Genomic DNA, 57142 nt, shown 5'->3' on the forward strand with positions numbered 1-57142 from the left:
CCATAGCAGAGAATCTGCTTCACGTCAGCAGAGAATCAGTCTTCATGCCATAGCATAGAATCTGACTTTCACGTCACCCACCACTGTAACAGTCCATTGTCATATATTTAGGCCCCGGCACCCAGCAGAGAGAGAGGTCCCGTAACAGAGAATCTGGCTTCATGTCAGCAGAGAATCAGTCTGCATGTCATAGCAGAGAATCAGGCTTTACGTCACCCAACACTGGAACAGTCCATTGTCAGATATTTAGGCCCAGGCACCCAGGCAGAGGAGAGAGGTCCCGTAACAGAGAATCTGGTTTCATGTCAGCAGAGAATCAGTCTGCATGTCATAGCAGAGAATCAGGCTTCACGTCACCCACCACTGGAAAAGGCCACCGTCACATATTTAGGCCCAGGCACCCAGGCAGAGGAGAGAGGTCCCATAACAGAGATTCAGGCTTCATGTCAGCAGAGAATCAGTCTTCATGTCATAGCAGAGAATCAAGCTTCACGTCACCCACCACTGGAACAGGCCACTGTCACATATTTAGGCCCAGGGACCGAGGCAGAGGAGAGAGGTCCCGTAACAGAGAATCTGGCTTCATGTCAGCACAGAATCAGTCTTCATGTCATAGCTGAGAATCAGGCTTCACGTCACCCACCACTGGAAAAGGCCACTGTCACATATTTAGGCCCAGGCACCCAAACAGAGGAGAGAGGTCCCGTAATAAAGAATCTGGCTTCATGTCAGCACAGAATCAGTCTTCATGTCATAGCAGAGAATCAAGCTTCACGTCACCCACCACTGGAACAGGCCACTGTCACATATTTAGACCCAGGCACCCAGGCAGAGGAGAGAGGTCCCGTAACAGAGATTCAGGGTTCATGTCAGCACAGAATCAGTCTTCATGTCATAGCAGAGAATCAGGCTTCACGTCACCCACCACTGGAACAGGCCACTGTCACATATTTAGGCCCAGGCACCCAGGCAGAGGAGAGAGGTCCCATAACAGAGATTCAGGCTTCATGTCAGCAGAGAATCAGTATTCATGTCATAGCAGAGAATCAGGCTTCACGTCACCCACCACTGGAACAGGCCACTGTCACATATTTAGGCCCAGGCACCAAGGCAGAGGAGAGAGGTCCCATAACAGAGATTCAGGCTTCATGTCAGCAGAGAATCAGTATTCATGTCATAGCAGAGAATCAGGCTTCACGTCACCCACCACTGGAACAGGCCACTGTCACATATTTAGGCCCAGGCACCAAGGCAGAGGAGAGAGGTCCCATAACAGAGATTCAGGCTTCATGTCAGCAGAGAATCAGTCTTCATGTCATAGCAGAGAATCAGGCTTCACAACACCCACCACTGGAACAGGCCACTGTCACATATTTAGGCCCAGGCACCCAGGCAGAGGAGAGAGGTCCCATAACAGAGATTCAGGCTTCATGTCAGCAGAGAATCAGTCTTCATGTCATAGCAGAGAATCAGGCTTCACGTCACCTACCACTGGAACAGGCCACTGTCACATATTTAGGCCCAGGCGCCCAGGCAGAGGAGAAAGGTCCCATAACAGAGATTCAGGCTTCATGTCAGCAGAGAATCAGTCTTCATGTCATAGCAGAGAATCAGGCTTCACGTCACCCACCACTGGAACAGGCCACTGTCACATATTTAGTCCCAGGCACCCAGGCAGAGGAGAGAGGTCCCATAACAGAGATTCAGGCATCATGTCAGCAGAGAATCAGTCTTCATGTCATAGCAGAGAATCAGGCTTAACGTCACCCACCACTGGAACAGGCCACTGTCACATATTTAGGCCCCAGCACGCAGACAGTGGAGAGAGATCCCGTAACAGAAAATCTGGCTTCACGTCAGCACAGAATCAGTCTTCATGTCATAGCAGAGAATCAGGCTTCACGTCACCCACCACTGGAACAGGCCACTGTCACATATTTAGGCCCAGGCACCCAGGCAGAGGAGAGAGGTCCCATGACAGAGATTCAGGCTTCATGTCAGCAGAGAATCAGTCTTCATGTCATAGCAGAGAATCAGGCTTCACGTCACCCACCACTGGAACAGGCCACTGTCACATATTTAGGCCCAGGCACCCAGGCAGAGGAGAGAGGTCCCATAACAGAGATTCAGGCTTCATGTCAGCAGAGAATCAGTCTTCATGTCATAGCAGAGTATCAAGCTTCACGTCACCCACCACTGGAACAGGCCACTGTCACATATTTAGGCCAAGGCACCCAGGCAGAGGAGAGAGGTCACATAACAGAGATTCAGGCTTCATGTCAGCAGAGAATCAGTCTTCATGTCATAGCAGAGAATCAGGCTTCACGTCACCCACCACTGGAACAGGCCACTGTCACATATTTAGGCCCAGGCACCCAGGCAGAGGAGAGAGGTCCCATAACAGAGATTCAGGCTTCATGTCAGCAGAGAATCAGTCTTCATGTCATAGCAGAGAATCAGGCTTCACGTCACCTACCACTGGAACAGGCCACTGTCACATATTTAGGCCCAGGCGCCCAGGCAGAGGAGAAAGGTCCCATAACAGAGATTCAGGCTTCATGTCAGCAGAGAATCAGTCTTCATGTCATAGCAGAGAATCAGGCTTCACGTCACCCACCACTGGAACAGGCCACTGTCACATATTTAGTCCCAGGCACCCAGGCAGAGGAGAGAGGTCCCATAACAGAGATTCAGGCATCATGTCAGCAGAGAATCAGTCTTCATGTCATAGCAGAGAATCAGGCTTAACGTCACCCACCACTGGAACAGGCCACTGTCACATATTTAGGCCCCAGCACGCAGACAGTGGAGAGAGATCCCGTAACAGAAAATCTGGCTTCACGTCAGCACAGAATCAGTCTTCATGTCATAGCAGAGAATCAGGCTTCACGTCACCCACCACTGGAACAGGCCACTGTCACATATTTAGGCCCAGGCACCCAGGCAGAGGAGAGAGGTCCCATGACAGAGATTCAGGCTTCATGTCAGCAGAGAATCAGTCTTCATGTCATAGCAGAGAATCAGGCTTCACGTCACCCACCACTGGAACAGGCCACTGTCACATATTTAGGCCCAGGCACCCAGGCAGAGGAGAGAGGTCCCATAACAGAGATTCAGGCTTCATGTCAGCAGAGAATCAGTCTTCATGTCATAGCAGAGTATCAAGCTTCACGTCACCCACCACTGGAACAGGCCACTGTCACATATTTAGGCCAAGGCACCCAGGCAGAGGAGAGAGGTCACATAACAGAGATTCAGGCTTCATGTCAGCAGAGAATCAGTCTTCATGTCATAGCAGAGAATCAGGCTTCACGTCACCCACCACTGGAACAGGCCACTGTCACATATTTAGGCCCAGGCACCCAGGCAGAGGAGAGAGGTCCCATAACAGAGATTCAGGCTTCATGTCAGCAGAGAATCAGTCTTCATGTCATAGCAGAGAATCAGGCTTAACGTCACCCACCACTGGAACAGGCCACTGTCACATATTTAGGCCCCAGCACCCAGACAGTGGAGAGAGGTCCCGTAACAGAGAATCTGGCTTCATGTCAGCAGAGAATCAGTCTGCATGTCATAGCAGAGAATCAGGCTTTACGTCACCCAAAACTGGAACAGTCCATTGTCAGATATTTAGGCCCAGGCACCCAGGCAGAGGAGAGAGGTCCCGTAACAGAGAATCTGGCATCATGTCAGCAGAGAATCAGTCTGCATGTCATAGCAGAGAATCAGGCTTCACGTCACCCACTAATGGAACAGGCCACTGTCACATATTTAGGCCCAGGCACCCAGGCAGATGAGAGAGGTCCCATAACAGAGATTCAGGCTTCATGTCAGCAGAGAATCAGTCTTCCTGTCATAGCAGAGAATCAGGCTTAACGTCACCCACCACTGGAACAGGCCACTGTCACATATTTAGGCCCCGGAACCCAGACAGAGGAGAGAGGTCCCGTAACAGAGATTCAGGCTTCATGTCAGCAGAGAATCAGTCTTCATGTCATAGCAGAGAATCAAGCTTCACGTCACCCACCACTTGAACAGGCCACTGTCACATATTTAGGCCCAGGCACCCAGGCAGAGGAGAGAGGTCGCGTAACAGAGAATCTGGCTTCATGTCAGCAGAGAATCAGTCTTCATGTCATAGCAGAGAATCAGGCTTCACGTCACCCACCACTGGAACAGGCCACTGTCACATATTTAGGCCCAGGCGCCCAGGCAGAGGAGAAAGGTCCCATAACAGAGATTCAGGCTTCATGTCAGCAGAGAATCAGTCTTCATGTCATAGCAGAGAATCAGGCTTCACGTCACCCACCACTGGAACAGGCCACTGTCACATATTTAGTCCCAGGCACCCAGGCAGAGGAGAGAGGTCCCATAACAGAGATTCAGGCATCATGTCAGCAGAGAATCAGTCTTCATGTCATAGCAGAGAATCAGGCTTAACGTCACCCACCACTGGAACAGGCCACTGTCACATATTTAGGCCCCAGCACGCAGACAGTGGAGAGAGATCCCGTAACAGAAAATCTGGCTTCACGTCAGCACAGAATCAGTCTTCATGTCATAGCAGAGAATCAGGCTTCACGTCACCCACCACTGGAACAGGCCACTGTCACATATTTAGGCCCAGGCACCCAGGCAGAGGAGAGAGGTCCCATGACAGAGATTCAGGCTTCATGTCAGCAGAGAATCAGTCTTCATGTCATAGCAGAGAATCAGGCTTCACGTCACCCACCACTGGAACAGGCCACTGTCACATATTTAGGCCCAGGCACCCAGGCAGAGGAGAGAGGTCCCATAACAGAGATTCAGGCTTCATGTCAGCAGAGAATCAGTCTTCATGTCATAGCAGAGTATCAAGCTTCACGTCACCCACCACTGGAACAGGCCACTGTCACATATTTAGGCCAAGGCACCCAGGCAGAGGAGAGAGGTCACATAACAGAGATTCAGGCTTCATGTCAGCAGAGAATCAGTCTTCATGTCATAGCAGAGAATCAGGCTTCACGTCACCCACCACTGGAACAGGCCACTGTCACATATTTAGGCCCAGGCACCCAGGCAGAGGAGAGAGGTCCCATAACAGAGATTCAGGCTTCATGTCAGCAGAGAATCAGTCTTCATGTCATAGCAGAGAATCAGGCTTAACGTCACCCACCACTGGAACAGGCCACTGTCACATATTTAGGCCCCAGCACCCAGACAGTGGAGAGAGGTCCCGTAACAGAGAATCTGGCTTCATGTCAGCAGAGAATCAGTCTGCATGTCATAGCAGAGAATCAGGCTTTACGTCACCCAAAACTGGAACAGTCCATTGTCAGATATTTAGGCCCAGGCACCCAGGCAGATGAGAGAGGTCCCATAACAGAGATTCAGGCTTCATGTCAGCAGAGAATCAGTCTTCCTGTCATAGCAGAGAATCAGGCTTAACGTCACCCACCACTGGAACAGGCCACTGTCACATATTTAGGCCCCGGAACCCAGACAGAGGAGAGAGGTCCCGTAACAGAGATTCAGGCTTCATGTCAGCAGAGAATCAGTCTTCATGTCATAGCAGAGAATCAAGCTTCACGTCACCCACCACTTGAACAGGCCACTGTCACATATTTAGGCCCAGGCACCCAGGCAGAGGAGAGAGGTCGCGTAACAGAGAATCTGGCTTCATGTCAGCAGAGAATCAGTCTTCATGTCATAGCAGAGAATCAGGCTTCACGTCACCCACCACTGGAACAGGCCACTGTCACACATTTAGGCCCCGGCACCCAGACAGAGGAGAGGTTCATTCAACTTTGGGTTGCCCCGCAATATAATGGTAAAATGAAAATAAAAATAGGATTGAATGAGGAAGTGCCCTGGAGTACAATAATATATTGTTAAGGGGAGGTAGTTAATATCTAATCTGCACAAGGGATGGGCAGGTCCTGTGGGATCCATGCCTGGTTCATTTTTATGAACGTCAGCTTGTCCACATTGGCTGTAGACAGGCGGCTGCGTTTGTCTGTAATGACGCCCCCTGCCGTGCTGAATACACGTTCAGACAAAACGCTGGCCGCCGGGCAGGCCAGCACCTCCAAGGCATAAAAGGCTAGCTCTGGCCACGTGGACAATTTGGAGACCCAGAAGTTGAATGGGGCCGAACCATCAGTCAGTACGTGGAGGGGTGTGCACAGGTACTGTTCCACCATGTTAGTGAAATGTTGCCTCCTGCTAACACGTTCCGTATCAGGTGGTGGTGCAGTTAGCTGTGGCGTGGTGACAAAACTTTTCCACATCTCTGCCATGCTAACCCTGCCCTCAGAGGAGCTGGCCGTGACACAGCTGCGTTGGCGACCTCTTGCTCCTCCTCTGCCTTCGCCTTGGGCTTCCACTGGTTCAGGCTCGCTTCAGGCTCTGATGGCACAGCATGCAAACCACTCGGGTCTTGTCGTCAGCACATTGTTTGAAGAAGTGCCATGCCAGGGAACTCCTTGAAGCTGCCTTTGGGCTGCTCGGTCCCAGATGGCGGCGGTCAGTAGCAGGCGGAGTCTCTTGGCGGCGGGTGTTCTGATTTTGCCCACTGCTCCCTCTTTTGCTACACTGTTGGCTCGGTCTCACCACTGCCTCTTCCTCTGCACTGTGAAAGTCAGTGGCACGACCTTCATTCCATGTGGGGTCTAGGACCTCATCGTCCCCTGCATCGTCTTCCACCAAGTCTTGATCACTGACCTCCTGTTCAGTCTGCACACTGCAGAAAGACGCAGCAGTTGGCACCTATGTTTCGTCATCATCAGAGACGTGCTGAGGTGGTATTCCCATGTCCTCATCATCAGGAAACATAAGTGGTTGTGCGTTAGTGCATTCTATCTCTTCCACCCCTGGGGAAGGGCTAGGTGGATGCCCTTGGGAAACCCTGGCAGCAGAGTCTTCAAACAGCATAAGAGACTGCTGCATAACTTGAGGCTCAGACAGTTTCCCTGATATGCATGGGGGTGATGTGACAAACTGATGGGCTTGGTTTTCATGCGCCATCTGTGCGCTTTCTGCAGAAGACTGGGTGGGAGATAATGTGAACGTGCTGGATGCACTGTCGGCCACCCAATTGACTAATGCCTGTACCTGCTCAGGCCTTACCATCCTTAGAACGGCATTGGGCCCCACCAAATATCCCTGTAATTTCTGGCGGCTACTGGGACCTGAGGTAGTTGGTACACTAGGACGTGTGTCTGTGGCAGAACGGCCACGTCCTCTCCCAGCACCAGAGGGTCCACTAACACCACCACGACCATGTCCGCGTCCGCGTCCCTTACTAGTTGTTTTCCTCATTGTTACCGTTCACCACAATAAGAAAAATATTATTCGGGCCAATGTATTGAATTAAAATTCAGGCCTTTTTTTACAGACACCTAGCACTGTCTGGCTATCTATTTAGGTACCGTATTACACTAATACAGGCACACCAGTAATGACAGATTTGGTTGAATATAAATGTGAGGCCTATTTTTTACGTGCTGTGTGACAGATATACCTTTAATCACAGAATTAGACTTGTATCTGCACTGTAGCGTGTGTGTTATGTTTTTCTGAATGACACTATCAGCACCTTGAATCTAAGATATCCTTTTTGGGATAGATTTAAAGTAGGCCTGATACAGCAGAAACCACTAATTTTGAGAATGGCAAATTTGGGAATTGTTTTTCAACCCAGAACAAAAACTGTGCTTTTACGGTCACTACAAATAACTTGACCAGCTAAAACTGTACTGATTTGGTTGAATAGAAATGTCAGGTCTATTTTTTAGGCGCTGGGTGACAGGCTCAACTTGCCCCTGATGTAGTATATGGCCAAAAAATAACCACACTATTGATGGTTAAATGCACTTGGTGATAGCTTGTGCTGGCGCACCACAAGCCACAAAATGGCCGCCGATCACCCCAGAAAAAAGTGATATAAAAACGCTCTGGGCAGCCTAAAAAAAGTGAGCAAGTCGATATTAGCACTTCATTTATCCACAGCTGCAGATCGATCACAGAATGAAGTCTTTTGGAGGAGTTAATCTGCCTAATCTCGCCCTAACGTCGCAGCAGCAACCTCTCCCTACGCTTGTATCAGCAGAGTGACGTGCAGCACTACGTGACCCAAGCTTATATAGAGGCTGGGTCACATGCTGCACTGGCCAATCACAGCCATGCCAATAGTAGGCAAGGCTGTGATGGCCTCTTGGGGCAAGTAGTATGACGCTTGTTGATTGGCTGCTTTGCAGCCTTTCAAAAAGCGCCAAGAAAGCGCCGAACACCGAACCCGGACTTTTACGAAAATGTTCGGGTTCGAGTCCGTGTCACGGACACCCCAAAATTTGGTACGAACCCGAACTATACAGTTCGGGTTCGCTCATCCCTAGTCTTGCCCAAAATGGGTGTTTTTTTTAAACCGAGAATATAATTGCAGTATTTAAAGCTTGTATTGGACTGTGACAAATGCAGCAAATGCCCCAGATGTAATGTCTTGCACAAAATGGGTGATTTTTTTAAACCCAGAATATAACTGCAGTATTTTAGGCTTGTATTGGACTGTCAGAAATGCAGCAAACGCCCCAAAAGTAGTGTCTTGAACAAAATGGGTCTCTTATTTAAACCCTGAATAAATGCAGTATTTAAATCTTGTATTTAAATGTGACAAATGCAGCAAAAGCCCAAAATGTAGGTTTGTGCACAAAATGTTTTTTTTTAATACCAGAATATAAAAGCAGTATCTAACGCTTGTATTGGACTGTCACAAATGCAGCAAAGGCCCAAAATGTATTATATTGCACAAAATGGGTGTTTTTTTTAAAACCAGAATATAACTGCAGTATTTACAGTTTGTATTTGACTGTCACAAATTTAGCAAAGGCCCCAAATGTAGGGTATTGGAAAAAATGGGTGTTTTTTTTTAAACCCAGAATATAACAGCAGTATTTACAGCTTGTATTTGAGTGTCACAAATGCAGCAAAGGCCCCAGATGTAGGGTCTTGCAAAGAAATGGGTGTTTTTTTAAACTCTGAATATAACTGCAGTATTTAAAGCTTGTACTGTATTTGACTGTTACAAATGCACATATGCTGTGCTGGTGCACTGAACTAGCATAAAATGGCCGCCGACGCCCACCTAACTAACAGACGGTTCAAAGTTAGTTTTCTGTGTTCCTGGGCTCAGGGCAGGGTACAGAAATGGTGCACTGAACCCAAAAAACTAAATTGCTGTAGATCGCAGAGTTAACAAGCACTTCTGATAACAGATTCTTTCCTAATCTCTCCCTCACAGCAGCAGCATCCTCTCCCTACACTAATAACAGCAGAGTGACGTGCAGCGCTACGTGACTCCAGCTTATATAGAGCCTGGGTCACATGCTGCACTGGCCAATCATTGGCCCACAAGCAAGAAGCAGGGAGGAATCATGTGTTCATGTTCAGATGGGAAAAAAAATGATGACTATTCTAAAAAATGAATATAGCACTATATTACCGTATATACTCGAGTATAAGCCGACCCGAGTATAAGCCGAGCCCCTAATTTTACCCCCCAAAAAATGGGAAAAATTATTGACTCGAGTATAAGACTAGGGTGGGAAATGCAGCTATAATGCAGAGTGTATGTGTATATAATGCACACACTCTACATTATATACACACATCTGCAAGAGGGTGACTCCCTGTATTTAATGCAGAGTGGGTGCATTATATACACACAAACTCTGCATTAAATACAGGGAGCCATCCACAGATCTCCCCCCTAAACAGTGCCATCCACAGATCCCCCCTAAACAGTGCCATCCACAGATCCCCCCTCCCCTAAACAGTGCCATGATGGCACTGTTTAGGGGAGTGGGGATCTGTGGATGGCACTGTAGGGGGATCTGTGGATGGCAGTGCCATCCACAGATCCCCTACAGTGCCATCCACAGATCCCCCTACAGTGCCATCCACAGATCCCCCTACAGTGCCATCCACAGATCCCCCTACAGTGCCATCCACAGATCCCCCTCCCCGACGCTCACAGCAGTATATTTACTTACTTTGTCTTTGCTCCGGTAATACAGGCAGTGCGGGGAGCGGCGCTCACTCACTGACGTCATGCGCCTTCTCCCACTAGGCGGCGCAGGCGCGTGACGTCAGTGAGTGAGCGCCGCCCCCCACACTGCCTTTATTACCGAAGCTAAGACATAGACTCGAGTATAAGACGAGGAGGCTTTTTGAGCACAAAAATATGTGCCAAAAAACTCGTCTTATACTCGAGTATATACGGTAGCTATATTGCTATATATTAATTTTTTTATAGAATATTCGCTATATTGGTATATATTTTTTTTTAGACTATTACGAATATTCTAAAAAAACTAATATATAGTAATACAGTGGGATGCAAAAGTTTGGGCAACCTTGTTAATCGTCATGATTTTCCTGTATAAATCGTTGGTTGTTACGATAAAAAATGTCAGTTAAATATATCATATAGGAGACACACACAGTGATGTCTGAGAAGTGAAATGAAGTTTATTGGATTTACAGAAAGTGTGCTATAATTGTTTAAACAAAATTAGGCAGGTGCATAAATTTGGGAACCACAAAAAAGAAATGAAATCAATATTTAGTAGATCCTCCTTTTGCAGAAATTACAGCCTCTAAACGCTTCCTGTAGGTTCCAATGAGAGTCTGGATTCTGGTTGAAGGTATTTTGGACCATTCCTCTTTACAAAACATCTTTAGTTCATTCAGGTTTGATGGCTTCCGAGCATGGACAGCTCTCTTGAAGTCACACCACAGATTTTCAATTATATTCAGGTCTGGGGACTGAGATGGCCATTCCAGAACGTTGTACTTGTTCCTCTGCATAAATGCCTTAGTGGATTTTGAGCAGTGTTTAGGGTCGTTGTCTTGTTGAAAGATCCAGCCCCGGCGCAGCTTCAGCTTTGTCACTGATTCCTGGACATTGGTCTCCAGAATCTGCTGATACTGAGTGGAATCCATGCGTCCCTCAACTTTGACAAGATTCCTAGTCCCTGCACTGGCCACACAGCCCCACAGCATGATGGAACCACCACCGTATTTTACTGTAGGTAGCAGGTGTTTTTCTTGGGATGCTGTGTTCTTTTTCCTCCATGCATAACGCCCCTTGTTATGGCCAAATAACTCAATTTTAGTTTCATCAGTCCACAGCACCTTATTCCAAAATGAAGCTGGCTTGTCCAAATGTGCTTTAGCCCACCTCAAACGGCACTATTTGTGCTGTGGGCGGAGAAAAGGCTTCCTCTGCATCACTCTCGCATACAGCATCTCCTTGTGTAAAGTGCGCCGAATGGTGGAACGATGCACAGTGACTTCATCTGCAGCGAGATGATGTTGTAGGTCTTTGGTGCTGGTCTGTGGGTTGACTCTGACTGTTCTCACCATTCGTCGCTTCTGTCTATCCAAGATTTTTCTTGGTCTGCCACTTCGAGCCTTAACTTGAACTGAGCCTGTGGTCTTCCATCTCCTCAATATGTTCCTAACTGTGGAAACAGAAGCTGAAATCTCTGAGACAGCTTTCTGTATACTTCCCCTAAACCATGATGGTGAACAATCTTTGTCTTCAGGTCATTTGAGAGTTGTTTTGAGACCCCCATGTTGCTACTCTTCAGAGAAAATAAAAAGAGGAGGGAAACTTACAATTGACCCCCTTAAATACTCTTTCTCATAATTGGATTCACCTGTGTATGTAGGTCAGGGGTCACTGAGCTTACCAAGCCAATTGAGTTCCAATAATTAGTTCTAAAGGTTTTGGAATCAATAAAATGACAACAGTGACCAAATTTATGCACCTGCCTAATTTTGTTTAAACAATTATAGCACACTTTCTGTAAATCCAATAAACTTCTTTTCACTTCTCAGATATCACTGTGTGTGTCTCCTATATGATATATTTAACTGACATTTTTTATCGTAACAACCAACGATTTATACAGGAAAATCATGACGATTAACAAAGTTGCCCAAACTTTCGCATCGCACTGTATAGCGCCGGACACTGATCCCTCCCTTCTTTTAGCTTGTGGGCGAATATGTAGAATATACTATATTCTTCATATTCGCCCACAAGCTAAAAGAAGGGAGGGATCAGTGTCCGCCTGTGTACTGTTTAAAAAAAAAAATGTAATAATCGCCATTACGAATATATATAGCACTATATTCATTGAATATAGTTATACATTCGAATTGACGAATATTCCTTTTTTTTATTTTTTAGCAGCCGGGCACCGCAGCTGAGTCTTCACCGATGGGAAGGTGAACTAATCCCGGCGGCTGAGCAGGGGACACTTCCAGACCCTGCCCAAGGCAAGCTGTCTCATTACTGCCTTCTGTGCTCAGACAGGCACAGGACAGATGGGTCCTGCCGTTGGCCGGAGTGCAGCGTGTGTGCGGTGCTGATCGTGAATGGGTGGGGAGAGCGGCGGTACCCATTCTTCCTCACAGACAAAAGGAGGATGAGAGAGCGGCTGCAAAACACCACCACTCCTACTGCCCTCTGGCTTGGAGGAATCAGCACACGGTGAGGATGTCTGCCCTACCATAGAGTTCTCTCACAGACTCGATGTGCCCGATATGGAAACTGCGGCTCTTCATCTGTTGTAAAACTACAAATCCCATCATGCCCTGCTGTAGGCTGATAGCTGTAGGCAGACTGGGCATGCTGGGATTTGTAGTTTTACAACAGCTGGAGAGCAGCAGTTTGCCTATCCCTGGGTTAGGTAATAGGGTAAGGTAATAGATCATAATGCCATGGATATTGGATGAATTATATAGATTTACATGGCGCTCTAGTATAAATATGTTCATGTAAGGCTTTCTTAATATCATTGTTCTTTAAGCTGTATATAATGGGGTTGATCAAAGAGGTAAATACAGTGTACAGCAGAGAGAGGATCTTATTCATACTTAAAGTTTTCCCTTTTGTTGGTAAAATATAAACTCCAAACAGAGTCCAGTAGAAGATGGAGACCACAATGAGGTGGGAGCTACAGGTGGAGAAGGCTTTCTGTCTACCAGTACTGGATGGGATCTTTAAAATGGTGACAATAATTTGTGTATATGAAAATAAAATTATTATTATGGGGATAAAAACTAAAGGAATGCCCAGTAAAGAGGCTTCCAACTGAACACTGTAGGTATCTGAACAGGAAAGTTCTAATAGGGGAACAAGATCACAGAAGAAATGGTCAATGATGTTTGGTCCACAAAAGTTTTGCACTGATGTTGTAATAAAGGTAATCATCATACTGGAAATTCCAGCCAACCAAGAGGCAACAACCAATTTCACACAATATGTAGTTGTCATGATAGAAGTATAACGGAGGGGGTTACAGATGGCCACATATCTGTCATAAGACATCACTGTGAGGATGAGACATTCAGATGCTTCTGAGGCACCAAAAAAATAAAGCTGAGCGATACAGCCAATAAAAGTAATGGTCGCCCCATTATTCAGTAGGATGTGAAGTGTATTGGGGGAAATATCTGTGGTCAATAGGATGTCATTAATAAAGAGTTGTGAGATGAAGAAGTACATTGGATTGTGGAGGTTCCTGTTGGAGGACACCAGGGTGATGATCAGGAGATTCATAGAAATTGTAACACAGTAAACCACAAGAAGCAGCAAGAACATTATCATTCTTGTAGTCTGATTGGCTTGAAATCCTAAGAGTATAAACTCTGTGACAGCCGACATATTGTTTGTCTGCATTTAGAAAAAGAACATAACAGCCATGAGATTGGGATCAATTCAAAATTAGTTGCATAATGACAGCACTAACAATTAAAAGCACAGAATCACTTCTAATCTCAAATAAAAGTAACTTATGGTACATTACCAGTGACTCTTTCTTTTACATTCTGAACCTTTAATAGTGTTTTCAGATGAGCTAAACATTAAAAATGAACTATTCAAGAACAAAATTTATCAAAATGAAACTGTTTTTACATAAATGTTTCCAATACTGCTACAGAGGGATCTGGATGGATTGGAGGCTTGGGCACAGAAGTGGCAGATGAGGTTTAACACTGACAAATTTAAGGTTATGCACATGGGAAGGAATAATGCAAGTCACCAGTACATACTAAACACTGGTTAACACTAACATGGAAAAGGACCTAGGAATGTTGGTGAACCGCAAACTAATCTGTAGAAACCAGTATGAGGCAGCTGCTGCCAAGGCTAATAAGATAATGGGTTGCATCAAAAGGGGCATAGATGCCCGTGATGAGAAGATGACACTTTAGAAATAACTAGTCAGACCACAATTGGAGTACTGTGTACAGTTATGGGCTCCTGTGAACAAGGCAGACATAGCAGAGCTGGAGAGGGTTCAGAGGAGGGCAACTAAAGTAATAACTGGAATGGGGCAACTACAGTACCCTGAAAGATTATCAACATTAGGGTTATTCACTTTAGAAAAAAGACGACTCTGGGGAGATCTAATAATTATGTACAAATATATCAGGGGGCAGTACAGAGATCTCTCCCATCATCTATTTATCCCCAGGACTGTGACTGTGACGAGGGGACATCCTCTGCGTCTGGAGGAAAGAAGGTTTGTACATAGAAAAGGATTCTTTACAATAAGAGCAGTGAGACTATGGAACGCTCTGCCTGAGGAGGTGGTGATGGTGAAATAATAATAAAAAATAAAAAAATAGACCATTACTTACCTAGCAGATCCCTAGCCGGCCTCTTCGTTCTCCTGCTTGAGCCTTTTTGACCTAGATGCAGTGGTGACATCACATCGACAACACATTACCGCTGTAGTAAATTACTGGCCTCAGCAGTGGACTCCTTTAGGCCAGTGATTTCATGTGTTGTTGATGTGACATCACCACTGCAACCAGGTCAACACAGTTACCATTACAATTGGTCTTTAATTAACAAACTTACATCCAGCATGATCAAAAGAGATTTGTCTTCTACTGGTTCACTTCATCATTCTGAAAATCTGACGCCAGGTCTTAAGACAATGAGCTGGATGTTCATGTCTACCACAACAATAGAGCAAGCTTCCAGCATTAACCAGTTAATATAAGAACCTGTACTATGTGGGATGAAGCACACAAATATTTCTTCATATACTTCTACAGAGGATCATAACGCTCCTTATTTATATACAAATTCTGACGAGGTTCCTCTTAATCAACTCCATGGAGGTTCTATAGAAGTCTAATGGGAAATATATAATAATACTGTTCATAAACAATTTTCACAGTGCAAGATCATCTGCAATAAAGGTGATCATACATAAGATACTTTTTCTATAAACAGTTAACTGATAAATGACAACATTCTTGATATGAGCGGGCCCCAGAGATTAGAGAACTTCTTAAGATCTGCTTTTGTCCTATTTGGCAAATTTAAAAAAAAGTTCAGTTCAGACCCAAATCGATTTGAATCGAATCAAAGTTTCTTCAATTGTCCAAAAAAATTCTCTATAACACCTTATAGTCCCCTAGGACTATGATTTTTTGAGGAAAATTATCTCTTTTTGTAATTTTTTAAAATACATTTTGCTTTTTCTCCCCAGCTTCTTTTAAGCTCTTAAACACAATGACAGCTATGGGTAAAGGCATGGTTAACGGTATTAACGAACAGCTTGTTTATAAACGCACCGCACCATCGCATGTGTTCTGCTATTTTATAATAGAAAGCTTCGAAAATGTGTCCCTGTTTGGGGGCAAATGGAGTTTAAGTATACACGGTGTTATGGGGGAAAAAAATGTGGCTTGTTGGGACCAAACCTCCAAAAATTATGCTTTACCGGGTCAGATCCCTGCCCCTTTTAATACACACACATGTTAATGTCAGAAAAAAGTGGCTTGTTCTGCACAAGCATCCAAAAATTATGCCATAACGGTAGCAGAATACCTGTTCGTATTTATGCACAAAAATCATTAGCCTCATCTTCCTGCACAAGTGACTCCTACTTCTCATGCTCCTCCATGTCCTCCGGTGACAGCTTTTCATCCTCCACGGAACATTCTTCATCTGGGTCCCCAACAGCTACATGGCTAACAGCAAATGCATAAGCTGTTCTGGGATAAATATCAGGCCGATGACATTGTTTATGCCACAGTCGTCCCTACTGTGAGGATATAGGTGTAGGGGTTGTATTAATCACCTAGGCAGGATAACGATGCAACTGTCTTTATTCTTTCATCCACAATTATACCAGCAACCTAAACGCATGGATCCAACTCCAACCAGCAACAACCCATGATCTCTCAATCCGTGTCTTAACCTCTTGGAGACATATGACGTAAAGGTATGTCATGATGTCCTGGTACTTAAGGACACATGACGAGGTTTGCTACTCGTGCTACTGTAAAGGGGACCCGATGGCATGGAAGGCAGCACGATGCCTTCCTTAGGCAGCGGCGCTGCCTTCCGATTAAGAGCCTGTAAGATCCAGCCCCCTGGATCTCACAGGCAGGAAGCTGTATGAGTAATACACACTGTATTACTCATACAGCCAATGCATTCCAATACAGAAGTATTGGAATGCATTGTAAATGGGATCATACCCCCCAAAAGTTGAAGTCCAAAAGTGGAACAAAAAATAAAGTGAAAAAAAAGTTGAAAAAATAAAGTTTTCCCCCCAAAAAAATAAAAGTTTCAAGTTAATAAAAAACAAAAACTTCATTTCCCCCAAGAAAAGCACAAAAAAAGGTAAAAAATAGGGGGGGGGGAGAGTTGAGATATTAGGTATCGCCGCGTCCGTATCGACCGGCTCTATAAACATATCACATGACCTAACCCCTCAGATGAACACCATAAAAAATAAAAAGTAAAAACTGTGCTAAATAAACAATTTTTTTGTCACCTTACATCACTAAAAGTACAACAGCAAGCGATCAAAAAGGCGTTTGCCCACCAATATAGTACCAATCTAACCGTCATTTCATCCCGCAAAAAAATAAGCCCCTACCTAAGACAATCGCCCAAAAAAAAAAATATATGGCTCAGAATATGGAGACACTAATACATCATTTTCTTTGTTTTAAAAAAGCTGTTATTGTGTAAAACTTAAGTAAATTTTAAAAAGTATACATATTAGGTATCGCCGCTTCCGTAATAACCTGTTCCATAAAAATATTACATGACCTAAACCCTCAGGTGAACACCGTAAAAAAAAAAAACTGTGTAAAAAAAGCAATTTTTTGTCACCCTAAAAATTCAGCTCGATACGTATTTATTTGCGGCAGAGAGCCTTTATAGTGGTGTAGAACACTGTGCCTTGCAGTAACATGCATAGGGAGTCTGCTGTGGTACTAAAATAATACTGTGAGTCAGAATGACATGTAGATGACAGGCGTCGCTCTTAGAAACACTGCACACTTCACTTATTTGGGCAGTCACGAGGCCAAAACTGACCAAATCTAGTCTGATGCATCAGGCATTGGTAAGTGGAAATACTAGCTGATCCACGCCTGATTCATCTTGACAAAGGTCATTCTCTCCACATTTTGGGTGGACAGGCGAGTTCTTCATGGGGTAACTATGGCCTCCTCCGCACTAAACACCCGCTCTGATGCCACACTACTGGCAGGGCAGGACAGCTTTTCCTGGGCAAACTAGGCTAGTTTTGACAACCAAGCCCAGTTTGGCTGCCCAGTAGTCCAGCGGTTCTTCAATGTGGGGTGGGGGGGGGGGCAGGGTACTGTCCAAGTATGCCACCACCTGCTGGTTCAGGTCCTGCTCCAGGTCTAGCTGCTGCTGCTGGTGAGTAGTTTCTTCACTAGGCGGGTGAAGAAAGCTGCTTATCAGCAACTCTAGACTCAAGTTTCTGCTGATGGAGCTGGAACTGCTCCTACCCCCCCCCCACCCTGCCACAGCAGCCATGGTAGAGTAACGTGAGCGCAGAGGGCCCCCCTGTTCAGACCTGCGAGAGGATGGGCGATGGCGCAGATAGGTAGCGGCCAACTCACTACATAGGATGTCTCTATAGTAGTTCAGTTTCTCATCCCTCTCAGTGGGTGTAAAAAAGGCACCCATTTTGCACCAGTAGCGAGGGTCCAACAAGGGGGAGAGCCAGAAGTCATCCCTCTGGCAAATTATGACAGTTTGGCTGTCATTACGTGAGCAAGTGAGAACGCATCGGGCCATTTGTGCAAGTGACGCGGAGGGACTCCCTGCCTCCATCTCCACTTCATACTGTCACAGTGTCTCTGGGTCCTCTGCCTCATCTACCTTATCGCCCTGTAGCAACTCTGGCTGCTCCTGCTCCTCCTCTCCTGTCACCTGTGTGTAAAAACCACCCATTTCTCTACACATTGCTTGTGCTCCAATGTCCTCCTCCTCCAGTTTAGCCCCCACAGGGCTCATGTGGCCGTGAGATCTAGGTGTCATGTCTCCAGTCCCCTGACCATCCAGATTTGCCAGCATCTGCTCCATGAAATGAAGCAGTGGAATGATGTTGTTCATCCCGTAGTCCTAGCGACTGACAAATAATGTGGCCTACAAATAACGTGGCCTGAAGTGCATGCAAAGTTTCCTGGCCATTTTTAGGATGTCTTGCAGATAGGCGGAAGACTTAAGGAACCACTTGACAACCAGATTAAACATGTGCGCCATGCAGGGTGCATGGCTCAGCCCTCCTTGACGCAGCGCCGACACCATGTTCTTCCCGTTGTCGGTCACCATGGTTTCGATTTTGACTTGTCGAGGAGAAAGCTAGGATTCAATTTCTTGATGAAGGATGCGGAGCAGTTCCTTCTCTGTGTGACTCCGTTCGCCAGGCAAACCAGGTGTAGAAAAGCGTAACACCGCAGTGTCCCTGCAGTGGACGCTGAGGACACAGTGGAGGATGAGGAGGCAGATATTGTCACAGGACAAACGGCGTAAGAACATGGAGGCAGAAGCGGTGTTAACTGGCGAAGTTGCTGGTGTGGCTGGGCAGGAACCACATTTAGCCAGTGGGCCGTAAAGGACATACCGTATATTGTCCTTGACCATAGTTACAGCTCCACATGTCGGTGCTGCCGTGCAATTTGGCAGACATTGACAGGCTCAAGGACTATCCCACCTTCTGTTCTACATGTTCAATGTGTGCAGGGCTGGCACTGCCTTTTTGGCAAAGAAATGATGGCTTGGGACTCTCCACCTTGGCTCAGCACAAGCCATCAGTTCTCTGAACGTGCAGCAGAGTCCACCACTTGGAAAGGAAGAAACTGCAGCACCAGCATTTTGGCCAGGAGCACGTTCGGCTTCTGCGCCTTTGGATGAGTGCACGCATACTGTTGTCTTTTGGCAATCACTTCGGTGATCGATTGCTGACGGAATTACTGACGAGGAATAGCAGGAAGAGCAGCAGTAGCATCAGGACCAGCAGATGATGGTAAGGACTAACAGCTTCCTTCGGCTTTATATATTAATAAAACTTTGTGACACTCTGCCGTCTGCTTGCTGCTGGAAGTTGGGTTCCCACCCAGTCTTGAAATAATGATGAATACTCCAGCGTTTATGATGCAAAAGAATAGGTATTTATTGGATAGTGCGGCTGTATAATACATGTGACGTTTCGGCCACACTATGGCCTTCATCAAACGACAGCAAGACAAGAAAAAAAAAAAAAAAGAATAATATACAGTGATATACCAGGAAAGTGTGTCAGTATCAATAAGGTAAAAACATAATACCGTTGCAAGAAAAAGTATGTGAACCCTTTGGAATGATATGGATTTCTGCACAAATTGGTCATAAAATGTGATCTGATCTTCATCTAAGTCACAACAATAGACAATCACATTCTGCTTAAACTAATTACACACAAATAATTAAATGTTACCATGTTTTTATTGAGCACACCATGTAAACATTTACAGTGCAGGTGGAAAAAGAATGTGAACCCTTGGATTTAATAACTGGTTGAACCTACTTTGGCAGCAATAACTTCAACCAAATGTTTCCTGTAGTTGCAGATCAGACGTGCACAACGGTCAGGAGTAATTCTTGACCATTCCTCTTTACAGATCTGTTTCAGTTCAGCAATATTCTTGGGATGTCTGGTGTGAATTGCTTTCTTGAGGTCATGCCACAGCATCTCAATCGGGTTAAGGTCAGGACTCTGACTGGGCCACTCCAGAAGGCGTATTTTCTTCTGTTTAAGCCATTCTGTTATTGATTTACTAATATGCTTTGGGTCGTTGTCCTGTTGCAACACCCATCTTCTGTTGAGCTTCAGCTGGTGGACAGAAGCCTTAAGTTCTCCTGCAAAATGTCTTGATAAACTTGGGAATTCATTTTTCCTTCAATGATAGCAATCCGTCCAGGCCCTGACGCAGCAAAGCAACCCCAAACCATGATGCCTCCACCACCATACTTCACAGTTGGGATGAGGTTTTGATGTTGGTGTGCTGTGCCTCTTTTTCTCCACACATAGTGTTGTGTGTTTCTTCCAAACAACTCAACTTTGGTTTCATCTGTACACAAAATATTTTGCCAGTACTGTTGTGGAACATCCAGGTGCTCTTGTGCAAACTGTAAACGTGCATCAATGTTTTTTTTTGGACAGTAGTGGCTTCCTCTGTGATATCCTCCCATGAAATCCATTCTTGTTTAGTGTTTTACGTATTGTAGATTCGCTAACAGGGATGTTAGCATATGCCAGAGACTTTTGTAAGTCTTTAGCTGACACTTTAGGATTCTTCTTCACCTCATTGAGCAGTCTGCGCTGTGCTCTTGCAGTCATCTTTACAGGACGGCCACTGCTAGGGAGAGTAGCAGCAGTGCTGAACTTTCTCCATTTATAGACAATTTGTCTTACCGTGGACTGATGAACAGCAAGGCTTTTGGAGATACTTTTATAACCCTTTCCAGCTTAATGCAAGTCAACAATTCTTAATCGTAGGTCTTCTGAGAGCTCTTTTGTGTGAGGCATCATTCACATCAGGCAATGCTTCTTGTGAAAAGCAAAACCAGAACTGGTGTGTGTTTTTTATAGGGCAGGGCAGCTGTAACCAACACCTCCAATCTCATCTCATTGATTGGACTCCAGTTGGCTGACACCTCACTCCAATTAGCTCTTGGAGATGTCATTAGTCTAGGGGTTCACATACTTTTTCCACCTGCACTGTGAATGTTTACATGGTGTGTTCAATAAAAACATGGTAACATTTAATTATTTGTGTGTTATTAGGTTAAGCAGACTGTGATTGTCTATTGTTGTGACTTAGATGAAGATCAGATCACATTTTAAGACCAATTTGTGCAGAAATCCATATAATTCCAAAGGGTTCACATAATTTTTCTTGCAACTGTATATAATATATACCAGTAAAGATGAAAACATAATATTCAACATATGAGACCCATAACATGGTGTCAGAGTATATATCTATGTATCAGTCAGTAGTCAGTTAATCCAGGAATCGTGGCCGGGTCCAGTTAAAGGGGTCCACGAGCTGGAATGATGTTAAGGTACATACAGGGAGTGCAGAATTATTAGGCAAGTTGTATTTTTGAGGATTAATTTTATTATTGAACAACAACCATGTTCTCAATGAACCCAAAAAACTCATTAATATCAAAGCTGAATATTTTTGGAAGTAGTTTTTAGTTTGTTTTTAGTTTTAGCTATTTTAGGGGGATATCTGTGTGTGCAGGTGACTATTACTGTGCATAATTATTAGGCAACTTAACAAAAAACAAATATATACCCATTTCAATTATTTTTTTTTACCAGTGAAACCAATATAACATCTCAACATTCACAAATATACATTTCTGACATTCAAAAACAAAACAAAAACAAATCAGTGACCAATATAGCCACCTTTCTTTGCAAGGACACTCAAAAGCCTGCCATCCATGGATTCTGTCAGTGTTTTGATCTGTTCACCATCAACATTGCGTGCAGCAGCAACCACAGCCTCCCAGACACTGTTCAGAGAGGTGTACTGTTTTCCCTCCTTGTAAATCTCACATTTGATGATGGACCACAGGTTCTCAATGGGGTTCAGATCAGGTGAACAAGGAGGCCATGTCATTAGATTTTCTTCTTTTATACCCTTTCTTGCCAGCCACGCTGTGGAGTACTTGGACGCGTGTGATGGAGCATTGTCCTGCATGAAAATCATGTTTTTCTAGAAGGATGCAGACTTCTTCCTGTACCACTGCTTGAAGAAGGTGTCTTCCAGAAACTGGCAGTAGGACTGGGAGTTGAGCTTGACTCCATCCTCAACCCGAAAAGGCCCCACAAGCTCATCTTTGATGATACCAGCCCAAACCAGTACTCCACCTCCACCTTGCTGGCGTCTGAGTCGGACTGGAGCTCTCTGCCCTTTACCAATCCAGCCACGGGCCCATCAAGACTCACTCTCATTTCATCAGTCCATAAAACCTTAGAAAAATCAGTCTTGAGATATTTCTTGGCCCAGTCTTGACGTTTCAGCTTGTGTGTCTTGTTCAGTGGTGGTCGTCTTTCAGCCTTTCTTACCTTGGCCATGTCTCTGAGTATTGCACACCTTGTGCTTTTGGGCACTCCAGTGATGTTGCAGCTCTGAAATATGGCCAAGTGGCAAGTGGCATCTTGGCAGCTGCACGCTTGACTTTTCTCAGTTCATGGGCAGTTATTTTGCGCCTTGGTTTTTCCACACGCTTCTTGCGACCCTGTTGACTATTTTGAATGAAACGCTTGATTGTTCGATGATCACGCTTCAGAAGCTTTGCAATTTTAAGAGTGCTAAATCCCTCTGCAAGATATCTCACTATTTTAGACTTTTCTGAGCCTGTCAAGTCCTTCTTTTGACCCATTTTGCCAAAGGAAAGGAAGTTGCCTAATAATTATGCACACCTAATATAGGGTGTTGATGTCATTAGACCACACCCCTTCTCATTACAGAGATGCACATCACCTAATATGCTTAATTGGTAGTAGGCTTTCGAGCCTATACAGCTTGGAGTAAGACAACATGCATAAAGAGGATGATGTGGTTAAAATACTAATTTGCCTAATAATTCTGCACGCAGTGTAATGTATATCCAGGGGAAATGTCCACGAATACGTAGATGAACTAAGGATATTAGGAACATTATACCATTATAATCACATTATAATAGCAACAATGCCATTATCATTTTGTCATCAGCGGAGCTGAAGGTTTACTCATTGGTTACATCTGCATGGGGATATTCACTTATCCTGCAGGACCGGGATATAGGTGTATGGGGTTAAAGGGAGAAGTGTATAGGCAAGGTAAAGGAGAGCTGGCATGGCTTAGGGTTGCAGTATGGCTATTTGTTAATACCCTCCAACCTAAATTGATCTAGTGTAGGAAGGACTAAGGTAGTGATCCTGATTGTTGTTAGTGTCTCCCCAACAGGGGGACCATGAGCATAGTGATAGATAGGACTGCATGCATATAGAAACAGGGTGTGATAACTTATAATATGTAGTTTGTACCTAGTGCCGCTTGGTAGATGGATGTCCTGTGAAATTGGCGTGCAGGAAAGAGTGCAACAGCACTGAGGTAAAAAGCGCCTGGGGAATGGAGGACGCGCGCCCATATTTAAGGGAGAGCGTCCGGTGTGTGGAAACGCTGTGCATGAGCATGAGCACTGTGGAGCGTGTGAAGCCTCACTCTGAATTCAGGCTATGACTGGAGCGCTCCCCGGTCCTAGTGCCGCTCTCCAGGCACATTCAGAAGTGAATGGAGAGAGGGCTGAGGTGGTGGAGCCTTGACTGCCTGAAAACGGGTGTATGCCACTGGATGATGCAGTGGTTGCTAAAGAAGTCTGGATCACCACATTGGAGCCACGGTTTTCCCAGGCCACTTTATGGCCTTCTCCCGGGCCATGTCAACTAAGCATTGTGTCGAAGGGACCCACATACCTCCTCTGACTCCTCTTCCTCAGACTCCTCTTCCAGCGTTGCCGCAGGTCCAGCAAGCGATGCTGATACGGCTGTTTCTGGTGGTGATGGTGACCACAACTCTTCCTCTTCCTCTTCACGCTCATCTACGGCCTGATCCAGCACTCTTCGCAGGGCACGCTCCAGGAAGAAAACAAATGGGATGATGTCGCTGATGGTGCCTTCAGTGCGACTGACTAGGTTTGTCACCTCCTCAAAAGGACGCATGAGCCAACAGGCATTGCGCATGAGCATCCAGTAACGTGGCAAAAAAATTCCCAGCTCCGCAGAGGCTGTCCTAGCACCCCGGTCATACAAATACTCATTGACGGCTTTTTCTTGTAGGAGCAGGCGGTCGAACATTAGGAGTGTTGAATTCCAATGTGTCAGGCTGTCGCAAATCAAGCGCGTCACTGGCATGTTGTTTTGCCGCTGGATATCTGAAAAGTGCACCATGGCCGTGTAAGAACGCCTGAAATGGCCACACACCTTCCTGGCCTGCTTGAGGACGTCCTGCAAGCCTGGGTACTTATGCACAAAGCGTTGTATGATCAGATTCAACACATGTGCCATGCACGGCACATGTGTCAACTTGCTCAAATTCAATGCCGCCAACAAATTGCTTCCGTTGTCACACACCACTTTGCCATGCACGGCACATGTGTCAACTTGCTCAAATTCAATGCCGCCAACAAATTGCTTTCGTTGTCACACACCACTTTGCCATGCACGGCACATGTGTCAACTTGCTCAAATTCAATGCCGCCAACAAATTGCTTCCGTTGTCACACACCACTTTGCCAATCTCCAGTTGGTGCGGAGTCAGCCACTGATCCACCTGTGCGTTCAGGGCGGACAGGAGTGCTGGTCCGGTGTGACTCTCTGCTTTCAGGCAAGTCAACCCCAAGACGGCGTGACACTGTCGTATCTGGGATGTGGAATAGCCCCTGGGGAGCTGGGGGGGGTGCCGTTGATGTGGAGCAAGACGCAGCAGCAGAAGAGGACTCAGCCGAGGAGGTTAGCGAAGAGGATGGAGTAGGAGGAGTAGAGGAGGTGGCATCAGGCCTGCCTGCAAGTCGTGGCGGTGTCACCAACTCCTCTGCAGAGCCACGCATTCCATGCTTGGCAGCCGTCAGCAGGTTTACCCAATGTGCAGTGTAGGTGATATACCTTCCCTGACCGTGCTTTGCAGACCAGGAATCAGTGGTCAGATGGACCCTTGCCCCAACACTGTGTGCCATACATGCCATGACTTCCTTTTGCACAATAGAGTACAGGTTGGGGATTGCCTTTTGTGAAAATAAATTTCAGCCGGGTACCTTCCACTGCGGTGTCCCAATAGCTACAAATTTTTTGAAGGCCTCAGACTCCACCAGCTTGTATGGTAAAAGTTGACGGGCTAAGAGCCAGCTGTCAGACGCCGGGCAAGGGGTTAACTCTGTGACATTGTCTTCTTACGCTCATGTCCTTGACAGACACCTGACTGTAGGCAGATGAGCAGGAACTGCTGAAGGCGAGAGACGGAGTGGCGGATGGTTGAGAGGGGGCAAGGAGGACAGGACAGCAGTGGTTGACGGTGCTGAAGATGCTGGACCAGGAGGAGGATGGCGGCTTTGAGTTTGTGTGCTGCTTGTACTCATGTGTTGTACCTAGGTGGGTGTTGGACTTCCCACGACTCAGTTTCTTTTGGCACAGGTTGCAAATGGCATCGCTGTTGTCAGAGGCAGACACACAAAAAAATGCCACATTGCTGAGCTTTGCAATGACGGCATTCTGGTGGTGGCAACAGCATGCGTTGATTGGCGTGCTGTCTGGCTGACCCCGGGTGCCGATGCATGCTTTCTGACTGTGCCACTAGCTCCTTGCGACGACCTCCCCCTGCTTCGAACTCGTCTCCTCCTTCTCTCTGTCTCCCCATCTGAACTTTCCCCCTGTTCTTCTTCTCTTCGAGCGGGCACCCACGTGACATCCACGGACACATCGTCATCATCAACCGCTTCACTTAAATCTGACAACTCAGCAAAGGAAGCAGCAGCGGGTACAACATCATCATCATCATCACACCGTACGTCCATGTGTGTAATGCTGCCTGACTGAGACATATCCCTGTTATCTACATCCTCTGGCAATAATGGTTGCGCATCACTCATTTCTTCCAACTGATGTGTAAATAACTCTTCTAACAGATCAAGTGAAGCGGCTGTGGTGCTAGTGTCGGTGGTGGCGGCGGCAGGCAAGCGAGTGGTAACTTGAGAGGTGCCTGAAGCTGAGCTGGAGGAGGATGGTGCGTCAAGGTTCCGAGCGGAAGCTGTAGAAGATTGGGTGTCCTGTGTAAGCCAGTCAACTATGTCCTCAGAACTTTTCGAGTTCAGGGTACGTGGCCTCTGAACACTGGGCATTATTCTAGGGCCAAAGGGAATCACAGCACCACGACCACGACGGCCCCTGCGGGGTGGCCTGCCTCTGCCTGTCATTTTTTTTTGATTAGTTTAGTTGTACTATGCGTGCAAGCTACTGTGACACCAGATATGAGTGGCACTGTGCACTGGCAGAAGTTGGTAGAGTAGACGCTGTAGGCCTGACACACACACTTGCAGACAACTAACTGCTATTCTATTACAGTCAAAATTGTTTTGTTTTTTTAAATGTAATCTACTGTGACACCAGATATGAGTTGCACTGGCGTGACACTGTGCACTTGCAGGGCCTGAAACACACACGCGAGCCGGAAACTGACTGCTATTATATTACAGTCAAAAAAGTTTTTAGTTTTTTTTTATGCAAGCTACCAGATATGAGTGGTGGCACTGGGCAAGTGGGCACAGTATACGCTGTGAGCCTGACACACGCGCTGGCAGGAAACTGCAATTTGATTACACAGGAAAAAATAAAAGCAGACTGATGTACTATCCCTAAAAAGGGCTTTTTGGGGTTCTGTCTTTACAGCAGAGATCAGATGAGTCTTTCAGGACTGCAGTGGACACTGAATACACAGGCCTAGCTATCGATTTCCCTATTAAATCAGCAGCAGCAGCACTGTCCCTCCTCTCACTGAGAATGCAGCTTCCGAATGAATCTAAGATGGATGCTGTCCAGGAGGTGGGAGGGTCTGGGAGGGAGGGTCTGCTGCTGATTGGCTGGAATGTGTCTGCTGACTGTGAGGTACAGGGTCAAAGTTTACTCAATGATGATGTATAGGGGGCGGACCGAACATTGCATATGTTAGCCTGCCGCGGCGAACACGAACAAGCCATGTTCGCCGGGAACTGTTCGCCGGCGAATAGTTCGGGACATCTCTAGTGAGGGGCAGTGAAGACTGAGATGACAAAAATAAATGCTACTAAAGGGCCTCAATTTGATTGTTATGGAGGATGAGCAGAAGGAATGTGCTGAATACTGGCACAGTGTCAGACTCAGAGCTAACATATACATCATCCTTCTATGACTGAGAACAGGCTCAGACTGGCCCACAGGCAGGGCCGGCGTCATAACCCGGCATCCCCGGGCAAGTGCCGGGGCCCAATGCTCCTGGGGGGGCCCACTGAGCTGCTATGAGCACTTCCATCAATACAGATGGGAGCTCTCACTGCTGTCATTTCACATATGCAGTACCCCTCTGGTGGGCCCTCTGAGCTGCAGAGACTCAGGACACGCCCGTACTAAATTTCGCTGTGGGGCCCAGTCAGTTCTAGCTCCATCACTGCACATCTCCTTCTCTCCTCCAGGCCTGGCTCACTGCTGCAGCGGAGGAGAGAAGGAGCGCAGGGAGCTGCGGTTAGTGAATGACAGGACCACCGGCTCCCCTGCAATGATAGGTATGTGAGGGGGCCACTGGGGGGTCATTCATCACACTGTGAGGGCCCCTTACACAGTATAATGACTCCCAGTGCCCCCCATTTAATATAATGATCCCCATTGACCCTCCATTTAGCATAATGACCACCAGAGCCCCCATTAAATATAATAACCCCTCGTGCCCCCTCCATACAGTATAACCTCCAGTGTGGGGGCGACTGGGGGTCATTATTCTGAATGGAGGGTCACTGTGGGGTCATTATACTGTGAGGGCCCTTTACATAGTATAATGACCCCCAGTGTCCCCCATTTAGTATAATGATCACCATTGACCCTCCATTCAGTATAAATACCCCCAGAGCCCCCTCCATACAGTATTCCCCCAGTGTGGGGGCTACTGGGGGTCATTATTCTAAATGGGGGCGACTGGGGGTTATTATTTTGAATGCAGGGCCACAGGTGGTCATTATACAGGGGGGGGGGGGGGGATTGGGGGTTCATTATACTGTGTGAAGGGCCACTAGTAGTCATTATACTGTGGAAGGGCCACTAGTAGTCATTATACTGTATAGGGGCCACTGGGGGTCATTATACCGTGTAGGAGCCACAGGGGGACATGTCAATGTAAAAAAATGCCTCATGGGGGCCCACTGGGATTTATCGCCCAAGGGCCCACATGAACCTGGAGCCGGCCCTGCCCACAGGGGTACAGGTGGATACCCCGGTGGGCCCCTGAGCAAGGTGGGCCCCTAGTCTTTTACGCCCCCTGCACAAGTGGCACATTACACATTAGACTTACTGCACTACATACATATATTCAATATACAGCACCTCAACCAGCCTGTGTTCCTATAAAAAACCTGGAAGAAACTCCCCAGTTTATTATTATAGACACGATCAGAGCTTCTAGGTATAGAGGAAAGCTGCCAGTATTCTCTTTTCCCCAGGACCTACCTTCTGAAAGTTGCTGCAGGGACCCCCATATTCAACCATCAGGTAGCATCTTGCTGCTGTGTGAGCAGGTCAAATTTGAACGTATCCATGGGTGGACCCCCAAAATATATTTTACTAGTGGGCCCTAGGCACCCCAGTCTGACACTGACTGAGAAGATGAGTTAGTCTTTACAGGTCTGTTTTGTCCGCAGCAGGGTTCGGCGGGACCGGCGTCCGCTGCACTTCAGGTGGGGGCGGACTGTTCCGCTGGGCTCCCCCTGCGCCTCAAGGTCCTCAGCGGTTTAGCAGAGCTGGAGAATGTTATCCAAAAAAAAAAAAAAAGGGGCCGCACGCCCTGCTCTTCTGCCTTTGTTTCAGTTAGTGTTCACCAGCAGGTTCTACGAATATAATATGGTTCCCTATCAACATGTAGACATGTTCCACATTGTTATCCCCATGCGATACTCCAACTGCCATGTCCATGACACTTGTTGTGCCGCCCTCCTGTGCACGTATGCACCTCCGCATCCCTTGCCGCCCTCCTGTGCGCTCATTTGTGGCGCGGTGGTGTGATGTCGCCTCCCGTGCACGCGTGGTCGGCTCCACTTCTGCCACCCTTCTGGGCACATCACATGGCTTGGTGGCGTGGTGCTGTCCTCCGTGCTCGGGTCCCTGGCATGGCTGCCGTGCCGCCCCTTTGTGCACAGGCGTGTGGCTCTGCCGGCTTTTCCGGCCTGGTGCGTGTGTGGAGGAGGGCGGCATAACTCTTTCCAGTTGTCATGTGCCATGTCGGGCTCAGGGTTTTCTTTATGAACTCGTTGTCATACCTGGGTGCTGATAAGTTTTTCCCCAATATGAACAGGACTGCGGTATCAGCTTATCCAGACTTCCCGTTCAGCCAGGTAGCTGCTCATCAAGTTCCTGGGTTCCTCAGGTATCTCGCATATGTTATTTTACTATTTCCACAGTGTCGTTTTGCTCTCACACGCCATAGGTAGTCAACCTGGACCGCCCAGGCTCGCTTTGTCGCTATCTTCCTGGATCGCCCAGGCTCATTTTGTCTGTCATCCTGGATCGCCCAGGCTCGTGTCATTGCAGTCTTCCTGGTTCGCTCAGGCTCGCTTTGTCGCTGTCTTCATGGTTCACCCAGGCTCGCTCTGTCTCTGTCGTCCTGGATCGCCCAGGCTCGCCCTGTCTCTGTCGTCCTGGATCGCCCAGGCTCGCTCTGTCTCTGTCGTCCTGGATCGCCCAGGCCCGCTCTGTCTCTGTCGTCCTGGATCGCCCAGGCCCGCTCTGTCTCTGTCGTCCTGGATCGCCCAGGCCCGCTCTGTCTCTGTCATCCTGGATCGCCCAGGCCCGCTCTGTCTCTGTCGTCCTGGATCGCCCAGGCCCGCTCTGTCTCTGTCGTCCTGGATCGCCCAGGCCCGCTCTGTCTCTGTCGTCCTGGATCGCCCAGGCCCTCTCTGTCTCTGTCGTCCTGAATCGCCCAGGCCCGCTCTGTCTCTGTCGTCCTGGATCGCCCAGGCCCGCTCTGTCTCTGTCGTCCTGGATCGCCCAGGCTTGCTCTGTCCCTGTCGTCCTGGATCGCCCAGGCTCGCTCTGTCCCTGTCGTCCTTGATTCACCCATTCACGTTCCTTATAGGCCCTCCTGAGCACGTCAGGTCCACCTAGTCAGACGCCTCTTCAGTTGACTCCTGCTGCCAGGGTCAATTTCCTTCCTGCTTTGCACAGGCATCCGTTCCGGTCAGCTTCCACCTGGATCGCCAGGTCCTTTTCCTCGCCTTCCTTTTCCCAGCGTCGCTTGGGTCATGGCACGTTCCCATCCTAGAATTTTCACCCGACTCACCCAGGTCCTTCCAGCTGGTACCAGAGGCGTTCAGTTCCTCTTGTCGCCTGTTCACCCGCCCCCGCCCTCGGCCTCTGCACTTTTCGGCCTTTTCCCAGCACTCCGTATTATCGGCCTTGGTTCCTCTCTCTTATTCATTGTCCTCTCCCATCTTTGCTCCCTGCCTTGGTCCTCCTTTTCTCTTCTTCCTTCTCTCGTCGACTCTCCTAGAGCGGTGTTTATTCGTGCCTATCTTTGCTTATGTCCACAGGTAATTTTTCCCTGTACTCTCTCCAGTACCCTCCTGTAGCAAGTTCCAGTTCTGCGCGATTCAGGTAGGATCACGTTTCCTTCACGCCTCTCTCCTCATTTCATGCCGGTCCTTTGTTTTATTAAATTTTTAATTTTTTTTTCCTTTTTCTTCTGTTTGTTTTTGACTTTTCTTTAACAGGTTCAAGATGTCCCAACCGTCTGATATTGAGGACTCCTTCTCGGGTCCCGGCTCATCAGTTTCAGGGCACGCTGGTAGCCCATCACTCAGGCGTTGGACTGTCCCTAAACTCATCGCTGAGTTGAATAAGAAGGGTATTCCCCATCCAGCTTCGGCTCGAAAGGCGGAGCTCTATCGCCTCCTGAGGACAGAGTCAGGGAGCGGCAATTCGCAGTCCTCCCTCTCATCCATCCAGCTGTCGCTGAACCAGCTGCAAGCCACCATCAGCGGCCTCGTCGGTTCTTTGGCGGACGTCCAATCCAGAGTCGCAGAGCTAGAGTCACGTGGCCCAGAGGATCCCCCGTCCGCAATCACGGCGATCGTTCCCTCGACCTCCCAAGAGCCAGTGTTGGGTACGCTCAGCGCTGGTCCTGTTTTGGCCCCAGCCGACTTTGTCCCTGAGGCTATCAAGAAGGACATTTTAGCTGGGAAGGACGTCAGCTAGAGTCATCAATTGTGGGGAGGTTGCAGTACTACTCAGGGCCAAAGATGCCCGCCTGAATAGAAAGCTTTCTATTCTGGAGTTTGTGCTGGCATTTAGCCTTTATCGCGATGTGGTCTGCTCAGCCCATCCGCTCAGGCGGGAGGAACTGGATACGTATCTTTACCGTCTGACGGATCTGGGATACAAATATGGCGGCTACAACTTCTACGATTATCATCGTTCATTTTCCGCCAAGGCTGCGGCAGCCTTAGTCCAGTTTCAGTTTGTTACCAACTGGGCTATCTTAGATATGGAGCTCTTTTTCCGACATTTCGCCGGGCTGAGAGCTCCCACCTGCACGACATGCCAGTCCATCTCGCACACGGCCGACTGGTGCCCCTTGTTGGCCACTCCGGGTCTTGACCGGGCCCTTCCGGGTCCTTCTGGCCAAAGAAGACAGCCGTCGGTGGACAAGTTGGGCAGGCCCATCGTGTTCCTTGGGCAGAGCCAGGTGTGTAACAATTTTAATGCAGGAGGGTGCGGTTTCGGTAGCTGCAGAGCCTTACACGTCTGCTCCCTGTGCTTTAGGGCTCACCCCCGTTCTTCCTGTCCTAAAAAATCCTCAAAGCCGTGACTAGCCGACATCAACATCGAATTGTTGGCTGTCCTCTTACAGGAACACCCCGATCAGCATTTGGTCCAGTTCCTCCTTTCAGGATTCAGGAGGGGTTTTCACACTGGGTTGATTGCCCTCCCTCTTGAGTCCTGGGAGGGGAAAAACCTGCAGTCGGCCATGCACGATCCGGGTGCAGTCGACAGTCTGTTGTTGGCGGAGGTCCAGAAAGGGTTCCTGCTGGGCCCATTCGACTCAATCCCATTTGATACCTGGAGGATTAGCCCGATTGGGTTAGTCTCCAAGCAATCTTCAAATTAAAAAAGGTTAATTTACGACCTGTCTGCGCCCCATATGTCCTCCATACCCAGCTTGAATTCTCTGATTCCGTCAGAAGAGTTCACCATGTCCTATTCCACCATAGGGGAAGCGATCAAATTCATTTTGCAGTCAGGAAGAGGGGCCCTACTTGCTAAAGCAGATATAGCGGACGCCTTTAAGCTGCTTCCTATTGCACCTCATCTCTGGGGATTATATGGCATCAAGTGAGATCATAAGTATTATTTTGCCAATAGACTCACCTTTGGCTCCAAGAGCAGCCCTTGGTTATTTGACCAGTTCGCGGGCGCCCTGCACTGGATCTTGGGTCACCACGGGGGTCTGAATATGGTCATTCACTATCTCGACGACTACTTAATCGTCCAATACCCCCGGGGTGAAGCCTCCGGGCTGGACGTCCTCCTCCAGCTGTTTTCCAGTCTCCAGGTTCCAGTCGCTACTTCCAAGACCGAGGGCCCTAGCACACGGGTCACCTTCCTGGGCATCGTGTTGGATTCCGTCTCCATGGAGGCAAGTCTGCCGGAGGCGAAATTATCCAGGATCAGGTCTGCAGTCTCAGTCTCCACCGCGGCTTCCTCCCGGGTTACCAAGCTGGAGTTGCAGTCTCTCCTGGGTTCCCTTAATTTTGCCTCCCGGATCCTGCCCCAGGGGAGATCCTTCGTGTCTAGGCTCCTCTCTCTTCTCCCCTCGGCACAGGACCAGGATTCCATCGTCCATCTTGACAACCAAGCGGTTGCGGATCTCCTCATGTGGCACTCCTTCCTGACTTCCTGGAACGGCATTTCCCTTTTTGTGCCCTCCTTGGATGCCTTTTCCCCGAGGATCCAGTCCGACGCAGCCACCTCTCGCAGGTTTGCGGCCATTTTTCACCCACACTGGCTGGTTGGCAATTGGCCGGCGGAATTCTCCCTCGATGGCGAGTCCCTCAAATCTTCCCCTCTCCTGGAACTATACCCGCTGGTGGCGGCTGCCCAGGTCTGGGGCCCCCTCTGGGCCAACAAACCCGTAGCTTTCATTACGGATAGCCTAATCATGGTAGAGGTTCTCTCCAAAGGCAGGGCCAAATCAACAAGGATCATGTCCCTCCTCCGCAGGTTGGTTTGGCTTTCTCTACGGCACAACTTTCATATATTCCCTTCCCACATCGCGGGGGCTGAGAATGTGGTGGCGGACGCCTTGTCCCGTTTTAACTACACCATCTTCTTCCAGGCAATGCCAGACGCAGATCCGGTGGGCACGCCCGTTCCCCCCCTCAACCTCCTGACCATGGACTAGTACAGCTGGTGGCATCCGCAAAGAAGTTGGTCCAAGGATCCTTAGCTAAGAACACCGCCAGGAACTATCTCACGGGCTACGAGGCGTTCCGGCGCTTCAGGCTCAGCCACCCGCAGAACGGCCAGGACAATGTGACCTTTGTCATGGCACTCATCGCCCACTGCCATCTCCACCTGCACCTCACTTACAACTCCATCAAGGGGTATCTAGCGGGGGTACAGCACTACAGACTGCTTGCCGATCCCTCCTGCCAATCAATCTTAGCCAACCAGGCTGTGAAGGCAACCCTTAGGGGCATACAAAAAAACAGTCCAAGCCCAGTGGCGCGGAGACAGACAGTTTCTGGGGAGTTATTTCGAGGTCTGTCTCTAGCCCTAGACGGTTCCCCCTTTGGGCACCCAGCAAGCCTTGTCATCAAGGCTGCAATATATCTCGGGTTTTATGGTTTCCTAAGACCAGGGGAATTTACTTCTAGTGCCTTGACACGCTCCTCCCTCCTTAAACGCCATCTCGTTCGTCAAGGTGACCAGTTTTCCTTATTTCTCCCTTCTTCCAAGACTAGTCAATCAGGTCTTCCCGTCGAGATTAGGTTCTTTCCCACATCAAACTCCTGGTGCCCCGTCAAGGTACTGGGGGCCCTTGCCAAGTTTCTCCTTCCTCTCGCACCGGAGGATCCGCTACTTTTCCTCCAGGGCAGGCCCCTCACCGCGTCCCAGTTTGTGTCCCACGTTCGCGCATTAGCGGCAGGGCTAGGGCATAACCCAGATACGATTTCAGGGCATTCCTTCCGCATAGGAGCCGCCTCCTCGGCCTCTAAACACCGGGTTCCCGCGCATGTTATTCGCAAGATGGGGCGCTGGCGATCTTCATGCTTTGCCAGGTATATACCCAACCCGCAGGTCGAGATTGCCAGGGCTTTTGGTTCATTGGCTTTGTAAGTTGTCCCGTTCGTTCAATAAACATTTTTCACTCCTAACGCGCTGGTAATCTTCTTGCCCACATATTCAGGCCTACTCCGCTCTGGCTCCGGGCACAGTTCAGCCATATAGATCTTGGAGGGTGGTTGGCTCCCCCTCCAACTCCAAGCTGACGTACACCTCAGCCCCTACCACAAGTATTAAGGCTGGTTACGGCCTGAATTTGTGGGCGGGGCTGCCAGCTATATACTCCCACGCAACCTCACCTCCAGGACGGTCGCTTCAGGCCCCACCCTCCCGACACTTCTTTCTTCCATTCCACTCTCTTGGGTGGCCCACATATTCAGGCCTACCCCGTTCTGGCTCCGGGCACAGTTCAGCCATATAGATCTTGGAGGGTGGTAGGCTCCCCCCCCCCAACTCCAAGCTGACGTACACCTCAGCCCCTACCACAAACAACAATATGTCAGCCACACTACTCTGTGTATATACTGAATATTTAAAGTAAAATTTAAACTATAATGTTCAGTCGGTAAATATGTCATACATTGTAGTCTGTGAACAACTGAACTTTTTAAAATACATTTTGAGATATTTATAATAAAATATGGTCAATTGGACAGAGTGAATCCACTACCGTATACCGTTAATAACGGTGACACCCATATGTCAGGCACACTAGTCTGTGATCCACTAATTTCTTCACTAAACTTTGAAAGGTTGGGTTGCATAGCTTTAAATGTTGCTTGCAATTTTAAATAACATCATGGTTGCAAGACTCCCTGAGACAACCTGTCTGTCTGTGATTGTGACTTATGTGATGAAGATTGGGCTGACTTCCATCAACAATGCATTGAGTACTATAGCTTTAAATACTGAACACTAGCATAAGGAGACTGACACATGACGGCCACTACCAGCCTCCCTGAGGCCGCCTGAATAAGTTCCACAATATGACACATTAACTCCTGTTTCTAAAACTCTTTCTGTAAAACAATGATCACTAGAACAAGGAGAGAGAAGCGCTCCCATACAGAACACGCTCTCTCCTTGCTGCAGGAGAATGGAGACAGGCCCTCAGAATTTCTGTTGAGTCTGTCTCACTTCCATCTCATGCAGTGAGCAGAGCGAGCGTGCTACATGAGAACTTCTCCATCCCTGTTCTATTGATCGGCAGGGATATCAACACTCAGACCCTCGCCGATCAATACCTTTGAAATGTCGATATTACATGTCAAAGGTTTTTAGAGTGCAATGACAATTTAACATCTCTTCCCTCCAGCAGACGTGCTATCCCTCCAATCTACAAGCTCAGGAAAGCATGGCAGATCCTGGTGATAATCTTCTATAGTGCCTATAACAGATCCATGGACGTCACTGTAATAGTCCCTCACCATTGACTGAGGCTTACTGCACAGCATTATGGGCAAGACCACTGAATTGAGTTGGACGAATCCCCAAAACTTCTGATTTGCTAGAAACCAAAGATTTTGGGAAATGTGCAACAGAATCAATTATATCATCTCTACTTACATTGAAAGACATATGGGGAAGATGTCATAGAAAATAAATTGTAAGAGGATGCAGTAAGGTTAAACACTAGTGATGAGCGGCAGGGGTCATATTCGAATTTGTAATATTTTGCAAATATTTAGTCGAATATTCGTTGAATATTCGCGAATTTGAATATTCGTTATATTCTACATTCTTTTTTTTTTACTCGAAAATCGGCAAGGTAATGATCGCGTAATATGTGAATATTGAGCGATCAATACAGGCGTGGGTAAAAAATGAATATATAGCACTATAGAATTTAGTGCTATATATTCATTTTTTAGAATATTCGTAATTTTTTTCCATCTGAAGTCTTGATTCCTCCCTGCTTAAGTTGCTTGTAGGCCAATGACACATTGGCAGTGATGGCCAGTTCGTAGTGTTCGCCAGCGAACACATGCGGGCTGCCATCTTGACTCACAAGTCCGGCGATGCACAGGTAAGCCCTTACCTGTGCCGGGAGCCGGTCTGAAACAAATGCGGTCACCGGGAACAGGCAGTTCCGAGAACAGCCGCCGGGGGCCTTCATCAGGCTGTTCTCGGAACTGCCTGCTCCCGGTGACTGCATTTGATTTCAGACCAGCTCGCGGCACAGGCACAGCTAAGGGCTTACCTGTGCATCGCCGGACTTGTGAGTCAAGATGGCAGCACGCATGTGTTTGCTGGCGAACACTGCGAACTGGCCATCACTGCTCATCGGCCCACAAGCAAGAAGCAAGGCGGAATCATGTTTTCAGATGTTAAGAAATGATGAATATTCGATATAGCGAATATATAGCACTATATTTGAAATATTTGTGAATTCTCAAATTTGCGATATTAGAGATAAAAATTTGCTTTTAGAATATTCATGCTCAACACTATTAAACATGTTTACTCTGTGCTTTTTATTTACATCTATTGATAGGAACATATTAGAATACTCTTTTAATACACTTTCAGTTTATATTACACAATAGTATAGAACCCAAGAGACACAAAAGGGAACGGCTCAAATAAATCCCATAGCAATACTATACAGCTCTGTCATCATGCTGTGTACAGTATATATATACTGTATATACAGCCAGTCATCGGACTGCTCATATTATATGACATGTCAAGGGCTGGATTGTCAAACATTATGCATGCAAACTGAACACATTGTCTGTTATAGAAACTAGAAACCTCCAGAATTTTTCTGTGAACAAAGCTGAGATTAATTCGACCAAAGATTTAGAGGAATGTTCCTTTTTTATTGTATTCATTGTTTTCTGCAGGAGCATGCCCTTACCAGCTGTGAGTACTGGGGATATTACATTGCTATTGTGATTCCGTTCTCATTTCTAGAGCATATACAAAAGATGAGGACACGATGTATGAAGGAGATATATCTACAAGTTTCTTCAGCTTACTTCAGGCTTCTGCATCTCGCTACTATAAGGACATTTGTTCATACTTGTCAGGTCCAGGGCAGAAATTTCTCTGTTTCCTAGATGTACTCTGTAGAACAGTCACTGAAATTTCTGCAATGAATCTGCCAAGTGTGCAAATATAGACGCAAATGAAGTATTCCCCTAGATCCAGAAATTGCAAATCTCGAACATAGAGGGGTAAGACACGAGGAACAAGAAAAATCAACATGTCAATATGTGTTACTGTTATCTACCCCTTCTGCAGCCTGCCAACGACTCCATGGTGGAGAAATACTTCTTCATGCTAACAACTTCCCATACTTGTATTGTGCCATGACTTGGATCACAGACATGTTTCTTCTCTTAGGTTGATGATTTCAGTTGTCCATAGCCGGTAGACTTACTGTAGACATAAGGGACATGACTGGATTCTGTACATCTTAACCTTTCTGCTTGGCTCAGAATTTTTGCCACAAATATGATTTTTTGGTATTTTTTTAACAAAACATGTTACTTTAGATGCAAAATTGCATGAAGACGCCAATGAAGGACAATTGTAAGTTAGCATTTTCACATTGTGCCCAGTGACTAATTTCAGAAAATGTATAGGCTCCAATGAAAGGTGGAATATAATTATTCTTATTTTATAATTTAGGTTTTATCTGTGTATGCCGAAAGTGTAGGACTTATCCCAAACCTTATGAGAAGCAAAAGAGTGAAAAATCCTAACAGCATGGTACTATATCAGACTAGCACTACAGTAAGTACAAAAAAAGTAGTACAGTTCAAACACAACTCATCGTCATATTTATCTCTCCTGTATCTGTATATACAGTTGCAAGAAAAAGTATGTGAACCCTTTGGAACTATATGGATTTCTGCACAAATTGGTCATAAAATGTGATCTGATCTTCATCTAAGTCACAACAATAGACAATCACATTCTGCTTGAACTAATAACACACAAAGAATTAAATGTTACTATGTTTTTATTGAACACACCATGTAAACATTCACAGTGCAGGTGGAAAAAGTATGTGAACCCCTAGACTATTGACATCTCCAAGAGCTAATTGGAGTGAGGTGTCAGTCAACTGGAGTCCAATCAATGAGATGAGATTAGAGGTGTTGGTTACAGCTGCCCTGCCCTATAACAAACACACACCAGTTCTGGGTTTGCTTTTCACAAGAATCATTGCCTGATGTGAATGATGCCTCGCACAAAAGAGCTCTCAGAAGACCTAGGATTAAGAATTGTTGACTTGCATAAAGCTGGAAAGGGTTATAAAAGTATCTCCAAAAGCCTTGCTGTTCATCAGTCCATGGTAAGACAAATTGTCTATAAATGGAGAAAGTTCAGCACTGCTGCTACTCTATCTAGGAGTGGCCATCCTGTAAAGATGACTGCAAGAGCACAGCACAGACTGCTCAATGAGGTGAAGAAGAATCCTAGAGTGTCAGCTAAAGACTTACAAAAGTCTCTGGCATATGCTAACATCCCTGTTAGCGAATCTACAATACGTAAAACACTAAACAAGAATGGATTTCATGGGAGGATACCACAGAGGAAGCCACTGCTGTCCGAAAAAAAAACATTGCTGCACGTATACAGTTTGCACAAGAGCACCTGGATGTTCCACAGCAGTACTGGCAAAATATTCTGTGGACAGATGAAACCAAAGTTGAGTTGTTTGGAAGAAACAAACAACACTATGTGTGGAGAAAAAGAGGTTCAGCAGTAACAGCACACCAACATCAAAACCTCATCCCAACTGTGAAGTATGGTGGTGGGGGCATCATGGTTTGGGGCTGCTTTGCTGCATCAGGGCCTGGACGGATTGCTATCATTGAAGGAAAAATTAATTCCCAAGTTTATCAAGACATTTTGCAGGAGAACTTAAGGCCATCTGTCCACCAGCTGAAGCTCAACAAAAGATGGATGTTGCAACACGACAATAACCCAAAACATAGAAGTAAATCAACCACAAAATGGCTTGAACAGAAGAAAATACGACTTCTGGAGTGGCCCAGTCCTGACCTCAACCCGATTGAGATGCTGTGGCATGACCTCAAGAAAGCGATTCACACCAGACATCCCAAGAATATTGCTGAACTGAAACAGTTCTGTAAAGAGGAATGGTCAAGAATTACTCCTGACTGTTGTGCACGTCTGATCTGCAACTACAGGAAATGTTTGGCTGAAGTTATTGCTGCCAAAGGAGGTTCAACCAGGTATTAAATCCAAGGGTTTACATTTTATCACATTTTATGATCAACTTGTGCAGAAATCCATATCATTCCATACTTATTCTTGCAACTGTAGATCACCTAGAGTAGAGCGGAACAAGACTATCCCCCACAGTTGAAGAAGTGCCCACCTGCTATATGATTGACAAGAATGGACATCTAGCCCTGGTCCTGTGAATACCCTGTCTGCGGCACTGCCAGAGCTCAAAATCGCCTTCGGGAGTAACTACTGAGTGCATACGGCTGCAATTATGGGTAAGAGCGCATGTGCAGTAGCTCCCAGCAAAGCTGAATTTGAGCTTCAGCAGCAGCCCAGGCAGTAGATTGACAGAGCCAGGGCTCGATGTCCGGTTTTGTAAGTTATACGGCAGGTGGGTGTTTTTAATCTGTACCTCACAGGTTAATAAGTCTGACTAATGAGACAAATCATTTCTTTATTGCTAGGATATGTTAGAGAGGACCCTCACCTATCTCTAGAACAAAGTGATCAAAGTGAACAAGAGCGCACCGCACATGTCCGACTAATGGAGTAAATAGAGTGCTGGCAATGCTTGCGCGGAACACTCTTTATTCATTTCTATAGGACTTCCTAGATATAGGCCACCAACGTTGGAGTGGCAATAAGACATCCCCTTTAATGTGTCTGTGCCCGGTCCTTGAATCATACTAAGATACAGCAACAGTCAAATCTGTCCACAGGACGCTCACCTGTGTCTGTGTAATCAATGTATGAATGCATTGTGGTCCCATCCTGATGCTGGTCAGAGGTTGGACTCTACTTATCAAAAGCTAATGTCCTACTCCTATCCTAAAAACAGTCCATCAATATAATTTGTATGTGCTATTTTATAAACCCTCAGTACAATATAATACACTCCCTACTTGATAAAATGTATATAACACAGCTTTCAGTATGGATGTGGCTAGGCTTTCGTTGTTAATCGTAAAGTGACGAAGAGGGTTTCAAGTCAAGCACCACAATTATGGCTTGTTGGTCCAGAATTATTTAAATTTAGTTATTTTCTATAATTTTACTTGTGATCATTATTTTGTGCTTTAAGTTGTTTTATTTTGTGCTCTAAATACAGGAGAACAATCTGACTGCATTCAGTGAGTTTTTACTTTTAGGATTCCAAGTTAGTAAAAGTTTAAGAATTTTCTTGTTCTGTCTTCTCCTGGTGGTTTACATTGGGGCAATATATGGGAACCTCCTGATAATCACCCTGGTGTCCACCAGCAAGATCCTCCACACTCCAATGTACTTCTTCATCTCACAACTGTCCATCGGTGACATCTTGCTAGCCACTGATGTTGTCCCCAACATGCTCCACATCCTACTGAATAATGGGGGGGCCATGACCATTATAGGTTGTCTCACTCAGTTTAATTTTTTCTGTGCCGCAGAAGTATTTGAATGTCTCCTCCTCACAGTGATGTCATATGACAGGTATGTGGCCATCTGTAAACCCCTTCATTACACCTCTGTTATGACAAGTGTTTGTTGTGTAAAGTTGGCCATCATCACAATGTTACTTGGTTTATCTATGGCTTTTACTGAAGTTATAACAATATCGATGCTGACATTTTGTGGACCAAATATTATTGACCATTTCTTCTGTGATCTACTACCTTTGCTAGATGTTTCATGTTCAGACACCTTTATTGTCCAGACAGAAATCTTCTTACTTAGCATACCATCTGTTTTCATACCGACCGCAATAATCATTTATTCATATGTTAATATTGTTCTTGCTATTATAAGGATCCCATCCAGTACTGGAAGACAGAAAGCCTTCTTCACCTGTAGCTCCCATCTCACTGTGGTCTCCATATTTTATTGGTCTCTGTTCAGTGTGTATGTTGTCCCGAGTAAAGGGAAAACCTTGACTATTAGTAAAATCCTCTCCTTGATTTACACTGTATTTACCCCTATGATGAACCCCATAATATATAGCTTGAGAAATAAAGATATAAAAAGAGCTGCATATGACATAATCCATAAGTCTAGAAGGTGAGAAGCAAATGTGGGTGTCCATGCATAGCCACAGCAAATATCAAAATGGTGGAATAATAATAATATTTATTTAGTGCCACCATATTCCGCAGCACTTTATAGGGTTCATGTACAGAACAAAAGTAACTGGCTAATATACAACTGAAACACTAGGAGTCAGAGCCCTTCTCGCAAGAGCTTACAATCTATGTCTAACTGGGGGTGACACATAAGGTAGTTGTGATAAGTAGTATTCAAGCCATTATTGAACTGAAAGCAGTGGTGAAGGCCGATCTGCTTTGGGTTTTGGACTGTTAGAGGATCGAGTTCAGGCCAGAGGAGTTGGTGGTATTGATGAGCGGCAGGTGCAATATTCGAATTCGCAATATTTCGCACATTTTTGGGTGAATATTCGCAATACATGCAACTTCACATTTTATAAGGTCTTTGTAGATATTACTGATTGGTGCACTAAGTATTGTGGTGACATCACAGCACTATGTCTGTAGCTGTATGTATGGACAGCAGGGAAACAGTAAGTCCTATCACACTACCTAACACCCTGCACTGGAACCGCTACACTATATCACTATCTAACCTACACTGACTATCTCCCACTAACTATCTGTATTCTATATATATATGCTACGGTAACTAACTATCTAATGTAAATGATTCAGCAAAGCATAGAGCTCAGCAATGTCACTACTCACTCTCTCACACATGCAAAAAACAGCAGAAAATGGCTGCTGGGAGTTTCTTATATAGTAAGGGTTAGGCAACTTTCTTATTGGTTGCTAGGGATGTTGCTAAGCTCTGACAAAGATATTGCAGCCTTCTCATTGGCCCACAAGCAAGAAGGGAGGATACTGATGAAAAAAAATCTAGAATATTCGTTATTACGAATATATAGAGCTGTATTGTACATCTTTGTAAATTCTTGTGCCGATATTCGCAATAAAAATTTGCGATTCAAATATTTGTGATCAACACTAGTTGGTGGGGGAGAGGTTTACTTGGGGAATAGGCATCCAGTATGGTTTTACGGCCTTGACCCTTACTGTTGTGGTAAATATTAATAGTTGCAATCAGCTCGCATCAAAGTTTGTGTAAGGAAAAAGGTAAGTCCCTCTTCTCTCAGCCCCAGTCAGAGAGAGACACATCTGTTACCATCTTGGTTGAAAATTCTGAGAGACTCCCCCCGCGCTCCCCAGTCTGCTCACCTTTTATTTACTAACAAAAGGTCTAAAAGGGGCTGGCCCAAGACAAGGATACAGGAAGTTATAACATGCAGGAAGTGATGTCAAAGGACAGGGCGGGGCAATCAATGTGGCTAGGCAGACAATGCACACGCCCCATCCCTGTATAAGGAAGGATGAGTCATGTCCATTGTCCGATCAGCCAGGTGGCCGCCCACCCCCCATCACTGTCAGCATGGACCTCATTCAATACTGCTCAAAGGTGATCAGTGTCTAATAAAGATCATTCTACTGGTTCCCATAGGTTTGAAATGATCTGTGAGGCATTGCTACGGCTATTGTCAGTATACGGTACTAGTATACCGACAAGGCAGATATGCATGTCTTAAAGGCAGATATGTCTCCAAGCCAATGAGAAGGTTTTCATACTGACGGTTTTGCCACTGGTCCCGATTCAACCAAAGTGGCCTCTGCTAGAGCGCTCCCTGGCTAAATCAGACACAGGGAGACAGATGACAAACTATAAAAACACACACACATCCTAAAGTAAAATGTCTGCATAATAAAATTTCCACAACATTACGCACAGAGATTGTTCCAGATTCTCTGAATATTTGGATGATGTTATGCACAGTTGATGATGATAGATGCAAAGTCTTTGCAATGTTTCGCTGGGTAACACCTTTCTGATATTGCTCCACTATCTTTCTGCGCAACATTGTGGGAATTGGTGATCCTCTACCCATCTTGGCTTCCGAGAGACACTGCCACTCTGAGAAGCTCTTTTTATACCCAATCATGTTGCCAATTGACCTAATTAGTGTTAATTGGTCTTCCAGCTCTTCGTTATGCTCAAATTTACTTTTTCCAGCCTCTTATTGCTACTTGTCCCAACTTTTTTGGGATTTGTTGACACCGTGAAAATTGGAATCAATGTATTTTTCCTTTAAAATGATACATTTACTCGGATTAAACGTTTGATCTGTCATCTACGTTCTATTACAAATAAAATATTGACATTTGCCATCTCCAAATCATTGCATTCAGTTTTTATTCACAATTTGTTTAGTGTCCCAACTTTTTTGGAATCCGGTTTGTAACTGACAATTATTATATTTTTTTTTAAACGGCATTCTAGGTATAGCAGTGGTACATCACACCTAAAAATTGGTGAATTTCACCATAAAATGTAACAGACAAATTGTTTTATTGTTTAACCTGTCTACTAGGTATAGCAGTGGTACTATGCACCCAAAAATTGGTGAATTTCACCCGAAAATGTTAATGACTATTTTTTATTTGTTTTTTTAACCTGTCTACTAGGTATAGCAGTGGTACTATACACCCAAAAATTGGTGAATTTCACCCGAAAATGTTAATGACTATTTTTTATTAGTTTTTTTAACCTGTCTACTAGGTATAGCAGTGGTACTATACACCCAAAAATTGGTTAATTTCACCAGAAAATGTTAATGACAATGTAGTGAAATGATATAAAATAAAGCACGTACAAAAAAAAAAATGGATATTTGAGGTGGAGTTCCATATGGAGTAGGAGTTTGAGGAGGCGGTGGACGTAGTGGAGTAGGTGGAAGCGGTGGTGAGAAGGACAAGATAGCCAACACAGGTTTTTGGTTTTAATTTAATTTTTTAAAATTAAGGTACACTCCAAAAGAGTGTGAAATATCCAAAATACAAACATGAGCAATTGCGCTGCTGTATAACAATGGCTGGTTAGTGCCGGTATACATGTCTATTTTGCACAAGGTACGGACAAGTCCTGAGGGATCCATGCCTGGTTCATTTTAATGAACGTGAGCTTGTCCACATTGGCTCTGGACAGGCGGCTGCGCTTGTCTGTGATGACGACTCCTGCCGTGCAAAACACACGTTCAGATAATACACTGGCTGCAGGGCAGGCCAGCACCTCCAAGGCTTAAAGGGCAAGCTCAGGCCATATGCCCAATTTGGAGACCTAGAAGTTGAAAGGGGCAGACCCGTCATTCAGTACATGTAGGCGTGTGCGCATATACTGCTCCACCATGTTGGTGAAATGCTGCCTCCTGCTAAGACGTTCCATATCAGCTGGTGGTGCTGGTTGTTGTAGCGTGCTGACAATGCTTTTCCACATTTTGGCCATGCTAACCCTGCCTTCTGAGGTGCTGGCGGTGCCCCAGCTGCGTTGGCGACCTCTTCCTCGTCCTCTGCCTTCGCCTTGTGCTTCCAATGTGCCCCCGCTGTCAGGTGGGAATGTCTACCAGCGTGCGCTTGTACTCGTGCATCTTACGATCACTCTCCAGTGACGGAATTAAGGATGGTACATTGTCCTTGTAACGGGGATCCAGCAGTATGGCCACCCAGTAATCAGCACAAGTTAGAATGTGGGCAACTCGGCGGTCATTGCAGAGACACTGCAATATGTAATCATTCATGTGTGCCAGGCTGCCCAGAGGCAAGGAAAAGCTGTCCTCTGTGGGAGGTGTATCGTCGGTGTCCCCTGTATCCCCCCATCCACGCACCAGTGATGGCCATGAGCTGGTTTGGGTGCCACCCTGCTGTGACATGGTTCCTCCTCCTCCATCTCCTCCTAATCATCCTCCACCTCCTCATCCTCCAGAACTGTGCCCTGGCTGGACAATTGTGTACCTTGGGTTTGTGGGTGCAGGAACCCACCCCTCAGAGCCACTTGGGAATGACTGGCCGGAAACTCTACAAAATGATCCCTCTTTCTCCTCCTCCTGTGCCACATGCAGCCAGCCAGTCGCAGGGGCAACACGTGAGGTGCACGGTGGACCGATGAGGGGCCAAATAATATAACACACAGTTCATCAGTTTACTCACGGTTAGCAGATAGCCTCCCTGGGCTGGCAGCACAGTGTTAAGGTGGAGAGCAGGAAATCCTCCAGGGCACACTCTGTGGTAGGAAGCATCAGCTAAGATGGTGGTTGAGGTGCCCTTGATGTTAAGAGTGCTTAGGGTGCTTGTTGCAGCTGAGTCCCTTTATGGTTTTTGTTGTGACGCCAGTACTGTTAATGGTGGTACAACCACTTTGGATGTCTTTTGGTTGCAGCAGTACAATTATGCAGTCTCTAGATGGTACAGAGTTATTTCTGCAAATCCACTGTTTTAGGCTGTTTAGATTTCTTGGTTTTGGAGCAGTGGGTTAGGTGTACCTGGTTCCTTTAGATGTGCTGGATCCTATTCCTTGTCTTTCCCTACAAGCTGAATATTTTAGACAGGAAAACTCAACTGTCTCTTAGAAGTTTGGTGTGGCTGCCTGAAGCTATAAAACCTCCACCATGCAAAGGTGTCTGTGGCCCTCAATAATGGCTCTTATCACCGATGAATTCCTAGGAATGCTTGTTTCTTTTCCAGGGAGGCAAACTCTTCTCCTACTGGTCAGGGATGCAAGTCTACAGTTCGGCAACAGAAGGAAAACACTCTTCTGCGCCTCACATCTGAGTATTACCTACTAGCGAAGTTGGCTCCACTCACTAATCTGTGTTGCGAAGTCTTCACTTTATCTTTCCTCCCACTAATTTGATCTGACCTCCTCAGATCTGCTCTCTTCTGAACTACATTTTCCTAGCTATCCTGATCATCATCTCCTCTCATCTCCACCACTAGGCCTGACCTAGGTATATATATAGAACCTGAACTTTATCCCCATCTAGTGGTGGGATGTATAAATAACACCTAATAGGCCTGTTAACAGGGATTTTGCAGATACACAAATGCAAAGTTATACATTACAACCTAGTGCTTTTCATAGTGCAACAAGTGCTTTTAAGCAGTGCCCACACACACGTAGTGGGACGCTGCACACATCCTCTTCCATCATCGCCAGGAGCGTTTTTTCAAGGAGGCAAAAAAGTGGGATAGTAACGCTGAGAACGGCGTTATCGGCACTGGCCATGTTGGGGGAGTACTCAAAACAGCGCAACAAGGAACACAGCTCTCGCATGAAGGCCCAGTCATTGGTAGTGAAGTGAAGAGGAAGCAGGAGGAGCCAGAGACCTTTCTTGGTTTTTGAGGTGTCTACTCCACTGCAGCTCGTGCTTTGCATTTAAACTCCTGGTCATGCAGGTTGTGCTCAGGTTGAGAACGTTTATGCCTCGCTTCAGGCTCTGATTGCACAGCGTGCAAATCACTCGTGTCTTGTCGTCGGCACATTGTCTGAAGAACTTCCACGCCAGGTAACTCCTTGGAGCTGGCTTTGGTGTGCTCGGTCCCTTTGCTGCGGTGGGCAGTAGCAGGCGTACTGTCTAGAGGACGGCGGCTCTGCTTTTGCACCCTGCTCCCTCTTCTGCTGTGCTGGTGGCTCTGTGCGACCACCGCCTCTTCCTCCGAACTACATAGGTCACTCACATGACCTTGATTCCATGTGGGGTCGAGGACCTCATCGTCCTCCACATCATCTTCCACCCAGTCTTCACCCCTGCCTTCCTTGTCGGTCTGCACACTTTCGAAAACCCCAGCAGTCATCATCCGAGACGTGCTGCAATGGTCCTAAAAATGGGTGTTTAAGAACCCAAAATGGGTGTTTAATTAATAGTAGAATAGAACGACAGCATGTAAAGGGTGTATCTCACACGGCCTAAACCAGACTAGGCCTCAATTAAAGATTTTTTTGCCCAAAATGGCTGTATTTCAAATGGCTGTATTTTAAATCCCTGAATCAAACCCCTGTATGTAGAGGGTGGTATCTCAGAGGGCCTGAACCTGTGTAGGCCTGAAGTAAATATTTCTTTGCCCAAAATGGCTGTATTTAAAAAGGCTGTATTTCAAATGCCTGAATGAAACCCATGTATGTAGAGGGGGTATCTCACACGGTCTGAACCAGTGTAGGGCTGAATTCAATATTGGTGCACCAAATGGCGGTATTTAAAATCTCTGAATGTAACCCAAATGTATTAATGGTGTATCTCAAAATGACATCTGCATGAAAGGCTGGCAACTAATTTTTTTTTGGCCCAAACGAGTGTTTGTTTAACAACTGAATTTGACAGCAGTATATAAGCCTGTAATTTCACACGTGCTGATGCTGCAAGGCCTAAAAATAGTGTTTTTTGTCAAAAAAGTGTGCTTTTTAAACCCCAGAAAATGATGGGTGTATTTCTACCTTAAATTGCACACTGACTAATCCAGATGTTGTAGATTGCCCAAAAAGAGTTTTTTGGTAACAGAATATGAAAGCTGTATATATTAAACTTGAATTTAACACTTGCTGATCAGGAAAATACTGTTTTTTGACCAAAAAAAAGTGTGTTTTTCAAACCCCAGAAAATTATGGGTGTATTTCTAGCTTAAATTGCACACTGACTAATCCAGAAGTTGTAGTTTGCCCAAAAAAATGGTGATGTCCCAAAAGCTCAGATGCAGTGCTGGTACACTGAGCTTGCATAAAATGCCCGCTGCCGCCACCCACCTAACAGAATTATAAAAGTTTTTTTTTTTTTTGGTGCACCCACACAACTATTTGTCTGTAGATCGCTGAGTTAGATTCTCTCCTATTCTCTCCCTGAAATCACAAGTCCAGCAGCATCCTCTCCCTACACTTGTAACAGCAGAGTGACGTGCAGCGCTACGTGACTCAAGCTTATATAGAGGCTGGGTCACATGCTGCTCTGGCCAATCACAGCCATGCCATTAGTAGGCATGGCTGTGATGGCTTCTAAGGTCAGACAGTTATCTGCTTGTTAATTGGCGGCTGTGCAGCCTTTCAAAAAGCGCCAAGAAGGCGCCGAACACCGAACCCGAACTTTTACGGAAATGTTCGGGTCCGGGGTCTAAAAATCCTAAAGTTCGGTACGAACCCGCACTTTAAAGTTCGGGTTCGCTCAACCTTAGTCCCTGCCTATTATATAGGAACACACTTTATACCCATGAGATATTTCACTGTACAGGAGAGGATCCTGCCCATAAGAGCTTGCAGTCAACAGGAGACAACCCCAATATGGGACAATTTTCTGAAGCTTTGAAATATGAAAAAGCATAAATGGGGGAGGGGATTTTAAATTTTTGAAAAAATAAAATAGAGAAAGTAGAGAAAAAATATGATTCCTTTGAGACCTTAGAGTGGTATATACCTATTTGCAGGCCATTTATACAGACCCAATACGGAATCTATACAGACCCAAAACTAATTTCAAGAACTCTCAAGTGTGTACATGTATTACTATGTCTAGGCCTAGGTCAGACAGTTAACCGCTTGTTGATTGGCTGCTGTGCAGCCTTTCAAAAAGTGCCAAGAAAGCGCCGAACACCGAACCCGAACTCTTACGGAAATGTTTGGGTCCGGGGTCCAAAAATCCTAAAGTTCGCTCAACCCTACTAGAGATGTAAGTTGTGATAGGTCAAGAGAGTTGGTTATAGAAATAAAGTGAGCGGCTGATAGGGAGATAGTATCATCATAATGGGGATATTTAAAATCACCCATAATAAGAGTTGGTGATTCAGAAGATAGGAAGTGAGGAAGCCAAGCACCAAAGTGATCCATAAATTGGTGGGGTGAGCCTGGGGGGCGATAGACAACTGCAACTCTCAGGGGGAATGGATGGAAGAATCTAATAGTATGGATTTTAAAAGAGTGGAATGTAAGAGAGGGTACAAGGGGAATCACCTGAAATGTGGAGAAAGTAATATGCCTACTTTACCACCATGCCTGTCATCAGGTCTGGGTGTATGGGAGAAGTGAAGTCCACCACAGGATAGGGCAGCAGGGAAAGCAGTGTCAGAGGGTTGAAACCAGGTTTCTGTAAGGACCAGCAAGTTCACAGACTGTGAGAGGAAGAAGTCGTGGATTGTGGGTAGTTTATTACAAACTGACCGTGCGTTCCAGAGTGCGCAGCTAAAAGAGACTGGAGAGGATGTGCAGTGAACATTAATAAGATTTTTGGGGTTTCTGTGTGTGGCAGAGGAGAAGTTAGCAACAGAGGGAGGGCCAGGGTTCGGGGAAATATCCCCTGCAGCTAGTAGCAGGAGAACAGAAAGAGACAGCAAGTGGTTGAAAGATTTATATTGGTGTTTTTTATGCTGCACCGTGGAGGAAGATGGGTCAGTGTAATGTATGAGGACATAAAGTGTATGGGAACTGAACAAGGCCGAGGGAAGGAGGAAGGGACCGATGTGGAGAGAAGGGACAAAGGGTGGAAAGTGTGGTTGTTTTTGAAGGTAGACAGCCATAGTGATGAGAAGTGCAGCAAGAACCTGGGTGAAACAATATTGTAGCATACCTGAGGTGTGTGTAACTTTGTGTGAGTAGTACACATAGCATCTCCGTCTCCAGCTCTGTACAACTGCCATGATTAACTGCCAAGCGCTTAGGTAATATGGCGCTTTGGCCGAGATGGTGCTTTTGGCTAGTGCTTCCCCTTAGACTGTGTCTATATTTACAGGGAGTGTGATCATAGAACTAGGGGTAATTTAGCTCATTAATAGTGTTGAGCGAGCATGCTCGGCCGAACACTAGTTTTGCTTGAGCATCGCGATGCTCGGCACATCTCGGTGTTCGGCCGAATACCGCGTGTGTTCGAGCGCAATGCTCGAGTCTCCTCCCCGCACGTTTGTTAGCTTCTACGCAGCCAATAAACGTGCAGGTAAGTACTGCCACTTACTGTAATGCGTGGTTCGGCTCAGTCTTAGTCAGGGAGAGCTGTGCTGTAGAAGGGACAGATAGTGTAGGGAATTGAATTTTATTTTTTTGTTAGGCAGGTTTGGTGTTAGAGACCCAAAAGTTACTGTATTTTTAGAGCAACCTGCACTAAATTGCATGTGATTAGAGACCCCAAAGTCATTTTATGGATTATTGTTGTATCTGGCAGCGATATATATTTTTAGCGCAACCTGCGCTAAATAGTGTGCGTGTCCGCTGCAGACAGTGACATTACCTGCGCTAAATCTCCTGTATAACGTTTGTGCATCCCAAAAATATCTGTGACATCCAGTGTACTTTTTCCGTAGACGCTGCGAACAGTGACATTACCTGCGCTACATCTCCTGTATAACGTTTCCTCATCCCAAATATCTGTGACATTGACGTAATTTTTTCTTAGCCGGTGTTGACAGCAGCGTCATTACATGCGGTACATCTCCTGTATAACGTTTCCACATCCCAAATATCTGTGACAATGACTGTAATTTATTTGTGCATACTCTTAAAAAAACGGTGTGACGTATTTGCAAGAATATATACCATCTAATATGCGCAAGCCGAACAGTAAGGGAAGAGCAAATGGCCGTGTATCAACAACTCTGACCAATTTCGTGCCTTGCGCAGCTAATATTGAATTGAAACCTATAGGCACTATTGGCTTTTGATCACAATGAAGTTTGCTTTATGAACCAGAAATAATATACATACTGCATTTGCTACCTAACCCTTCCCACTCATGCTATCTACTATACACAGACATTGTTTTTTATGAATCAGCACAGAATATGTCGACCAACACGAACAATATCTACGGCATTTATCTACAACTTTATCCTGCTGGTTACCTATATGACTTTGTGTGGAACACTATCAATATTGAGGACTGCTATATATTGAGTATTGCTAGGTAACTGGATACTTGTTTATATGTTTTTAGAGCATGATTATATGTTTTAATTTCTTTATATTTGAATGTATTTTACTTACTTTGTAATAAATTAGTGACTCTCCGTGCAATACTGGAAGGAGGTGTGCATACCTTGCTTTCTTTTTCTTCATTACATTTTTTACTAGGACTGGGTGACCTAGATAGGTTGAACCCTCAGAATCCATTGTTTGTATTGTTTGTATATATTTTATTTGTAAAATAAAAAAAAATGAATACAATTATACTTACCCTCATCCATTTAATCGTGAAGAGCCGGCCACTGCCATCTTGACTGTAGATCCAGTGCAAGCCCGTGATGATGTCATCACATCGCCCGACATAGTGATGTCATACGTCACCGTGCACAGGATTTTGTGCAGGATCTTCAATCAAGATGGCGGTGGCAAGCTCATCGCGATCAAACAGATGAGGTGAGTATGATTTTAAAATATTTTTTACTGCCATTCAAGGAAAATAAATTTTTTACCACGAAGCACAAGGAAATTTGGCTTTGCAGCAAATCAAATTTTGCCTGAAATTCGGATCAAAGTCCACTTCTTGGAGTTTCATTTGCTCAAAACTATTGATAATTAGTTTTTTGCGAATATGGGCACTTCGCTAATTCGCGAATATTTTGAATATAGTGATATAAATTCGATATTTCGAATATTCGTTTTTTTTTTTTTTTTTTTATTGTTATATTTTTTTCTTTCCCACTTCCCTAAAGTTGTTCTTACCTGTCCTTTGGATTCCTGGCTTCCTGGCTGCTCCAGTCAGTGCCCGTTGTCGCTTCTGCCGACTTCCGTGCTCATGGAGCGTCCCCATCACCATGGGAACGTCTCCATATACTAGAATGTACTGTCGGATTTGAGAATTACGTGAAAAATCACAATTTGATTATTTCAAGTTATAATAATCGAATTTCGATTTTAACTTAGCACTGCTATATTTAATTCTAGCCTAATATGGAATATAGCAGTGCTAAGTTAAAATCGAAATTTGATTATTATAACTTGAATTAATCGAATTTGCGATTTCAACTTGGACCTGGTTTACTATGGTTGGCTTGGTAGAATTAGCGAATATGACGAATATATTCGTTATATTCCACAAAACGAATATAACGAATGTATTCGTCATATTCCACAAAACGAAGATAACAAAGTATTCTGCATCTTCGTTTTAGCGCCCTATTCATCAACTTCGCTAATTCTAGCAATCATATAGGAAACTTTACTATAGAGACAGCTAAGTTTAATTCGCTATGCGATTATATTACTTTGCTTTTTTTTATAAATAGAATAATTATAATAATTATCAGGTATTATAATTATTCTATTTTTTTTTTTTTTAAAAGCAGTCATATAATCGCAATGCGAATTAAACTTAGCTGTCTCTATAGTAAACTTTCCTATTTGATTGCTAGAATTAGCGAAGTTGACGAATAGGTAGCTAAAACGAAGATGCAGAATACTTCGTTATCTTCGTTTTGTGGAATATGACGAATACATTCATTATATTTGTTTTGTGGAATATGACGAATACATTCGTCATATTCGCTAATTCTACCAAGCCAACCATAGTAAACCAGGTCCAAGTTGAAATCGCAATTCGATTAATTCAAGTTATAATAATCGAATTTCGATTTTAACTTAGCACTGCTATATTCCACATTAGGCTAGAATTAAATATAGCAGTGCTAAGTTAAAATCGAAATTCGATTATTATAACTTGAAATAATCGAATTGCAATTTTTCACGTAATTCTCAAATCCGACAGTACATTCTAGAATATGGAGACGTTCCCTTGGTGATGGGGACGCTCCATGAGCACGGAAGTCGGCAGAAGCGGCAACGGGCACTGACTGGAGCAGCCAGGAAGCCAGGAATCCAAAGGACAGGTAAGAACAACTTTAGGGAAGTGGGAAAGAAAAAAATATAACAATAAAAAAAAAAAATAATAATAATAATTCAAGTTATAATAATCGAATTTCGATTTTAACTTAGCACTGCTATATTCCATATTAAGCTAGAATTAACGAATATGGAATATAGCAGTGCTAAGTTAAAATCAAAATTCGATTATTATAACTTGAATTAATCGCATTGCTATTTCAATAGGAGAGTAGCCTTTAAGTTAAAATCACAATACGCGATTAATTAAATCGCATATTAATCGTGATAACAAGAATAATGACGAATATTCGATTTCGACGAATATAAAACGAATATTCTATCGAATATTCGCGAATTTCGTCGAAATCGAATATGGCACCTGCCGCTCATCACTATTGATAATGCTGAAAATGTTCCTACCAGGTCAGTGCTGCGCTCACCAGTATAATTACTACATTGTGCACGTGATCTAGGCCTGGCTACAACCCATAATGTCTTTTGGTTGTGCCTGCATAGTCTGCAGCTTCGGGTACTGTCTGCTCACAGCGTCTGAGGTTGTATGACTGCGCAGGCACAACATTGTGTACATTGTGGGTTGCAGCCAGATCACATGTGCAATGTACTGTATGTGATCAAGAAAGTGCCTGGAACCTATTACACAGGGGAGCACAGCAATGACCCAGTAGAGACATCGTCATCATCATGAATACGATAGTTATAAGCGACATGAAGGGGAAACATTAGTTAAAAAAACTAATACGGATGATCACTTGAATGTCATAAGGAACAGTGTCTTGTTCTGCACAAGCATCCAAAAATTGTGCATTGACGAAGGCAGAATGCTTTCCCTTATTTATTCACAAACAAGTTTTACTTGTCATAAGAAATTTACATAGGGTACTGAATCTCCTTGAAAATACCAGTCCTGTATAAAGACATAAATTAACCCCTTCATTACCAGCACCATGCAAGTAAACGACGTTGGAGCGTTGGGCAAACATGTCGCCCGCTCACGCCATGTTTGGCCGGCTCTTCACTATCAAATGGATGAGGGTAAGTATGATTTAATTGTAATTTTTTTTATTATTTTACACTGTAATATTGATTTCAGATGCCGGAATCAACGGGGCAATCGCTGTTCCCTGTCTTTGCACCTATTACTTACAAAGAAATGTGCTTTGTGATAAAGAAATTAGTCACTAATCAATTTTTTTTGTAAATTAGTTCTCACCAAGCCTCTTTTTTTTTCATAACACTGTGCAGTGGGCATTATGGCCGACGGGTCTGCAGAGCATGGTAATTAAAGCCTTTAGATGCTGTAATCAAGTGAGATCATGGCATCTAAAGGGTGAAAAACCCAGAAACTCGTGCTTCTCGGCTTCTTACCGGCATCCTCTGTGGCCAATGAGGATGCTGGTAACTGATTTAAGTGCGCTAGGTCTCGCTGAAGAGACCTAGGACATTCAAGCTGCAATTGTCATTTTGGCCAGCAGGTGGCAGGCCAAAATAAGAAATGAGCAATCCTGACATTTAAACAGATCCATGAATGTTCAGAATTAAAAACAATTTTTTTTTATTTTGTAGGCTCAGATATGAGCTTCAAAATCATAAGACAAAAGTAAAAAAAACTGTTTAAAAATGCATACAAAATTTTAAAAATATAAAAGTTTAAATCACCCCCCTTTCCATAGAATAAACAAATAAATACAAAAATAACAAAAAATATAAACATCATGGGTATCACAGTGACCAAAAATGCCCATACTATTAAGATATAAAAATATTTTTCCAATAAGACAAATGGTGTAATGGAGAAAAGGGTTAAAGTCCAATTTGCAATTTTTTCAATGCTTCTCTTAACTAAATAAAAGTAATAAAATGTGATCAAAAAGTCACATACACTCCAAAATGGTATCATTAAAAGCTACAGATTGCCCTGCAAAAAATTAGCCCCCACACAGCTCAGTAGATATAACTATAAAAAAAAAGTTATGGGGGTCAGAATATGGTGATGTAAAAAAAAAATATAAAAATAAAAAAAATCAAAGTTTCAATTTATTTTTACACTATTTAGACATAAAACGTATAGATATGTGATATTGTTGTAATCATACTGACCCAGAGAATTAATGGCACAGGTCATCTTTGCCACAAACGGTAGTATGTGTGAACAAAACCCGTAAAACAATGGAGGAATTGTGTTTTTTTTCCAATTCCACCCCATTTGGATTTTTTTCCTGCTTCCCACTACATTATTTGCCATATTCAATGGAGGCATTGAAAATGACAACTTGTCTAACAAAAAAATAAACCCTCAAACTGCTATTTGAATGGAAAAATAAAAAAGTGATGGCTCCAGGAAGACAGCGATGGAAATTGAAAACACAAAAACAAAAAAACCTCCGGTATCCTAAAAGTTAAAGGGGTTGTATCACTTCAGCAATTAGCATTTATTATGTACAGGAAGTTAATACAAGCTACTTACTAATGTATTCTTATTATCCATAATGCTTCCTTTGCTGTCTGAAATAATTTTTCTATCAAATTACACACTGTTTGCTTGTACACTATAGGAAAAAGCGCTGGCTTCTCTATTGGCCAGGACTAGTGTTGAGCGAACAGTTCGAGCATAGTTCGGGTCCGTACCGAATTTTGGGGTGTTCGTGACACGGACCCGAACCCGAACTTTTTCGTAAAAGTTCGGGTTCGGGTTCGTCGTTCGGCATGTATTTTGGCGCATTTTGAAAGGCTGCAAAGCAGCCAATCAACATGCATCATACTACTTTCCCTAAGATGCCATCGCAGCCATGCCTACTATTGGCAAGGCTGTGATTGGCCAAGTGCAGCATGTGACTCAGCCTCTTTATAAGCTTGTGCGCACGTCGGGACGTGCTCACTCCCGATGTGAATAGAACAGGGATAGACGCAGCTGATGCTAGGGCGAGAATAGGCAGGGATAATTGAATAACTGGAAGCAAATTTCTCTCCTCCACCTGTGATTCATCTGAACAACTGCAGCTGAGCTGCTTTTTTGATAGGGATTGGCTATTTTTAGAGTGGCCAGAGTGATTTTTCCATCCACATGTACCTGGGCTGACCGCCGGCCGCCATTTTGCGACTTGTAGTGCTGCAGCAGAAGCTGCCACAGTGTGCATTCCAAAGCTCCAAACAAGTCAGACATCTACACCTGGGATTCAGACCAATAGCGATTTAGCAGCACAGTCCAAGGCTATTTTTTTTAAAGGTTGTGCAGACCATTTTGTGGCACATGTTACTGGGCTGATAGGCGGCGGCCATCTTGGGACTAGTGCTGCAGCACAATCTCTCCCAACGTCCATTAATCACTTGTAATAGTGGTCTGTGCCATAGAAATCCTACATCAGGGACTTGGGTGTGCTTGTGTCACCCCTACTAATACCAGTCCACCTGTAATCCATACAGTGAAAAGCCATAAAGTATTCCAGTGAGGGAATTTTGTTTTTATTTAAAAAAGGCCAAGTTAGTTTATCTGGCGTTCAATATACTAGATACAGTTAGGCCTGCGCTTCATACATCTGGAATTAGCAAACTAATGTGCTGGGGTTGGGAAAACATATATGTACCCATACTAGAATCTGTCAAAGAAAGCGGTACTCACATATAACAGTCATTCCATCTGTAATCCATACAGTCAAAAGACTGAAAGTATTCCAGTGAGGGAATTTTTTTTTTATTTAAAAAAGGCCAAGTTAGTTTATCTGGCGTTCAATATACTAGATACAGTTAGGCCTGCGTTTCATACATCTGGA

At 45.2% G+C, this 57142-nt stretch overlaps 2 protein-coding genes across 2 annotated transcripts; one reads left to right on the plus strand and one right to left on the minus strand.

Annotated features, from left to right (window-relative positions):
• Nucleotides 1-12784: 12784 nt before the first annotated feature.
• Nucleotides 12785-13729, minus strand: LOC120989792 (olfactory receptor 11L1-like). Its single transcript, XM_040418122.1, has one exon. It carries the CDS (start codon nucleotides 13727-13729, stop codon nucleotides 12785-12787), a length of 945 nt encoding a protein of 314 aa, XP_040274056.1.
• A 19601-nt stretch (nucleotides 13730-33330) lies between these two features.
• Nucleotides 33331-41700, plus strand: LOC120989801 (olfactory receptor 6N1-like). The gene is made up of 2 exons (XM_040418132.1): nucleotides 33331-33528; nucleotides 40774-41700. Exons 1-2 carry the CDS (start codon nucleotides 33331-33333, stop codon nucleotides 41698-41700), a joined length of 1125 nt encoding a protein of 374 aa, XP_040274066.1.
• The last annotated feature ends 15442 nt before the right edge of the window (nucleotides 41701-57142 follow it).

The sequence above is a fragment of the Bufo bufo genome, chromosome 1, assembly GCF_905171765.1.
Source record: "Bufo bufo chromosome 1, aBufBuf1.1, whole genome shotgun sequence".
NCBI lineage: Eukaryota > Metazoa > Chordata > Amphibia > Anura > Bufonidae > Bufo > Bufo bufo.

What these genes read in the sequence shown, in the direction of transcription:
- LOC120989792 (XM_040418122.1), bottom strand. Translation starts at nt 13,729, where the DNA reads ATGCAGACAAACAATATGTCGGCTGTCACAGAGTTTATACTCTTAGGA.
- LOC120989801 (XM_040418132.1), top strand. Translation starts at nt 33,331, where the DNA reads ATGGTAGAGGTTCTCTCCAAAGGCAGGGCCAAATCAACAAGGATCATG. An exon ending in CAATGCCAGACGCAGATCCG is followed by an intron (nt 33,529 to 40,773) that starts GTGGGCACGCCC and finishes CTCTAAATACAG; the next exon opens with GAGAACAATCTGACTGCATT.